General features: G+C 42.0%; 1 long non-coding RNA gene across 1 annotated transcript; it reads left to right on the top strand.

Annotated features, from left to right (window-relative positions):
• Positions 1-21460: 21460 nt before the first annotated feature.
• LOC311236541 lies at positions 21461-48566 on the top strand. Its single transcript, XR_014620218.1, has 3 exons — positions 21461-21595; positions 47365-47527; positions 47759-48566. It is a non-coding gene; the product is annotated as an uncharacterized lncRNA (long non-coding RNA).
• The last annotated feature ends 23523 nt before the right edge of the window (positions 48567-72089 follow it).

Below are 72089 nucleotides of genomic sequence, written 5' to 3'. Positions count from 1 at the left end.
GCTTCAAGAGGTGAATGATTGTGTATGTGATAGAGCTGGGCATAGATACATTTTTTTAATCTAGATTAATCTATATGCAATCCTGGAATTAATCTAGATTAATCTAGATTAAAATGGCTCAAAAAAAGAAATCTGCCTAAGGCATTCAAAATATGTGTGTTCTACCCAAATAATGACCAGAAGTAAGTCCTTACTTTTTCTTTCCTCCTTACGTTTCTCAGGCCAGGTGGCCCATTACACCATGAGCCCATCTCCCGTTTCCAAAATGCATTACAGACTGTTTGAAAAAGCTGTTTTGCTATGATAATTGGTAATGAAATATCAAAATAATGTTCAATAAGATGTACTTGTGTTTAATAAATCGTTTTATTCACACAAATAAATAATATTATCAGTACAGAACAGTACAGTATCGCATTTCAAACTCAAAGAGAGAGAGAGAGAGAGAGAGAGAGAGAGAGAGAGAGAGAGAGAGAGAGAGAGAGAGAGAGAGAGAGAGAGAGAGAGAGAGAGAGAGAGAGAGAGAGAGAGAGAGAGAGAGAATAGCCTCTGAGTTTGTGCAGTTCTCCCTTCATCTCTCAGACAGCAGCAACAGAGGTGGTGAGGTGGAGCAACAGAGACACCAAGTGGTGACAGAAGGGAACAGCAGCAGACTGAATTACAGTACAACTGAGGTTAACAGAATGAAAAAAAAAATATGCCGCTGAAGTGCTCTTGAGCAAGGCACTTAACCCCCAACTGCTCCAGTGGAGTTGCTCAGTGGCCAATGGTGTCAGACTGTGGTTGTACTGGGCAGCTCCCAGGTATGAATGGAACTGTGTGACTGTGAAGCAGGGCGTAGCTGAAAAAGAGCATCTGTGCTCAGCGAACCTACCCTGGTAAATAAAGGTTAAACAAAAACAAAACAAAACAAATGGCTTGACTCAATCAGTCTCTATTTCTCCTTCTTCCACCAGTCACTAAGGCAGACCAGCTTGTTCACATTGTCTGGTGACAAACTAGCTCTCCTCTTCTGCACAATATGGCCCGATAAAGAGAACAGTCTCTCGCATGGGACAGTTGAGGCAGGGCTCCCCAAGTACTTCAGGGCAATGTGGGCCAGCGTACCGTAGGCGGCAGTGTGGTCTGACCACCACTTCAGTGGACACTGATCCAAGCTGGCAAGCTGGCACTACCTTTGATGAACAAAAATAAATAATAATTAATTGATTGATGAAAAAAATTTAAATTAAAGTAACTTTGCAAATCCAACCACCATATTTCTTCATGACTCATTCATCTATCCATTGATCAATCTACTGGCTTAACAGTCTATAATGGTCAGACAATACAGTTATTTTCTGGTCAAGTTCAAGTTTCAAGTTTCAAGTTTCTTTAATAGTTGTCATACAGAAGTACAGAATACTTTCATACAAAATGCTTCTTACTGTTACGCTCCAGAGACTGTGCTAGACAAGATAGTATCAAATAACATAGTATAGCATGTAATTTAGAAGAAGAAAATGAGGTCACAGTGTTCGGTATAGACATATGTACAATGTTCTGAGTTACCATATAATATACAATACTATGCAGTGTACTAATGTACAGTACTATATAGTGCAAAGCAGAAATGGGATGAGGTACAATTTAGGTACAATTTACAGTAAGGTGTACGAGTTGTAGTGCAATCCTTCATCAATAAATATAAAGTGTGGGGAGTGGGTGCTACAGTGTGTTTGTTTAAAGTGGGTGTGTGCTATAAAGTGTGTGGAGTGGGTGCTACAGTGTGTTTGTTTAAAGTGAGTGTGTGCGTGTGGATGTGTATGCTATGTGCGTTTGGTGGTTGTTGTTGTGTAGTGTTCATTCATTGTTCGTTTAGCAGCCTGATGGCCTGGGGATAGAAGCTTCTTCTGAGTCTTTCTGTGCTCGCCTTGAGACTCCGGTATCGCTTGCCTGACCGCAGCAGTTCAAAGAGGCAGTTGTTCGGGTGACTGGAGTCTTTAATGATCAGTCTCACATACCTTCAGCCATTCCAGGTTACTTTTCTCCCTCCGCTGGTTGAGGTCCTGGGTGAAGGCATTCTTGAATCGCACAATGTAGGCAGGATCATCATCTGAGATCTTCATTGCGTGCTCAAGGTGGCGCAGGGCAGGTAGAACCACAGAGCAGGATACATACTTTTCCCCACCAAGGAGCTCAGTGATGTACCTACACACACAAAATATGGCCAATTAATTTAACTCAGATTACACTATTTTTTTAAGTTCTGAAACACACACACACACACACACACACTTTAACTAAGATTACACTTTTATAAGTTCTGATTCTGAATCATTTATAGTATTTAAGGGCATGCATTTCTTAATTAAATACAAAGTGACTTTTAAAAGAAGTTGTATGCCAATTTAAGAACACGCTATCTTTGTAGACCATACCTGCATGGCTCCAGCAGTTTCTCCAGCTTTGCCAGCTTCTCATATTCAGCAGCTGTTGGGAGGACCAGCTTGTGTTTATGCTGGGCCAGCGTTGCGTGCACTGGGACTCTGTTGGGAGGACCAGCTTGTGTTTATGCTGGGCCAGCGTTGCGTGCACTGGGACTCTGTTGGGAGGACCAGCTTGTGTTCATGCTGGGCCAGCGTTGCGTGCACTGGGACTCTGTTGGGAGGACCAGCTTGTGTTCATGCTGGGCCAGCGCTGTGTGCACTGGGACTCTGTTGGGAGGACCAGCTTGTGTTCATGCTGGGCCAGCGTTGCGTGCACTGGGACTCTGTTGCGCCTCAAACGATTGATCATCTCAAGGGTGGAATTCCAACGTGTTGGAACATCTTGCACAAGTGACTCTGGCTCTTGTTCACTGGATGCTTGCTGGACATTCAGCTCATCTGTGTTGGCCGGACTATGTTTGAAATGTCCGACCACTTTTCGACACTTGGCCAGGACACCATCAAAACCACTATCCCGAAGGGACATTACAATGGCCCTCTGTATAAGGTGCGCAATGCAGGGCATGTGCTTGAATGGCAGTATCCTCCATGCTGCTATCATGTTGGGAGCGCTGTCTGTCCCAATGGTGGTGATTTTGTCGGCTATCTCCCACTGATTAGCGACGTCCAGAAACTGCCTGGCACACGCCTCTGCAAAGTGGCGCTCCTCTGTTTTAATCACACCTACAGACAAAGTAGATCAGCATAAGTTTGCTAGTAAAAAACAGTTTAAACAAGGACAAATTAAATGATAATAATAATAATAAAGAATAAAAGAAAGAAAATAAAATATCTCACTATTCAGATCACATTTGACTTTCATACTGACAATTTTTTTAATGTATTATTACATCCCTTAAGCTCGCTATGGAGAATTCCAAAACGTTACACCTATAACTGAAGGACACATCTGTTTAAGTTTATTAATTTTATTTAATACTACATGCCGCGGTGGGTTGGTTTCAGGTTGGAATGAATATTCAGCCAGTTGGATGGTTATATGCTATGGTTGGATGGCTGGGTATCCAGCCTGAATGAATGAATGAATGAATGAATGAATGAATGAATGAATGAATGAATGAATGAATGAATGAATGAATGAATGAATGAATGAATGAATGAATGAATGAATGAATGAATGAATGAATGAATGAATGAATGAATGAAAACTTTATTTTACAGATTGCAGAATGGGTACAATACAGTACGGCTCAATACACACAATTGTTAAGGGGATGCAGACCAGAGAAAGACGTTTGTCTTGTTTACATCAGGGTCCCCCCTGAAACCAACTTAACCGTGGTAAATTAAATAAATTAAATTACATAAACGTACCCAAGGCGAACGAGTGAAGTTCCCAGCTGGCATCGATGAAGTGTACAGTAACGCCTAGGTAGTTATCGTTGCTGACTGATGTCCAATGGTCCCCAGTCAGTGCTACACACGCCGCCGCGGCCAACTTCTTTTCTTTCACAACTCTGTGGTGTGTTGGTCATGGATTCTCCTCATGATAGTTCGCCTCGCAGGTAGCTTGTAACACGGGTCGCCTGTTGCCGCCCGGAGAAGAAGCTCGAGTCCATCATCTTCAACCACGCTGATAGGCCGGCAATTGATGGCAATCCACTGGGCTAGGAGGTTCGTTAGCTTGGCTGATAAAGCTGTGCTGATGGGCTTGCCTCCGTTGCACTCAAACAGTGTAGTTTGACGAGCACTTTTCCCCGGTGCAGCTGTGCTTGGTCCGGCGGCACCTTCCTTGATAACATCAATTTGATGCTTTTTGCTCAGGTGGTATTTGAGACTCGAGGAACTCCTACAGTACGTCATTTGCGCTTTGCACAAAGTGCAAATCACCTTGGTCTTGCCGAGGTTTCCATCGGGAAGCTTTTTGAAAATGAAATACACCTGAAGCAAACTGTGCTTAACTTTACTGCTCACAGCGTCCGCCATTGTCATGCAGCTCAGCTGATGTTTATATGGTAATTCTTTTCACGCATGCCCCGCTCGCACGTGTTCACGCCCCTCCCCCTCCCCCCACACACACACACACACACAGAGTAGTTCGACCAGGTTGGTATACATCCGCTAATGTCCCAGACGAGACCCAACGTTGTTAACGCAGCACGTTAACGCCGTTAACGGCCCAGCTCTAGTATGAGACAATAAAACTCGATTTGATTTCAATATTTTAGAGGGTTTAGAGTTCACCCACCAGTTTCTGCTGTGGGAAACTTGGTATTTTAGTATACATATTTTGCTTGCTTAATCATAATGTAGCAGGGTGGATTATCCCTGCTTCGTGGGAACAGGTGGGCACAATCACTGGGTAGCGAGACACAGTAGAGCTCTGTCTGACTGCACCTCCGTCTTTGAGTCTGGAGCTTCAACTGGAGGCTGGCAGTGTGAGTGGAAGGGGCCCGGGATTTACCAACCTGGTCTGGTACTCTGGTTTTCCTCCCCTGCAGCAGGGCGGTCAGCAGTACTCCCCAACATGCTCTCACCTTCCCCACTTACTCCTTTAACCCTCCCACACCTAGTGACTGAATTGTAAATAAATAACTTGGTTCCCCCCGCAAGCAGTACCCTCCCTCAGTGACACTAGAAACCTTACAATAAAAAGGGAAAGGTGGAGTAGGAAGGGGTTAATTATAGTAGCGTTACCCACACCAAAATAGTTAACACTGTGCACAGTAATGGACACGCACACAGAATCCCATCTAATGTTTTTATGTTAATTGGTACGGTTGAATACAAAAGCTTAATAGGAGTGGTCCAACGGAATGAAATCCTACTACTGCTCAATTGTAACTCAATACCTTATGTACCCGTATATTCTACACACACCTCTGTGTTAGCACCAGGAATAATATACTTTAATGTATTTGACTCATCGCCCACGTCTGGGTCAGTACCAGGTATAATACCTCTATCAGGCTTTAATTATATGGTAGGAATAATACCTCAGGTCTGGAACCTCCCCACTGGGAAAGGGTTGATTAGATGGGAAATTATTATCAAAGAACCAACATGTTATCACACTCAAAGGAAATAAAAAATGTGGGCCCACTGTACCAAAACAAAAGTCCTATACTAATGCCGGCATATAATGTGTATGGGGTACCCCTATGAACTGGATTTAGCAACGTTTAGCTTCGCCCGTAGGCCGCACCACACTGTGTACTGTGCAATAAGATCCGGAGCACTGACGCTCTATTGTACTCAACCAAGATGGCGTCCTCGCCGCGCCACCACTGTTCAGGTTGCAAGATGGCGTTGAACGCTCTCGTCGCGGGCGCGAGCAAGCGGGGCTGGAGCAGGGGGGCAGTATCGGGCTGAGAGTGCGTGCTTGATGATGGCGACCTCTGCTGGAGGGGAAGAACTCCCGTGATGGCCTGAAGACAGCCGGTGCAGGGCAGACGTCGAACGCCGGCGAAGACTGATTGTTGACGGCCGGTGCTGGGTAGACGCGCGGCTCTACTCTTGCCCTACTTACACTGAAGCTACTCTTGGGGTCCCAAACAGCCCTCCTGCTAGACGCAATATATAATGACGCAGGGTGTCTCTAAACACCGGTCTTCTTCAAGCCACGCTGGCGGGGCGCCTCACTAGAGGGAATATCTTTAACTTAAGCCACACTTGCCTATACCGCATTTCTTCTAGGATAACTCGTTGTATCGCTAGGGTTATTCAGTGGGAAAACATGCAACACGCTACTACGTTTACCTTTCTAGGATAACCCGTAATATACTCAAGTTCAATACGTTCACCCATGTGGTCCTACACGGGGCTCTGTCTAGACATGACCGATCACATCCAAGTCCAATGTCGAAGAGGCTGGTTCCTCACACTTCCGTCTTAGTTGACTTGCTTCCTCCTCCGTCACTCTCGTACGCTCTCTGCCTGCCACCGGCGCCCCCTGCTGGCACCGCCTACTAGCCCCACAGGGAAACACTGGGTGGAAGAATATGATCCAGGGTTATTGTTTATAATCCATATTCCAGCCGGTATGAGAAGGAGAAACCCGTGTCATTGATCAAGGGGATATTTAATGGAAACTAGTTAATACGTCTTGGTGTACCAGGGAAGATAAAAGGCAAGTCAGCACTTCTGAATAATAGCCATATTTTCAGGGTGCTACAATAACATCTAACTTTTATAGATCGACATCTTACCATGGTTGGCTTGCAGCATTTGGACACAGACAGGAGAAGTAAAAGGTTGACTAGTTCATATAGTTTAACTAGTATACAGCTCAGACAACAACTTAAAGGTCAGGCCAGCTTGACTTAGATATGACAAGTAAATCACATCATGTTCTTTTTCTCGTTGTCTTCATATCAATCTTGTGACAGATACAACAAAACCCATAATCTCACCTTTGTTTACCTTTCTTGTCATTATCTGTTATTAATTTGTCATCTTAATTTGTCAAATTTTAAACTGTGCATAATCTTTCTATGGCCATAGAAACAGATAATAAACTATTCTATTTTTGATACAATTAGACTCATCTGAATTTCTACAGTTTCACTGTTTGGCTCATTTAAAATATTCCACAACAGGTTGTAATATGTACAATGAATTTGTGATTGACAATTATGGGGTAAAGTCTGGGCCCCATTCCCCGTACCTGGTTCAACTAAGTCGATCAAGATGTCATTATCCAGATTCAGTTAACGAGATGATTGAAGCCAGGCTATTCATGTTCCCCGAAGGCCGATTGACTCTCGTTAACTCAAGCCGGACTTGACGACTCTGGATAATTGCGCGCGGCCGCGTCACCTCAAAAGGCATCAGAGGTCGAGTGCAGAAATGCAGATGTCAGAGCGAAAATGGCGAAAGCGGCAAGAGCAAACTTCTTCCACCCCGCTGAGCAGGAATTGCTCATGCGAACATACGAAGACCACAAGAGCACCATCATGATCAAGTCCAACACTGCCACCGCTGCGAGGGCAAGGCAGAGTGCGTGGCAACACATCGCTGATACGTTAAATGCGTAAGTGTTGGGCAAATGTATATTATTCATTATCACAACCTTCAGAATAAGTAGATACAAAAGCCCAAAGCGTATTCATATAATTGATATGGATTAATAGATACGTATATGAGGATATGTATTAGGTCAGACATTCAATACATTGAAGCAGTGAAATGAAATTGCGTGTGATCCTCTCTATTCTTACATTATTCATGAGTCCACCTTAATCATTTCCTACAATAATGATATGCTATGGTGTACTACCAACACTGTCATATAATTATGAGTGCTTTCAACCCCCATGTATAGAAACAACCCAGAGTCCAAAAGGACATGGGAGCAGGTGAAAACCAAGCATAAGAATATCATTCAGAATGGTGAGTGAGTGAATTAATACAATCTGTGCCATGGTATTGCATTGAACAGCTTGTCAATGTCGTATGATCCTTCATATTCCAGCAAACAAAAAGAGGTCCGACATGGCCAAGACGGGGGGAGGACCCAAGACCCCTGACTTCACTCCTGCGGAGGAGCTGGCCCTCCAGCACAACAGGGGAAGACCCATCATGGAGGGTGTAGCTGGGGGCAGCTCCTCCGCCTCCGGGAGTAATCCTAGGAGCCCTCATCCCAGAGGTATAGGTGCACTTCATTCTATGAGTCTCTTTCATGATTATTCATTTAGTTAACCATCGTCACATTTTGCAGTGTTTGGACCTGCTGATGCAGAGGAGACCACTGATGTAAGTTGATATTGCTGCATCATTGTGTAATGGTCCTATTTTAGCAATAAAGAAATCAATAATCAGAAGATCATTGAAAAATATCCCAAACCATTGCAATATCATCCACTGAATTATGTCGGTGTTTTTGGTAAATAATGTAATGTAAAAAGGGTATATAGCAATTATAAGCCTCTGCTTCAGCCTACACGTTGTCGGTCATTTTCTCTCTTTCATAAAAGGTTCTACTACTTTGCTTTGTAGAATACCGAAATAAAACCATCAATACATGTTCATTGTGTGTGTCCTTTAAAGAACCAAAGACAATTCTCCAAAGTTCCTAATAATTCCTAATTCACTAACAGACGGACAGTCCAGCAGACGATGGCGAGGACACCCTAACTGCCTGTTCCGGCGATGTGGTAAAAACAAGTTGTGGAAACTAATACTCCTATCCAACTCACTCCTTGTGAGTGGTATTTGGACTAAATCAATGCATTCCTTTAGCCAGGTACTGAATCACGGCCGGAGCCTGCAGGCCCCTCTCACTCTGCTGGAACTGGGGATGGGGAGGTGAGTTATCATTTAATACCCTCACATTGTGAGGGGAGGTCTGAGTTTAGTTGCCATCTGACCGCCACACATTCATTTTCTTTCTTTAGAACGACCGTGAAAGTGTGAAATCACTATACAAGCGGAAGTTGCGGGCTGAGGTTGCATTCTTACAGTCGGAGATGGCGGGTCGGAACGAGTACCGCCGGCTAAAAATGCGGAAACTACACAAAGAAATAGAATTGATTGATCGGCAGCTGGATGTGAGTTGTGAAGCTTTGCCTAAAGTATTTGTGAGCTTTGGCATGAAATGCAACTTAACTGAAATTCTTTCTTGTGTGCACTTTCATTTACAGGCGGACAGCAGTCAAAATAAATAAAGACTTTATTGTACAACATATGGATCTCTTCTTCTTCTTGTACATGTTCCTCTATGAATGGGTATAACTTGAAAGCAAAGAGGGTGGCAAAGCCTATAACCATATAAATTAAACATGCAAACATGAAAAGAGGAATACGTAAGATGAGTCCAACATTGACCTAAATTAACTCAACACCTAACCAAAATGATGGTGGGCAATTCTGTTCCTTGCAGCCTGTCCGGTCTGCTCGTCCAAGTGGACTGGCTGTAGGTCATCCTCAGGATGGTCCAGGATGACTGGGACCCTCTCCTTCCTCAGTGTTGCCACATTGTGGAGCACTGCACAGGCCACAGTGATGTCACATGCCCTGTCTGGTGCCACCCGCAGCCCGCGCAGACACGTGAATCTGGCCTTCAGTTGGCCGAAGGTCATTTCTATCCGGGCTCTCGTCCGAGCATGAGCCCCGTTGAAACGGGCTTCAGGCCCTGGTGCTGGCTCTGGATAGGGGGTCATGAAGTAGGGCTTGCATGCATAACCCCTGTCTCCAATTAGGAGTCCATCGTAATGACCTATAGTAGATAATATACAATGTTAGATCACCTCTACATGAAATAAGCATTTATAGATGACATGATATTTGCTATACCTTGCTCGAAGCTGTTGCACAGTGCAGACTCTCTGAATACTCTGGAGTCGTGGACGGAGCCCGGCCACTTGGCCTCAATATTGGTGATGAGGCAGGTGGAGTCACAGATCATCTAAGATGAATTGCGGTCAAGTCATGGTTATTGTACAGTACATGGGTAGCCATACACAGGGCCGCCTCAGGAGGTGTGCGAGCAGTGCGGTCGCACAGGGCCTCGCGGGAAGGGGGGCCTCGCAAAAAAAAAAAAAAAAAAATTATTAATTTTTTTTATTGTTTTCTTTTATTTTTTATTTTTTTTTTGCGAGGCCCCCCTTCCCGCGAGGCCCTTTTTCATCACAGACCTAAAATCTAGTTTTGCTTATATGCTTATATATTTCACATTAGACACGTTTGTAGAATGTGTCTGACTTGTTCCTGGGTCTGCAGTCCTGCAGCTGCAGACATACTCACTATTGGAGCTCAGCCTCTGGGGTTCTGCAGCAGCATTGGTTTTAACGAAGGGAGTGGTTTTACTTACATCATGTGTAGACAGTGTAGTACGCCGGCAGCGTGAGTCGGCTGCGTTTGACATTTTCGCGCGTGCAGCTTTTGACTATGCTTAGTTATGCCCAATAGCCAAGACGAAGAAAGAGGTCGGTCATTATCAGTCGGTCGGTCACCAAGGAACGTTGACGAAAGGCCTCTCGCTAGCGGGACAAATGGCCGGAGCCTTTCATGGTATAGCCATGTCGGCTAGTAGCTAGCTTAGCTAAATGCTAACTAGCGTTAGCTAACCTATTCAGAGGAGCGAGGCGAGGCGAGTGGATGTCTTTTCAAAAGAAGGAGAAGAGAACTTGTGAGCAGATAAATCTGTTAGGCAGCAATACGCCGAAATTACACCGTGGGGCCAAGAAAGTCTCCTTCCACGTTGATACTGCGTTATGGTGAGTCAACTTATGATTATATACCCGCCGTGGACCTGAGTCACCTGACCCTATCTCTCTTTCTCTCTCTGGAGCCAAACTGGTCGACTAGCTAATACTACTAGTAGCTAACTGTGTGAGCTAACTGTTAGCCAGTTAGCTGTTAGCGTCAGCTGGGAACGTTCGTTTGATGCTATCAGTTAGCCTTGAGAATAGCAGGCCCTTTGACAGAAGATGTAGTCGGGCCTGCACCATGACAAGGCTCTGGCCATAGCTTCTTTTTGTCCCGCCAGCGAGAGGCCTTTCGTCAACGTGGAGACCTGTGTTGCGGCCTTTCGCCCTGCGTTCATCGTGCAGGTAACTTGGATTAATGAAAATGTCATGACATTACCCCACTCTTCCTTCCTTCCCCTCCCGAATGTTTTGTTAATAACGATGTTTTTTTCCAGGCAAAACATATGCTACTTCACAACATTTGGAGATACGACATGTGCTGTGTGTGAATGGTCGTTTGTGTAGCTTGGGTAGCGTTGGGCCATTGGCCAAAGCTGTGTGTGGCCTGGTGTCACAGTACCTGGCTAGCCTATTTAGCTGATGTCGGCCATTGGCTCCTTGCTGCTTTGGTTTCTCTGGTATACCCTCTTCTTGTTGGATTTAAGTGTTGATCTTTGTCCTTTTGAATCTGTCATACATGCTCTAGTCTCTCTCTAACACACACACACATGACAAACACACATGTTCTCTCTCTCTCTCTCTCTCTCTTTCTAACACACACAGTCTGCCTATGGCGGCCTTTCTCGATGGCTAGGCTGTGCTCAAGGATCTTCAGTCACAGTGCTCAGGTATTCTGCCACTGTGTACTCTCTGTTTAGGGCCAAATAGCATTTCAATTTCTTTCCAATGTGTCTCTCTCTCTCTCTCTCTCTCTCTCTCTCTCTCTCTCTCTCTCTCTCTCTTGGATTTAAGTGTTGATCTTTGTCCTTTTGAATCTGTCATACATGCTCTAGTCCAGGGGTGGCCAACCCGCGGCTCGCGAGCCGCATGCGGCTCTTTGCCCGTCAATGTGCGGCTCTTCCATCCATAAAAAAAATAAACATTTTTTTTTTTTTTTTTTTTTTTACCTTTTTTTTTTTACTTTTTTTTTTTATGTCACTCATTCCATAAGGACGTAGAATAAACATTTACAATTTTTTTTTAAATGGTCCATTTGCATGTTCTTGGTATCTGAATCTAGGGACATATATGGATCAGTGTCAGAAATAGTGTGTCTGTTACTAGGCTTGAGTAAATTGTAATGAACCAAAGGAGAATATCAATTCTATTTAAAAAATGTTTTATCTTTGACTGTAAATAACACCATGCTAAAATTGACCAGACCTGAAAAATCTAAGCAAATGAATAAAGGGAAGATGATTAAACAGAAGGTTTTGTAGATACAGTACTGAATTCTGCCATCTTTTTTATAATGTAAATTTCTCCACCATTTTTCATCATATTGCAACACCGTTTTTTGCAAGACGTTCACAGAAAGGTAGAGAAACTAACTGCGTTCTGTTTTATGGCAATAACGTTCAGGTTTGTGGGAGATAATCCCAAAAAATAAGAGAAATTAAAAAGTAAATCCAGAAGTCAGATGATTGACAGGGGCTGGTGTGAGCTGGGTAGGGTAGTTTTTCGAAATTTGAAAGCCCTGAGTCTCTTCCTTCAAAAAACTACACTCACTTTTGGCTGTGCCACTTGCTCCTGTCAATATGCGCCGGTTTCCGACTCAATGCCCTGAGATTTCTATAATCTTATATTTCACTAATAACAGTTAAAATAATTGGTAAACAAACATAATGCTGAAAATATACACTTTTACTGTATATCTCGGGCTTAAGAGGTAACCCTGTGAGGCCCAAATTAAAAAGAAATTAGCAACTTCAGAGGCCAGAGGGTGGGACATATAAACACATTTACTATCAAATAGCATTGTGAGGCTGAACAACAGGACCAATTGACTATACATGTGCTTAAAGGGGAACTATCTTATAAATGGCTTTTTTCAGTGTTTACCATTGTTTCTTAGCTATGTGGACTTATATTAATAGGATATATGTCTCTAATTCTCATATTGGCGAATTCTTCCAATTCTCCTCTCACAATATTCACCCTCACTGAACTGAGTCATCTGAAAATGTGCATATCTGTGATGTCAGAGATTTCTCAGCTGCATAATAATGTGGCAAGTGATGTGGCAGTTGGCACCAGGCCACACAGTGGTTGGAGCCCAGCCTCAAAACGGCTTAAGATCTTGAGGTAGAAAAATGCGGTTTTTAGTACTTGATTAGAAATACAAAACAATGCATTTTTTTTGAAAAAAACCTAGGTGTTCCATAGACTCACAGGAATTGTGTAAAAGTGCCCAAATAGTGAAAGAAATAGTAAAAATAGTTCCCCTTTAACATTTTTTAAATAAACATTATTTTTTTAAATGGCTAAAAGTGATTTTGTAATTTTGCAACCGTGGGTCTCACAGGGTACTTTTAACCCTGTGAGGCCCAAATAAAAAAGACATTAGCAACTTCAGAGGCCAGAGGGTGAGACCTATAAACACATGAAGGGTGCCGTGACTGAAAAAAAAGGTTGAGAAACGCTGGTATATGGTGTGGCTCTTTGTGGTACCACAGTAATTTTTTTGTGGCTCTTAGTCTCTGACTGGTTGGCCACCCCTGCTCTAGTCTCTCTCTAACACACACACACATGACAAACACACATGTTCTCTCTCTCTCTCTCTCTCTTTCTAACACACACAGTCTGCCTATGGCGGCCTTTCTCGATGGCTAGGCTGTGCTCAAGGATCTTCAGTCACAGTGCTCAGGTATTCTGCCACTGTGTACTCTCTGTTTAGGGCCAAATAGCATTTCAATTTCTTTCCAATGTGTCTCTCTCTCTCTCTCTCTCTGTACACTGTATATTGACTGTAGAACGGGAGCTCTCTCTCGCTCTCTCTTTTGCTATATGTTGACTGTATCATGCCCCGCCTCGGGCTGCGCTATTAATTAAGAATATGTTGACTGTATAAAAAAAAAATATATATATATATATATATATATATATATATATATATAATTTTTTTTTTCTTTTTACCTTTGGGGGGGGGGGGGGGGGGGGGCCTCGCGTTAAATCTCGCACAGGGCCTCGCATTTCTCCCAGGCGGCCCTGGCCATACAGCAGGCAATTGCAAGGTCCATGATGACCCCTATGTTAAAACAAATATGATTGCTTTTATAGCAATGTAATTTGAGGGGAATTGTCATAAGTTGGCCTACCTGCACATTAATGCTGTGAAAGCCTTTTCGATTCACAAAATCACCCTCGTTTGGGCCAGAGGGTGCTTTGAGTTTGATGTGCGTGCAGTCCACTGCGCCAATGACATTTGGAAACTCTGCATAATAATAATGAGCTCCGTAAGTAATAGTGATATATAAATGCACTTTAATTAAATGGTGGAATATTGAATAACTCAATTACCCGCAATTCCATAGAAGCCCTCTTTGATTACATTCACTTGGACACGGCCAGGGAATGTAATGTAGTCATCCATGAACGTCTTCAAGGCCAAATATACTTTGCGAACAGCACGGCATGCAGCGGCTTTGCTGATGTTCTCCGCATCGCCTACGGTGTACAGAAAGGTACCACTGGCAAAGAAAAGCATTATTTGCGAGGGTGTGGCCACAATCCACGCATAACGTTTCAATCTATGCTTGAATGAAACAGAATCCAGGCGCTCCTCTCCTTCCTCGCTCCTCATACACAGCGGAGAATATGAAGGGAATCCGAGCCGAACGAGCGATAGGTTTCAATCATTAAGGATGTCCCCGCGGGATTCACATTTGCAATGCTGCGCGTTGTTAAAATAACCATTATAATGTGTACATCGCACAGAGCGAGCGCCACGGTATATATAACGTGCATTATTTAGGACAAAGTGAATTTAGTATCAGCATTTTGGGTCTATTTTACATTTCAAAAGACCCCTCTGGAAGAATGGAGCACAAAAACGTAATTCAGAATGGTATAACGCAGATCCTAGGCTGTGGGAATAATTTCAGGAAACGAGCTGTCACTTTCTTTGCGGGGGCGTGGCTCTGCTTGATCCGGCTAACTTGAACTTAAACTCTGCTTTCGACCAGGCTCAAACTTTTGGATCTGTTGTCATGGTGATTTGAACAATCCAGGTACGGGGAATCGGAAAGTCCGGCTTAAGTCAGACTTACCCGGAAGTTATCCGGCTAACTCAGTTATCCAGGTACGAGGAACGGGGCCCTGGGTATGAGACAGGTTGGTATGAATAACGTAAAGTTGTAATTTATATAATATTTCAATGACTAGCATACACACCCTCGCTGTAACACTGACAATACCATATCATCATTTCAGATTGTAACATATAAAGATGGAACCAAGAGTATTAGGGGAGGTGTTTGACAAGCTGAAGGTAGATGGCCTGACGGAGATGATAGTGTCTGATAGTAATGATAGTGTCCCCCACAGTTACAGCATGTTTGAAAAGCTTACGGTGGGAGGGAGAGGGATACGGGAGGAGGCTGTGGGAGTCCGGGTTCTTTGCAACAAGTGCTGGCCTGAAATTAATGGTGGAGCAGGAACAACGACCCCCATCTTACCAGACAACAGCATGGCTCCTGGAATGAATTAATGAAAACTTTATTTAACAGATTGCAGAATGGGTACAATACAGTACGGCTCAATACACACAATTGTTAAGGGGATGCAGACCAGAGAAAGATGTTTGTCTTGTTTACATCAGGGTCCCCCATTTTCAATTCATATTGACATTTATGACATACACAACATACATGACATTTATGGCATAGGGACATACAGGTATTTAGTACTGATACATTTGTGACATAAACGGTATTCAAATATACAGTACTATACCCATAGATCCTGACAGAGTATATACATATGATGATGATGAAGTATTTTGACATGTACATGGGTACCTTAGTCGTATAGTGCAGTGGTTCTCAAACTGTGGTACGCGTACCACTAGTGGTACTTGGTGGTACTGCTGGTGGTACTTGAAAACATTTCCAAAAAAGCTAAATTATTCATTTTTTTTTTTTTTTTGCAGTCAGGCCACTGAACTTAGAAGCAGGCCAGGCCAGTGTTTCTGGTTGCGGCAGCGCGATAGTTAGATAATCTAAGTGGGGAACAACCAGGAGATCACTGTGACAGAGAGTAATGCAGTCTAAACAGTCATAAATCTTTAATTCAACTTCAGCCCTGATCATAACCATTTATTTTTAGATTTCTTGTAATGTCAGATAAAAAATGAAATACTCCCACTTTTCTGAAAAGAGTTGGTGTTAAATCTGACTTTACAAAAAATGCATCAAAATATGTGTTGCTGCTAATCATTGACACATGCCTAGCCTGTAATAATCCCCCCCAGAAAAATGTACTTTGCATTTGATATATTGTAAATATTTTACTTTTTGTGTGTTTTTTTTAACAATAATTTGTGATGCCATCACACAAACTGGCATTTAAAGGGTAAACATTCAAAAATGTATTGAATATGTGTTTTCTTTTCTTTTTTACAATAATTTGTGATGCCCATCACAAACACTGGCATTTAAAGGGTAAAAATTCAAAAAGTCCTGCACCAGAATGCAGGAAATTAAGTTTTTGTAACCAAATAATTGTGTGTGTGTGTGTGTGTGTGTGTGTGTGTGTGTGTGTGTGTGTGTGTGTGTGTGTGTGTGTGTGTGTGTGTGTGTGTGTGTGTGTGTGTGTGTGTGTGTGTGTGTGTGTGTGTGTGTGTGTGTGTGTGTGTGTGTGTGTGAGAAAGAATGACGGACAATTGCTTGCTGTGTGAGAGAGAGAGAGAGAGAGAGAGAGAGAGAGAGAGAGAGAATTAAGTACATTTGCTGAAATACAGTTCTTAATTTTCTCACTTGCTATGTGAGAATGTTAGTTATTATGTTCTCAATGCCCCTTGCATTGTATGCGTTGTGTGGAAGCGTTTGCTAGTTCTAGTGCTATCCCTTTGTACATTGTGGCTGTGTCTGACAAAAGTTAACAATAAATAATGGTATTAGGAATACATTTGCCTCCTGCGTGAACTGTGCATAGCTGAATAGACTGTATTTTAACGCCGGTCATATGGTGGTACTTGGAGAGCCAGCTACGTTCTCAGGTGGTACTTGGTGTAAAAAGTTTGAGAACCACTGGTATAGTGTATCTTGTAGACCAGGCCCATTGCAAGTTGCTGTACTCTGTCATCTACTCTAAGCCATCCTAGGTTGTCAAAGTGGGCAGGGGTGAGGTGGGTTCTAGGGGTAAGGTCAAGTAGTAGTCTGACCAGTTTGTTTTGTGATGTTTGTAATCTTGTAATCTTGTGCATGTGAACCATTGGTTTGACCTCATGTCCTCTCACCACCCAGTAATGGCACTGGCCCTCTGAGTAGGCACAAGATGGAGGAATACCAAAAGGCCATCAAGTTCCTCCAGCCTTTTGGCAGACTTCCTGGATGCAAAGGAGACATTTCCCAGTCCTGTCCTGGTCTCAGAATGGAGGAGCTGATGGAGCGCAGCCCTGCACCTGACCCCACAAAAACATAAACATAACAGCAGCATAAATGTGGATGATCACAGATTAATTGTTCAGACTTTTATGGTTCTTCATCTGAAAGGTTAATGTTAGTTGAGCAACTAACTAACTAAGTGTTAAGTCACTTTAAAAGAAGGAGGTAGTATAGTTTAGATACATTAAGAGTTAACATTGTAAATTGTATAGAAGTGTATATAGGAACCAGTTTCTCAGGAACCTAGCATGTCTTTTTAATTTTTGTTTTTTTTCATGGATGGTATTTTTTTTTATGCCTATTTTATTATTGTATTTTGCACAATCAATGCGGGCATGGCCACCCGCATTTCACTGTATGCCCTGGTATGTAGTATGTGACAAATAAACCTCTTGATTCTTGATTGTAATCAGATGTTATAATACGAATACGATCGAAACTACGTTTCGCAACTGTACCTCCTCATCCATCACCCTCAACATAGGGGCCCCCCAGGGCTGTGTTCTGAGTCCCCTCCTCTACTCCCTGTACACACATGACTGTGTGGCTCAGCGGAGTAACAACACAATCATCAAATTCGCTGATGACACAGTAGTGGTGGGCCTGATCTCTGCAAATGACGAGAGGGCCTACCTGGAAGAGGTCAAGGTCCTGGCGGGATGGTGCCAGGAGAACAGCCTCTCCCTGAACGTCAGCAAAACAAAGGAGATGATTGTGGACTTTAGGAGGTCGGGGGTCAGGGAATACAGCCCCCTCAGCATCGACGGGGCACCGGTTGAGAGAGTGAACAGTTTTAAGTACCTCGGAGCCCACATATCCGAGGACTTGACATGGACCACACACATTGACAGTGTTGTGACGAAGGCACAACAACGCCTCTACTTCCTCAGGCGCCTAATGAAGTTCCAAGTCAGTCAGAAGATCCTAAAGAACTTCTACTCATGTACAATAGAAAGCATCCTGACTGGCAACATCACCTCCTGGTTTGGGAATAGCACTGCACAAGACCGAAGCAGACTACAGAGAGTGACACGTTCAGCCGAACGCACAATTGGAGGGGGGCTTTCCACCCTCCAGAACATTTACAACAAGCGGTGCAGGGGTAAGGCTAAGAGAATCATCAAGGACTCCAGCCACCCAAACAACTGCCTCTTTGAACTGCTGCGGTCAGGCAAGCGATACCGGAGTCTCATGGCGAGTACGGAAAGACTCAGAAGAAGCTTCTATCCCCAGGCCATCAGGCTACTCAACGAACAATAAACACTATGCAACAACCATCAAATGCACACAGCACCCACTCTCCACACCTAAACACACTTTATATTTATTGGTAAAGGATTTGCACTACAACTTGTACACCTTACTGTAAATTATACCTAAATTGTACCTCATCCCATTTCTGCTTTGCACTATATAGTATTGTATATTAGTACATTGCATAGTATATTGTATATTGTATGGTAACTCAGTTACTTCTATTCTGCATCAAACATTGTACATATGTCTATACTGAACACTGTGACTTCTATTTTTACTTCTATTTTACATGCTATACTATTTTATTTCATACTTATCTTGTCTAGCACAGTCTCTGGAGCGTAACAGTAAGAAGCATTTTGTATAAAAGTATTATGTACTTCTGTATGACAACTATTAAAGAAACTTGAACTTGAAACGTGTTGCTCACTTTAAAGGAAAACTCCAACATTTTGGGAAATTAGCTTATTTGCCATCTTCCCTGGAGTTAGACAAGAAGATACATACCTTTGTTGTCTCTGTGCGTGCGTTAGGCTTAGGGAACAGTAATAACTTCCGGTCGAGGGGTTCCAAAATAAAAGAGCGACGTCTATAGCAGCGGAAATACGTTTATTTTGTACATTATCTAACGTTAACACGAACCTAAACTAACGTTACAACTAACCTAAAGTTAGTTTAGGTTCGTGTTAACGTTAGATTATGTACAAAATAAACGGAAATACTGTTTTCTAAATTGGGGAGGCTTTTAATCGTCAAGGTAAGAGGATTTGAAGGCATGGTATCCATAAACTTCAATCGGTTCGGATCCTTTGAATGAAATTAGAATGTAAACAAACACGGCATCACGTTAGTAAGTATCACTGCGTTGCGTGAAATCACTGACTGCGCCCCGAGAGGAGTGGTTGGCAAAAGATTGTTCAGAGTATATTTGCTTAGAAAATGTAATTGTCGAATTCAATTATTTTTTATTTCTCCAAGTGGTAAATACACAGGTCACAACATGTTTACAGGAACGTTTTGGAGTTGTATTTGGAGTGTATTTCGTGACTGTAGGGCACTGTAGGGAACGTCAGGGTACAAGTCTGACCTACTTCCAGTGATGAAGCTAAGCTACGCTAACGGAGCGGCTGTTCCCTAAGCCTAATGCACGCACAGAGAAGAAAAGGGTATGTATCTTCTTGTCTAACTCCAGGGAAGATGGCAAATAAGCTAATTTCCCAAAATGTTGGCGTTTTCCTTTAAGCTTAGAGTTTGTCTTAGAGCAGGGCGATAGAACACCAGCCCTGATTCCAAACTCTAACCTTAACCAACTTCGAAAGAGTCGCCTAAGCTTAACCAGTGATAAACTAGGCGTTAGGTAGTTTGCATGCTGTTCGAGGCGGAAATGGGCAAAGACACAGCTCATTGGGCGCACATGTCACATGACCAGAAACGTCAGTGGCCAATCAGAGAGCGTCTCCGCAAACTGCGGCTACAAATAAAAATAACGGCCATTACCATTAACCCCATAGAAGAAGAAGAAGAAGAAGAAGAAGAAGAAGAAGAAGAAGAAGAAGAAGAAGAAGAAGAAGAAGAAGAAGAAGAAGAAGAAGAAGAAGAAGAAGAAGAAGAAGAAGAAGAAGAAGAAGAAGAAGAAGAAGAAGAAGAAGAAGAAGAAGAAGAAGAAGAAGAAGAAGAAGAAGAAGAAGAAGAAGAAGAAGAAGAAGAAGAGTTCCCTTTCGCCTCTATACTTTCCACAACAAATTTGTGCGATTTGCGAATCTGATTGGCCACTGACGTTTCTGGTCATGTGACATGTGCACCAATCGTGTGACCAGGGGCGGATTTAGGATTGTAGAAGATCCGGGGCTCAGTATAGGTTACAATACACTAAAATACATACATTAAAATACAACCCCTCAGTTAAAATGGTCGCACACTTGACCATCTCTCAACCATGATTTTAAGTTAGTTTTAAATTAGATGTAACTTTGATACTCCCTGAGCCGTGTTGGCAGACTGTTCCAGGTGTGGGCTGCTCTCACGGAAAAGGCTGTCTGACTAAAAGCAGACCTCCTGTTTGGGACTACACAGTCCCCTCTGACTACAGACCTGGTATATCTATCAGCAGATGCTTTCTGTTTTATGAAAGTACAGAGGGGGGGAGGAGCCAAGCCATGTAGGATTTTATAGGTAAGGCAGGCATCTTTGAATTTGACAAGATTGTCCCAGCTCAGTAGGTTCTGGTTTGCTATGCTATAACAATGGTGGTGGCTGTTTGTTTTCCTGTCCAGAACTTTCACAGCCTGATGGTAAACTACCTGTACAGATCGTAATGTTGTACAGGAGGCTTGTGTCCAGCTAGTCAGACAGTATAGACGTCACGCTTCCCCTTCGCATCAGTGACGTTAGTTAAGCTTCTCCGAGTCTGCAGCTGGACCCTATACATCATAGATATATATAGAACACTAGATAGCTTGCCCGCGCTGCCCATAGATATCTATAGAACACTAGATAGCTTAAGGCGGAGTCACCAGCGTCACTGAACCGCCGCCATCTTGCTCCAGTTAGCCTTGAGTGAGAGTGAGTGAGCTGCACAGACAAAAATACTCATAACTCGCTGAAATATTGACGGATTTACAAACGGGTTGGTTTGCTATAAACATCAAAGATGTAGTTGATACTGCATACTTATAAAAAAAAAATTAAAGATGTTTTTTTTTTTTTTTTTACAAACCGCTTGAATCATAGCCACGTTAATAATGCTTGTAATAAACCGAACCGTTTGTAAATCCGTCAATATTTCAGCGAGTTATGAGTATTTTTGTCTGTGCAGCTCACTCACTCTCACTCAAGGCTGCCCCTGGCAAGATGGCGGCGGTTCAGTGACGTCGCTCTCCATTGGCCGGCAGCGCGGGCAAGCTATCTAGTGTTCTATAGATATCTATGGACTGGATGTCTCGAGCAGGAAGCAGCGTCACTCACTCCGCCAGTCCGCCAGAGTTTCCCTTCGATCAGTGACCTCAGTCCAGTTGAAGACGAGCTGCGAAATACAAGAATTAAACAAGTGTGTTCTGTTGGACGTTTCTGCGCGGATTATTAAACGTTGTTTGCGGATTCAACCAAGGAATTCAAGGTGAGACTGTAGCCATATTGGTTCTAGATAACGTTCTCTTAGCTAACGAGCTAACGTTGTGCGGCTAACGGCTGCTAGCTTGTTGTCCTGAGGTGTTGTCCGTCTCTGAGGTTTGGAACAAAGACGAGGAGCAGCTAGTTATTGAAGAGTGTGATCACATGTTCACGTTTCACTGGAAGTATTGTTACCAACGTTAGCTAGCTAGTAGATGTGTAAGATAGTCACAAGCTGACTGGTTGTATACAAATAAAAGTGCTACACCTCTTTGAGACACAACATTCATATCTTAAGGATCCTGGCCAAGTGTATGAACTAGACCTCTGTACCCAACGCTTCATGATGTGATATGAAAACCATAGAGGTGCATCATTGAACAACGTTTCTCCTGAACAGCTGAATAATCAATGATGGGTGAAATGCTCATCTCATCCCGACCGCGTGTAGCTTTATGCCAAGCAAGCAGTGCAAAAATTTACCGTAGTGGCATGCAGTAATGCGCCTTTCATTTTCGCGGAAATAGGCTGTCTATTGCCATTCTCTTTGACAAACTCTAACCTTAACCAGCTCCTTAACAGCGCCTAAACTTAACCGTTCTAACCTTAACCAACTCCGAAACAATGCCTAACCTTAATCGGCGAAAGAATACACGTTAAAAAAAAATCACGTTAAAAAATATTTTCGATGGGATTCGAACTCGCCAGCAAACAAGCCATAGGATCCACAGCCATGTGTCCTAGCCAATTGAGCTATTTGTCGGATACTGAATAAGGGGCGGTGACTTATATATATTGAGCTCCGCTCGTGTCGCATGTGCGGGCACCTCGCGCGAGCACGCCGGCGCACGCACGCACCTGAGCGAGCACGCCGCCGCCGGTGCACGCACGGTAGCATTTGTCTGAAAAGAAGGGCGCTTTACCGCACTAGCGTGCGGTGACGAATGCGGAAGCATTTTTGCACTGCTTGCTTGGCATTAACGTACAGGCATCCCGACCAGCCTGAATCACAGCCAGCTCCTTCTGTCTGCAGCCATTAATTTGTGCAGCTGAATTAATGAATGAATGAAAACTTTATTAACAGATTGCAGAATGGGTACAATACAGTACAGCTCAATACACACAATTGTTAAGGGGATGCAGACCAGAGAAAGACTTTCGTCTTGTTTACATCAGGGTCCCCCATTTTCAATTCATCAGGACATATATGACATACATGACATACAGATAGTCAGTACTGCTACATCTATACATTTATGACATACCAGATTTGCAAATACAGTACTGTTTGTGATACAGAAGGAGTCAGGAAAAGGGAGTATATACATTTGTACATTGGAGGAGGTTGGGTGGGGGGGGGTTGGGTACACTGGGATATTGACAACCATACTGGGTATTGCAGGGCTGTACGCTAAGCTTTTTCACTAGGGGCACACTTGCCCCTAAATGAGAAATTTAGGGGCAAAAAATATTTTTTAGGGGCAAATTTTTAAATAACAATTTTACCATTATTTATATCGATTGTTTTTATATAATTTTTTTTTAATAAAATATATATATTATATAATCATACTTGTAGTTGTATTATCTGCGAGACATCGCCAACACGCAACAAGTCTAAATGCTCGCTATATGCAACCAGCTCCACTGTCTGTGTGTACTGAGTAGCCTCCAGCTACGGCCAGGATTCTCCGGAGCTGCAGCTGGGCCCTATACTGTAGCCTCCAGCTACGGCCAGGATTCTCCGGCGCTGCAGCTGCTCCCTATTGACTATATTCAGCGTGCCCTCAGCTCGAATACGCATCGACTCAGTGTTATAAGACATTGATATCAGGACGGAGCTATCTGAACTATTTAGTTTAAAACCTGTTCCACCCCAGGTGAAATCTGCATAAAATGTATACCTATGGTAAATGGAATATTGCTCCACTTCTACAAGGGCTATTTGCATATTCTTGGTATCTAGGAACATCTATGGACCTCAATGAATGTATTCTCAGTGTCAGAAATATTGTGTCTATTACTAGGCTTGCTTAAATTCTGATGAAACAAAGGAAAATATGAATTATGATTTTTCTTTTCATCTTTGACAGTGAATAAAACCATGATAATAATGACCAAACTTAAAAAACTGCCACTGAGCTAATTCAGTACCCTCTTGAGATCATGTGTACAAAAGATCTAAGGAAATTAATAAAGGGAAGATGATAAAATTGAAGGTTTTGTATATACAGTACTGAATTCTCCCATCCGGACCAATGCAATTTGAAATATTATTATAGAATATAGAATATATGCTTATACATTACCTTATTATAGCCAATTCGCACATTTATATATATATACATATAGTATCTTTCAAATGGCCGAGTTCAATTTGGATATAGTATCACCAGGCATGTATAATAACATATACAGATATTTAATGTAATCGACTGTACTTTTTTATTTCTCCCACAGTGTAATCATTTTGTAACTAATTTCAGATCTAATTATTCCTACATGATTACAATAGTGTGGAGAAACTGACTGCGTTTCAATATTTGTCAAAAACGTTACCTTTTGTAGCTTATTATCGCGAATCATAACAATTATTGATATGATTCATTCAGAATGCCTAACTTTGAACGACCATAGCGGACCATGGGAAGTGTAGTTTTGAGAAATTCCGACGCTGGCAGATAGCTGGCGATGCGCTCTTCAAAATGGCCGCAAAAAAACTACAATTCCCATGGTTCAACATTTCCATTTACGCTTCAGCGTCAAAAACGCGAGTGAAAAATAAAAACTTAAAATGATATAAACTCACTTTTAACCTATTGCTAAACTATTGCCAACCTAACGTTTTACATTCTACATGTATTTGTGACATAGTAGTGATAATAATACTTGAAAACGTTTGATTTTAAAAACGTTAAATTATTGCAGCACTCATAAAAATACTAATATATGATAATAATGTCAAAAAGGGGTCGGTACCGTGGCCGTGGGGTGGAACAGGTTAATGGGACGTTTCGTTTTGAACAGTAAGCTAACGCAAGCTATCATGCACTACTAGACTTACTGGAGCATTTGTTGATAGCTATCAGTAGCTAGCCGGCTGGCAGGCTCACCGAGGTCCCAGTGTTTACAACAGCCACGGGTGCGAGAGGGCTGGAGGAGAAGCAGATGCCACATCTCTCTCCGTGTGTCTGAGTTCAGTTCAGTTCGGCTCACTATAGGAGGTCGAACAACGCGTCGAAAATATGAAGCAATACTAACTTTACTTTTCTTCATAGCTAAATCAGACAGTCAGCCAGTCTATCAGAGTGAGTGCTCAGTCGATTGTTCCCGCTGATCATACCTGCTGAGTGCTCACTGCTCAGCTCGCGTGAGTGACGTCATCGCGTCATCACACGCCTTGGATAATTTAGGAGTGAAATGCGAATCCAAGGCTTGAAAGCACTACTCGCAAGCCCGCCCCCAGATAATATTTACCAATCGCAACGGCCAATTAAAGGGGCAATTCGCGACGATATCATCGCAGCGTACAGCCCTGTATTGGGTAATCTACATTGGAGGTGGTTGGGGGGGGGGGAGACACTGTACAAACAAACAAAATTGTACATTGGACTATTGACACAACCATACTAGGTAAATGACTGTACATTGGCAAAACCGTACATTGAGGGGGGGGGGGGGAGACACTGTACAAACAAAATTGTACATTGGACTATTGACAACCATACTAGGTAAATGACTGTACATTGGAGGGGGTTGGGTTAGGATATTTACAGGGGCCAGTGTTGAATTGCAGTCTCCCGTAGGTGTCCCTTGAGAGAGGTTTTGAAAGTGGGTAGTGATCCACATTCCTTTACAGCTTTGGGTAGGGCGTTCCACATTGATGTGGCATAATTGCGAAACGTGTTTAGTCCCTTATTTGAGCCGAATCTGGGTTTAACATGATTTGTGGAGCTCCCTCTGGTGTTGTGATCGTGGTATTCACTGACCTTTGGGAAGTATTTTGACATGTACATGGGTACCTTGGTCGTGTAGTGTATCTTGTAGACCAGGCCCATTGCAAGTTGCTGTACTCTGTCGTCTACTCTAAGCCATCCTAGGTTGTCAAAGTGGGCAGGGGTGAGGTGGGTTCTAGGAGTAAGGTCCAGCAGTAGTCTGACCAGTTTGTTTTGAGATGTTTGTAATTTTGTTTTTAGCGCCTTTGAGGTGCTTTGGTACCATGAGGTGCAAGCATAGTCGTAGTACCCCTGAATGAGTGCTCCTGCCAGAGTCTTCAGGGTATTCTTGTTTACCAGAGAGGAGATCCGGTACAAGAATCGAGTTCGTTGGTTGACTTTTTTTATTACATTGGATGCCATTTTGTCACAGGAGAGATTAGCCTCTAGGATGGAACCCAGGTAGGTAATTTCATCTTTCCTTGTGACAATATTGTCACCCACTGTAACTGAGAAGCCGTCGAAGTTTGTTATTTGAACCGAAGAGAATGGACTCTGTTTTGCCCATGTGTAATGATAGTTTGTTATCAGCGAGCCATATGCAGATTTTGCCTAGTTCCGAGCTGAGGGTTTTTTCAACCTGTAACTTGTTCTTGTCAGAGACCAGCAGGGCTGAGTCGTCCGCAAACAGGAACAAGTTGCAGTCACAAGCTGACGACATGTCATTTGCATAAATTAGGAACAGTAGCGGTCCTAGTATGCTTCCTTGTGGAACACCACAGCTCACTGTGAGGGGGGGGGATAGGGTACCGTTTACCTCCACCATCTGTTCCCTCCCCTCAAGGTAGGATTGCATCCAGCTCACTGATAGACTATCAAAACCAATTGCTTTTAGCTTGTCAATCAGAATGGAGTGATTGACCGTGTCAAAGGCCTTTTGTAGGTCCAGCATGACCATGCCGCAGTATTTGCCTGCGTCCACCTCTTGTTTGATGTGGTCATTCAAATAGAGAAGGCATGTGTCAGTGGAGTGGGATGTTCTGAAGCCAGATTGGAATTCGTAGATTAGATTTTTTTCCGCTAGGTACTTTTCGACCTGTTCGTAGACTATTTTTTCCATGACTTTCGAGATGGAGGTGAGAATAGAAACAGGGCGGTAGTTGCCTGGGTCTAATTTGCTGCCCTTTTTGTGCAGAGGGGTCACCCTCGCAATTTCAAGTCCTTGGGGACGTGTCCCTGTTTTATGGAGAGGTTTATTATGTGTGTGATGATTGGGGTGATGGCGGCTGCTGAGTCTCTGAGGAATTTGGAGGGGATGTTGTCATGGCCAGTGGCCTTGTTAGGTTGGAGGGCGCTCAGTTTATTGAGTACCTCATCTGTTGTTACCATTTCCAGCTTGAAGTCGTCCTTGCGGACCCCTAGGTTTTTGTAGTAAGCTACTATGTGTTCTACCCCATAAAGCCCTGAGTGGGAGGGTAGTTTGTTTACCAGTGTTGTGGCTATGTTTGTGAAGAAAATGTTTAAGTAATTGGCTACATCCAGCTTGTCTGTGATGAGCGTGTTGTCCGTTTTTATGTTTATGTTTGAGAATCTGGTTTTAAGTTTTTTACTGCATCCTAGTTGATTATTGAGTAATTTCCAAAGTTCACGTGGTTTGTTTTTGTTTTCCTCAGTTTTGTCATTGATGAAATTCTTTTTTGCAGTTTTGATCATGGAGTTTACGTCGTTTCTTAGTCTGTTTCTTTCTAGTTTGAGTTCAGTCACGTGGGCTTGGAGTTCACTGCTCGTGCTTTTAGTAAGCTTTGACTGACTTTTACGAAACTCAGAGCATTTTTTGTCTCTGGTTTTCATAGCGGCCAGTATTTCGGAGTGCATCCACGGCTCAGCGCGATTTTTTACCCTGGTGGTTCTTAGGGGGGCCATGTCGTTTAGTATTGTTTAGAATTTGGTTTTGAAACCAAGCCATGTTTCTTCAACCAGTGTACCATTGAGTTCATCTGACCAGTCCAGACTCTCCAGTTCAAGGTTGAAGGCCTCGCTAGAGTAGGTTTTGAGGTCTCTAGATGTGACTGTTTTGTGGCAGCCAGCCTTTTGTTTTAGTTTTTTGCGGGTACAGAATATCATATAATGATCACTTAACCCGCATGCTATAACCCCTTTATTGGAGATCTTGTTGTCATTGTTGGTAAGAGGGGGATGGTTGGTAAGAGGATGGTGAGGGGGATGGTTTATGGTCTGATGGTGACGGAGGTGTTTAGAATGATAAGCCAAGCAGCACCTCTAGGGGGTGAGGCGGGGGGGTGGTTGGTTATGGGGCTGAAAGGCCATAGAGACTGAGCGCAAATAGGTCCCGCCCACTCAGGGGGAAACATTCCATTGCTCTCCATTGACCTTTATTGTGTGACGGTTCCTTCTTGTCATTTTGGTCAGCTAGCAAACAGAAGGATACCTGTGTCCTGTGTACAATAATGTGGAACGCCCTCCCTTCCCTCCTTCAAAACCGCTCTCAAAGAGCACCTACGGGTGGCTGCAATTAGAAACTGGCCCCTGTAAATGGCCAAATCCCCGGCCCCCCACCAATGTACAGTTTCTTCCCCTTCGGATGTTTTTAATGATCTTTTTACTACACAGTTCTGTATTATATTGTACTACTACATTGTATCTGTATGTCATAATGTCCTGATTAATTGAAAATGGGGGACCCCGATGTAAACAAGACAAAAGGATTTTTCTGGTCTGCAGTTGCTTTGTATTGAGCCGTACTGTATTGTATGAATGAATGAAAACTTTATTTAACAGATTGCAGAATGGGTACAAACAATACAGTACAGTACGGCTCAATACACACAATTGTTAAGGGGATGCAGACCTGAGAAAGACGTTTGTCTTGTTTCCATCAGGGTCCCCCAGGGTACCCATTCTGCAATCTGTTAATAAAGTTTTCAATTAGGGCTGGGCGATATGGCCTAAATATGATATCACGATATTTTCTGACCTTTCGGCGATACACGATACGCATCACGATGTTTTTCTTTTTTTCCCCAAACAATTCATTATGAGGCTTACCAAGACAGTATTTGAGTTTGCAAGCTAACATTAAAGACAAAATAAAATACCCATGCATTTAGCATTTTTATATTATATATTAGATTTAGATTATTGGATTATTAGATTATATATTGCATATATTTAGCAATGAGATATTATATAATTTAGATATGAAATATGATGAATTGAAAATGGGGGACCCTGATGTAAACAAGACGAAAGTCTTTCTCAGGTCTGCATCCCCTTAACAATTGTATGTATTGAGCTGTACTGTACCCATTCTGCAATATGTTAATAACGTTTTAAATCAATCAATCAATCAATCAATCAATAGGATTTTAGCATTTTTATGAAACTACTGTATATTTGTATGTCTCTAAATGTTTTGATGAATTGAAAATGGAGGACCCTTATGTAAAAAAGCCGAAAGTCTTTTTCTGGTCTTCATCCTCCAGTCAGTCCACTGTTGTTGTATTGAGCTGTACTCACTGGCGTAACTCTCTCTCGATGTGTGCGGGGGACAGATTTGGGGGCGTGGCGAGTGACGGCGATGGGGGGGGGGGGGGGTTAGGGGGGGCGCCGTCTACCTAGTTTTTTTTTCTTTTAAATACCAGGGGTGCAATACCGCATTTTTCCAAGCGGTGGCGCCATTTCTCCATGTAAACGACACACTGAGTGAATGAATGAATGAAAACTTTATTTAACAGATTGCAGAATGGGTACAATACAGTACGGCTCAATACATACAATTGTTAAGGGGATGCAGACCTGAGAAAGACGTTTGTCTTGTTTCCATCAGGATCCCCCATTTTCAATTCATATAGACATTTATGAAATACACAACATACATGACATTTATGGCATAGGGACATATAGGTATTTAGTACTGATACACTGGGGCGACAGTGGCTCGGGAGGTAGAGCACTCGTCTGGCAATCCGGAGGTTCCCGGTTCGATTCCCGCTCCTCCCGGGCAGCGTGTTGATGTGTCCTTGAGCAAGACACTTAACCCCTAATTGCTCCCGATGAGCAGGTTGGCACCTTGCATGGTTGCCTCCGCCGTTGGTGTGTGAATGTGTGAGTGAATGGGTAAAAATGTGAGTAACAAATTGTAAAGCGCTTTGGATAAAAGCGCTATATAAAAAAGCAGCCATTTACCATTACATTTGTGACATAAACGTTTTAAGCGCCTTTGAGGTGCTTTGGTACCATGAGGTAAGCATAGTCATAGTACCCTTGAATGAGTGCTCCTGCCAGAGTCTTCAGGGTATTCTTGTTTACCAGAGAGGAGATCCGGTACAAGAATCTAGTTCGTTGGTTGACTTTTTTTGAGCTCATACAGAAACAAGTATTGTTGTGACAAATAATAAACAAATTTGAAAGGTTTATGGTGAAAGAAAATGTATTATATGGTGCTTCAATTAGCAATTATGAACACAGTAATACAAGATATGCATGATAAAAAAAAAAAACATGCTAGGTTCCTGAGAAACACTACTATACAATATACAATTTTAGCTCTTAATGTATCTATCATCTTTATCTATCACCAATCACTTTTAATCAAATTTAATTACAGGTACAAAACATTAACATAAATCACTCTTATGCACTGGTACATAAGTTATATAACAAACCTGTTTCTATGTAGACTACTATACAATTTTAACTTTGTCATTATTATACTTAATGTATCTAAACTATATTATACAAGAGCCACATCTGTTCTTTCCTTAAAGTGACTTTATATACCTCATTCCTTTAAAGTGACTTCTCCATTATTTAAATTGACATTTTCACATTTAAACTCATCCAATGCTTCCAAAGACATGTTGTCTCCGATCATGGGCAGAGATGAATTCCTCACAGAGTTCTCTAATGTCAAAGGCATCAACTCTTTCTTGATGTATATGACAAACTGCCACACTGTTCAACCTTTTCTGCTTCATGGAGTTGCGAAGCCAGGTCTTCAACCTCCGGAGTCCGCTGAAACTCCTCTCAGCTTCAGCAGAGGATGAGGGAACAACCAGCAACAGCCTCACAAGGACCTCCACCTGATCAAAAAGACCTCTGACTTCAGGCAACATGCCTCTCAGGATGTCTGCAGCTTCTGTGCTTGATGCATAGGTGTTAGTTGCTTTGAACATGGCTAGCTGAACATCCAGCATCCTCCTGTTCATCTCTGGATACTTGTCCACAATGTCATCACTTTCTCCCCTAATAAGCACACCCTCCAACTTCTGAAGCACTTCAAAGCTTCTTTGATTAAACCGCTCTCGGAATTGCAGATCTGCTGTGTCCAGTATTTTGAAGAACTCCCCTCTGAAGAAGTCCACAGAAGTTGCTGGGACATGTGCTGCAGCGTCACCAGTTAGACGTTTTGGAGGGTTGCGGATACGAGGCATTTCCATCGGATCGATGTTTAGTGAGGTGACCAGCTTTGCGGTGTTGTCAAATATCTGTGAATGAATGAACATTTTATTTAACAGATTGCAGAATGGGTACAATACAGTACAGCTCAATACACACAATTGTTAAGGGGATGCAGACCAGAGAAAGAATTTAGTCTTGTTTACATCAGGGTCCCCCATTTTCAATTCATCATTATTTTGTCAGGATGATTGCAATGAGTTTGTATCTTGTTTGCAAATGACTATGTCTTGCTGATGGACTCTGTAAACAGGCTATTGGGAATGGAATGCAACCCATCACATTCACAGGTTTGGTGTGAGTGCTCGGCCTGAGTACCGGTAATCAGACCATGACATCGTTCACACACCAAACCTGAGGGGAGGGGGCAGGGAGCTCTGTGTCTTCCATCTATCCAACCATCCACTACGCAGTCAAATATGTATTTTGTTAAGACATTATTGTTACTTACATAATTTCTGTCATTCAGTGGTGGGGATAGTGCACGCTGCAGCTGTGCATCTACGTTTACAGGCACTGTCTGTGTGCTTTCAGAAGCCGTATTTGCATCCTCCTGCAGAATAAACAAACCCAAAAAGAGAGAAACCATTAGAACACGGGTAGGGCTGGGCGATATGACGATATTATATAAATATCGGGTACAGTTCATTAACGATACACTTTTTAAACGTATCGTGGATATCGTGATGTTTTGCCCAAGAGGCTTGTGTTGCGTCAATCTGGTCCACACGTTGACACTTTTGAACAGCGCCGCCCCCACACACACTACTGCATCAAAAGTTACTACTTATGATAACAAAGGCATTCGTTTTGTGGCATTGACGTTATATAGTTACACTTTCAATAACATCAGCGTATTTACATAGCAACGACAGAGGTCGACCTAGATATAGCAAGCATTAGCCGTTCATATCTCAGCCCGTGCTGACTCCGTTGTGCCCATTCTGCGGTCTGTTAATAACGTTTTCAATCAGACAGATGTATGGAAATGCTTTTATTATAACATCCGTTGCAGTAAAATCATTATGCCTCCAGTCGTTTAGTCATTCTGCAGAGCTAAAAGGTAAAAGTCGGCCGCGGCGAGCTACCGCTGCCATTGTTGTTTTCATTGAGCTCTCCAATAGCGGAAGTAAAAAATTAATACGCGCTTGCCGATTGGTGCTAAGAACAGCAGGGCGGGTGCAAGCGATGTGACGTAATTGGCAGACGCGACTGTCAATCAAAATGATTCTGTTTGCCGACTGAATGAATATAAACGTTATTAACAGATTGCAGCATAGGTACAATACAGTACAGCTCAATACAACAACAGTCAACAGTGGACTGGAGGATGCAGACCAGAGAAAGACTTTCGTCTTGTTTACATGAGGGTCCCCCATTTTCAATTCATCATATTTCGTATCTAAATCATATAATATCTCATTGCTAAATATATGCAATATATAATCTAATAATCCAATAATCTAAATCTAATATATAATATAAAAATGCTAAATGCATGGGTATTTTATTTTGTCTTTAATGTTAGCTTGCAAACTCAAATACTGTCTTGGTAAGCCTCATAATGAATTGTTTGGGGGAAAAAAAGAAAAACATCGTGATGCGTATCGTGTATCGCCGAAAGGTCAGAAAATATCGTGATATCATATTTAGGCCATATCGCCCAGCCCTAAACACGGGTATAGGTTTACTAACTTTATTTATTTGAACCATGGGGACAGCGTACATTAATAAAACATTAATGCACCAGTGTTCCATTCCCATTATTGATTGATTGATTGGAAATTGTATTAACAGATTGCAGAATGGGTACAATACAGTACGGCTCAATACACACAATTGTTAAGGGGATGCAGACCAGAGAAAGAATTTAGTCTTGTTTACATCAGGGTCCCCCATTTTCAATTCATCATTATTTTGTCAGGATGATTGCAATGAGTTTGTATCTTGTTTGCAAATGACTGTCTTGCTGATGGACTCTGTAAACAGGCTATTGGGAATGGAATGCAACCCATCACATTCACAGGTTTGGTGTGAGTGCTCGGCCTGAGTACCGGTAATCAGACCATGACATCGTTCACACACCAAACCTGAGGGGAGGGGGCAGGGAGCTCTGTGTCTTCCATCTATCCAACCATCCACTACACAGTCAAATATGTATTTTGTTAAGACATTATTGTTACTTACATAATTTCTGTCATTCAGTGGTGGGGATAGTGCACGCTGCAGCTGTGCATCTACGTTTACAGGCACTGTCTGTGTGCTTTCAGAAGCCGTATTTGCATCCTCCTGCAGAATAAACAAACCCAAAAAGAGAGAAACCATTAGAACACGGGTATAGGTTTACTAACTTTATTTATTTGAACCATGGGGACAGCGTACATTAATAAAACATTAATGCACCAGTGTTCCATTCCCATTATTGATTGATTGATTGGAAATTGTATTAACAGATTGCAGAATGGGTACAATACAGTACGGCTCAATACACACAATTGTTAAGGGGATGCAGACCAGAGAAAGAATTTAGTCTTGTTTACATCAGGGTCCCCCATTTTCAATTCATCATTATTAGTCAGGATGATTACAATGGGGTTGTATCCTACCCAACCCCCCCCCCCCACCTCCAATTAGGGATGTCCCGATCCGATCACGTGATCGGGATCGGCGCCGATCACGTGCTTTTCAGAGGATCGGGGATCGGAGGGGAAAAATAAAAAAAATCGGCCGTCAAAAAAAAAAGGGGGTATTATAATTTTTTTTTTTTTTTATTATTATTATTCAACAAACATGACCATGTTCACGTCTTAAACTCATACTGAGGCCTTAGTTTAGGTTTTAAATTACATAATATATCATCATTCATTTATTTATTGTCACACACAGCAGAAGAAATGTCCACAAACACCTTCCCTTTAATTTACACCGTTGCAAGAGTGACGTATGCCGAATCCCTCAAGATACCTACACGCTCACAACAACAACACGTCGCTCCCGAAACACGTTATCCACGGAGTAGAAAAATGTCAGAGGTTTGGAAGCACTTTAAAGTACAAAGTCAAGCCAATCCATTTGCAACTTGCAATGTTTGCAAGGAGGAGATTCCGCGTGGAGGAAAAAACAGAGCCGCGTTCAACACCACGAATCTAATTCGTCACCTGAAAAAAAGCCACAAACAACAACATGGCGAGTACATCGCTGCAACTACACTCCGACACGTTGTACAACCGACACTTTCAGAGACTTTTAAACGGAAAGATAAACTGCCAGAGCAGGGTGACAGGGCGAAGAAAATAACAGCCAAGATAGCTGAATTCATCGCGTTGGATGACCAGCCGTTATCTGTGATGGAGAACGTGGGGTTTCGCCGTCTCATAGAGCACTTGGAGCCACGTTATCAGCTGCCTTCTCGGCACTACTTCACAGACAAAGCTCTGCCTGCGCTTCACACCAAGCTCCGTGACCACCTGCAAGCCATGTTAAGAGGTGTGCCTGCTTTATCATTTACCACAGACATATGGAGTTCTTCAGTGAGTCCAATGTCACTCATTAGTTTCACCGTTCAGTGGATTGACTCCGAGTTTGAGTTGCATCATGCTACATTGCATACGCAGAACTTCCGAGGATCTCACACGGCAGATCGTGTTAGAGAGGCGCTCCTGGGCATGCTTAACAGTTGGGGAATTGAGAAGTCACGGGTCCATGTTATTTTGCGGGACAACGCGCGAAACATGAAGAAGGCCATGGATGACATGGAAGTAACAAGTGTGGGCTGTCTCGCGCACACGCTCCAACTTGCCGTGCATGAGGGTCTACTGTCTCAGCGCAGCGTCACAGACACACTGGCCACCGCAAGGAAAATCATTGGCCATTTCAAACATTCGCCGTTGGCCTATTCGCGTCTGGAAGATATCCAGAACGACCTGAAGATGGACATCAAGCGTCTACAGCAGGACGTTGCTGTGAGGTGGAACAGCAGCCTCTACATGTTGCAGAGCATCTTGGAGCAGAAGCGGGCTCTCTGTGTGTATGCAGCCGACTACACCCTCCCAACCACCCTGACAGCCAGCCAGTGGACCCTGATGGAGAAGACAGCTGAGGTGTTGGTTCCATTTGAGGAACTCACAAGGGATGTGAGCAACCCCACTGCATCTGCAGCTGATGTAATCCCTGCAATAGCAGGTTATTATTATATAATTAAATTAATTAATAATTTGCTATATTTTAATAATTTAATTTTACTATAAAATAAATGTATTTTATATTCTAAATAATAAACCATTCATCCATTTCATTCATCCAAACAGCCCTCAGACGTGTACTCTCTCGAGAGATGACCACTGACCAGGGGGTCAAAACCATGAAGAGCACGCTCCTAGCTGCAGTGGAGACCCGCTTTGCTGAGATAGAGGTGGAGCCACTATACACCATCGCCACTATATTGGATCCAAGATACAAAGACAGGCAAGAATAATCTAAAAAAAAAATTAATGCTAAATAATCTTATCTAAATAAAATGCTGTGTGTTGTCTTGCCATATGTTTGACTGACTTAGTTGTGAACTTGTGGGTAATTGATACATTTATCTACTTTCAGATTCTTCACAAAGTCAGACAACCTGAGGCTTGCCAAGGAGAAGCTCATCCAGGAGGTGGTGAAGATGGAGGACGAGAGGGCTGCCAGAGAGCCAGAGGCCGCAGACGCCAGCGCAGAGCCTAGAAGCAAGACACCACGTCTAGAAGAAGAAGCAAGCACAAGCAGCTGCCTGGGCAGAGTCATGGATGAGATTTTGGGAGAGAATCCGCTCGAGGCCCGGTCTGTGAGCAGTACATCAGCTGAAGTCCAGGTACAGACCTATCTCTCAGAGCAAACCCACTCTAGGAAAAGCAATCCTCTGCACTACTGGAAACTTAATGTCTCACGTTTCCCCTCACTGGCTGCTGTTGCAACCAAGTTTCTCGGTGCCCCCTGCACCTCTGTGGACAGTGAGAGACTCTTTAGTGCAGTGTCCAACGTCCTGGATGAGAAAAGGAATCGGCTCTCAGCTGAGAGGGTAGAGATGCTGGTTTTCTTAAAAAAAAATCTCCACTTAATTGTGATGCCAGACAGTGAGTAAGAATAGAGTGCAGAAAAAAAGAAAAAAAAAGCGTGTTGGTTGCAATTTTATATCCCATGTTTAAATTAATATTTTATATCCCATGTTTACATTTTATATTTGAATTGTGAAATACGTAGTTTTTCACATTGCATTGAGCTGCTGCTTAAACTAGACTAGGTCATAGTCTAGAGTACATTCACATTTCAAGGGGTTAGGCTTCCCTTAAAAAAATTTAAAAGTGTGTTGCAATTTTATATCCCATTGTTTACAATTTATATTTGAATATATACATGTTGTTTTTCACATTGCATTGAGCTGCTGCTTAAACTAGACTAGGTCATAGTCTAGAGTACATTCAAATTTCAAGGGGTTAGGCTTCCCTTAAAAAAAATCTCATGTTTACATTTTATATTTGAATTGTGAAATACGTTGTTTTTCACATTGCATTGAGCTGCTGCTTAAACTAGACTAGGTCATAGTCTAGAGTACATTCACATTTCAAGGGGTTAGGCTTCCCTTAAAAAAATTTAAAAGTGTGTTGCAATTTTATATCCCATTGTTTACAATTTATATTTGAATATATACATGTTGTTTTTCACATTGCATTGAGCTGCTGCTTAAACTAGACTAGGTCATAGTCTAGAGTACATTCAAATTTCAAGGGGTTAGGCTTCCCTTAAAAAAAATCTCATGTTTACATTTTATATTTGAATTGTGAAATACGTTGTTTTTCACATTGCATTGAGCTGCTGCTTAAACTAGACTAGGTCATAGTCTAGAGTACATTCAAATTTCAAGGGTTAATTTAAAAGTGTGTTGCAATTTTATATCCCATTGTTTACAATTTATATTTGAATATATACATGTTGTTTGTCACGTTTCATTGAGCTGCTGCTGTTAATTTAATTTTAAAACTAGACTAGTTCATAGTCTAGACTAGAATTATTCTGCACTAAGACAATTTTTATATTTTATTTTATTATTTATGAGTCATTGAGTATGACTGAATGTAAAGTCAAGCTACCTCTGTTACTTGCACTACCAGACCAGTACATTTGTTATTGCTGCACTATTCTTAATTCTGCACTATTTGTTTTACATGGTTATTTTATTTTGTGGTGCACCACTGATATATAACTATACGCTTTATATTTATTTTGTTTGTGCTGCAATAAGTGAATCCTGTTGGATACTGTTAAATAAAAAAATAACAAAAACATTGATTGCCTTTTCTTTAGCTGACGTGCAGTCACCTGGTTTTTACAGACGATGGCGCCATTGCTCTATGTATGTTATTGCCATCTCATGAAGCAACAGGCTGGAGCACATTGTGCTGGGAGGTAGGTAAACTCATACTGAGGCCTTAGTTTTGGTTTTAAATTGCATATCACCATTCATTTATTTATTGTCACAGACTCACAGTCACAGAGCAGAAGAATTTTGCCAAAACAAACTAATAGTATCCAGCTGTAGAACGGCAGACCAGCCACACTCAGACCCAAACGCATTTCCTTTGATTTAATTATACATCAAATGATTTATGTCAAGGATTGCAAATGCAAATGCCTCGCTTGAATGAAGTTAACTTTTCACCTGGATAACGTCAACATTCAGGGTGAATGTAATGTGAGAAATTAAGATAAAAAAAAAAAAAAAAAAAATTATTTTTTTTTTATTTTTTTTTTATTTTTTATTGATCGGATCGGGAATGATCGGGATCGGTAGATACTCAAAATCACATGATCGGGATCGGATCGGGAGCAAAAAAAGGTGATCGGGACATCCCTACCTCCAATGTACAGCCCCACCCCACCTACCCAACCTCCTCCAATGCACAGTTTCTATGTCAAATGTATACTCTTTTTCTGGATTTTTTTAGTATCACAAACAGTACTGTATTTGAAAATCTGGTATGTCATAAATGTATAGATGTAGCAGTACTGTCTATCTGTATGTCGTGTGTGTCATATGATGAATTGAAAATGGGGGACCCTGATGGAAACAAGACGAAAGTCTTTCTCAGGTCTGCATCCTCTTAACAATTTATGTATTGAGCTGTACTGTACTGTACCCATTCTGCAATCTGTTAATAAACTTTTCAATCAATCAATCAATCATGGACTTATGAACCACGATTATTTTCAAGAGAAACAAACAGGCAAATAGCTATAGCTATATAGTCAATCTGGACAAATACATTAGGCCTATATTAAAAAAAGAAAATCTGCTAAAATGCTGTTACTTGCCTTCCTGTTTCGTGGTGGTGTCGTCACTGCTGCTGGTTTAGCTCCGGGCGACAGCGTAGCAAAACTTAGTTTGCTTTGAAGAAGTAGCTTTCTCCTCTTGGGCGACGGTGCCATCTCGTTGTTGCATGCACGCAGGTAGGAGTTGGACATAGCACTGAATGTCTTATCTTATCTCTCTTTATACCGTATGTGATGACGTATTTTAACACACACCTCGGCTGAGGGGACGACCCAAGCTATTATTATGCAAAGACGAGTACTTTAGCGAGTGGGTACTTGGCCCGTGCAAATGCGACCCCCATCTACTACTCTTTGCATACAGGTAGTCAGACGGGGGTGGGACATTAACTGCATTCTGAAAAAATGGGGGGGACCCATTCCAAAGTCCCCCGTGCCAAATACGCCCCTGGCTGTACTGTATTGTACCCATTCTGCAATCGTTAATAATGTTCATTCATTCAATCATTCAGCCGGCAACAGAATCATTTTGATTGACAGTCGAGTCTGCCAATTACGTCACACCGCTTGTACCCGCCCTGCTGTTCTTAGCACCAATCGGCAAGCAGCGCTATTCTTTTTTTACTTCCTGAATGCCCTCCTTGATTTTAACGAGAGCTCAGCTCAACAACAACAACAACAGCTCACCGCAGCCGACGAGTGATTACTAGCGCACCGCAGCATGACAACGAGGCATAATGATTTTACTGCAACAAATGTTATAATAAAAGCCTTTCCATACATCTGTCTGATTGAAAACTTTATTAACAGACCGCAGAATGGGCACGCACAACTCGGCACGGACTGAGATATGAACAGTAACGCTTGCTATCTATGTCATCGGACATTGCTATGTTTGGGTAAATACGCTGATGTGTAACTATATAACGTGTAACTATATAATGTTGATGCCACAAAACGAATGCCTTTGTTAATCATAAGTACTAACTTTCATGCAGTAGTGTGTGTGTGGGAGCGGCGTTGTTCAAAAGTTTGAACGGGGTGGACCAGATTGACGCGACACAATCCTCTTGGGCAAAACATCACGATATCCACGATACGTTAAAAAAGTGTATCGTTAATGAACTGTACCCGATATTTATATAATATCGTCATATCGCCCAGCCCTATTTTCAATCAATCAAGGCTAAGCCTTAAATGATTATCTCTGAGCCAAGCCGTGACCCCATTGTGTCATATCTTCAGTATACAATCCAGTTTACAGTATTTGAAGGTTAAATGAAATACGCCTCCCCATAATGCAGAGAGACTATGTTATTTATTGTGACCCCAGTCTTGTGTGTACAGTGAAAAGATGTAACATTGTTACGTTAGACCAGTTCAAAGTACTTCCCAGATCTCCTGTCCTCTCCTTCCTCTAATTCTGTTCCTTTCTCAGCCATGTCAATAGGGCATAACAAAAAATATTGTTTGTTTCCTGTTGGTTGTCAGTTAAGGCCATGGGTAGGTAGGGAATTTATTTGATTTAATTTTTTATTTTATTCTTTCCCACGGCCACTATGGATAGGGAATTTCTTTATTTAATTAAAATGTTCACAACAATATGGATGCATGTACTCTGCCAGCATGTTTAATATCCATAAGGAATTTTTATTTTTACTTTTTACTTTTTTTTAACTCATAAAATATATTGGGTCGCACCTAAATCGGCAGGGTCGGTCTGCAACCAGAAACAACTAGGGCTGACCTTCGAAGCTTTTTTTGGCAATCGAAGCTTCGGGGCCGTGCTTCGATTTTAATTCGAAGCTTCGATAAAAAAAAAAAAAAAAACTTTTTATTTTGTTTATTTATTTTTTTATCTTATGTTGTGGGACTTGTACAGCACTTTGGTAAACTTTGTTGTTTTTAAATGTGCTCTATAAATAAAGTGGATTGTTCACACACACACACAAATCGAAGTAAAAAATACAAATAAAAAATGAAAATCGAAAAGCGAGAGACTAAACCTGTTGTTGTTAGCTTACATGCTAACGTGAATGGGATCGACCATAGCATTGCGGCTAGGTTAGCTACCATAGCAGTATAGCTCTAGTTGAATGGATAAACGTTATTTAACATTGCAGAATGGGTACAATACAATACGGCTCAATACAAACAGTTGTTAAGGGGGGGGTGCAGAGTCATCAACACAATATACCACCAAGAGCAGAGAGTTTATGTCTCTCAAAAAGCGAGAGACTAAACCTACAGTAAAGCTCTTGAATGGGATTGACCATAGCATTGCGGCTAGGCTAGCTACCATAGCAGTACAGCAGCTAGTTGAATGGATACACGTTATTTCGATGGCACAAGCTTCGAACAGAAAAAATAAATTGAAGTTAAAAAAAAAAAATTATTTATTTTTTATTTTTTTTAAACTTCGATTTTTTTTTAAATGTTCGAAGCTTGTGCCATCGAACGAAGCTTCGAAGTATTTAAGACAGCCCTAGAAACAACCCATTATTTTTTTTAGGTCTAGACCGGAATAAGTTGGCGGGGGACCACATTCTTCATGTATCTAACCGATTCGTTCAGGCTTACTGACGTTTTCCCCTCCCTGGTTCACTAAGGCCCTAGTTACACCATTGAATACAGCAACATTTTTGTTGCTGAATGATTACGTTTGCTGTCCTAGTTAAAAAGAAACGCAGTTTTGGCAGGATATGAAATTGTGTTTCCGTTTTGGATACTTGCCAAAACTCGCCGACAACGTGTATCATGTAATCTGCGCGAGCCGGATACGGAGCCGTTGTTGCTCAACGCCCATGCGCAGTAGATACCCGCACGGGCGGTTATTTCCAGTGTTTACAGCAGAGCTGCAGCTACCATGTGTTGTCAAGTTATTGTTATAAGGAGCCCAGTCCAAGCTACAACAGTCTGCATTCCCTTAACAATTGTTTGTATTGAGCCGTATTGTATTGGACCCATTCTGCAATCTGTTAAATAAAGTTTACATCCATTCATTCTGCTAGCATTAACGTTACCAAGCTGCTAGCCACAATGCTATACTGTTTTACTGGCATATTCCATTCACGTTAGCATGTAGCTAACAACATCGGAGATCTTTTTGTGAGACTAAACTATCCGCTCTTGGTGGTCAATTGTGTTGATGTTAGTTTTGTTTCATCAACAAATGAGGCAGAACACACAGTGAATGTATCCGTTTTGTTTATTGCACTTTTATTGCACTTTCTTTGCTGAAAAATAAATGCTACATTGGCTAAATGGCTCACGCAAGGCATTTAAAGATGGTGTTTTTTTTTTTTTTTTTTGCAGGAAGTGTATTGGCACATTCAACTTCTGATTGGTTGAAAATTGCCTTCATGTTCGCCACCTACTGCCACCTACTGCTTTGGCATTGTACTACATCACTGTGCTCAGGAGGCAAAACCAATGTCTAACTTGCCTGCTGTGGTATAATATAATGTTCTCATGTAAATATATTCCCCTCCCCTGTGTCCCCCTTACCTGTGCCCCCCCCCCCCTCTCTGTGGAATACATTCCCCTCCCCTTTCTCCCCAATCCTGTGCACCCCCCCCCCCCTTTTCTCCCCAAACCTGTATCCCCCCCCCCCCATTTGACCTATCAAATGGGACCACATCCCCCCCCTTGCAAACTATATAGGTCTCCTCCCGAGACCAACCCGGGTCTTCTTACCTGGGTCATTTCAGCTGATCACCTGGGGGAAGCCCTCAGCCATTCTCTCTATGTATTCTATCTGTTTGGTTAATAAACCTTGTTATTATCCAAACCTCGGTTGACTGAGAACATTCTTCATCAGGATATCCACAAATATCCCACACTGCCATTACGTTGCGTTCTGGAAAGCTAAACTGACCCTGAAAACTAAACGAAAATAGCCCTGTGTGTAACCGCAGCCTAAGTGTTGGTGGACCAGAGGTACAAAGAGTGTGAAGCATCCACTGTATCACTCAGTGTTCACGCTATTCTAAAGTGATCACAGTGAATCTCTGGTGTATTTCACAGTGAATCTCTGGTGTATTTCAAAGTGAATCTCTGGTGTATTTCAAAGTGAAACTCTATGGTTTGATTGATTGAAAACTTTATTAACAGATTGCAGAATGGGTACAGTACAGTTCAATACACACAATTGTTAAGGGGATGCAGACCAGAGAAATACTTTCGTCTTGTTTACATCAGGGTCCCCCATTTTCAATTAATCATAACATATATGACATACATGACATACAGATAGACAGTACTGCTACATCTATACATTTATGACATACCAGATTTACAAATACAGTAGTGTTTGTGATACAAAAAGAGTCTAAAAAAGAGAGTATATGCATTTGATGTAGAAACTGTACATTGGAGGAGGTGGGGCGGGGGACGTGGGGTGGGGGAAACTGTACAACTGTACAAGCGAAACTGTACATTGGAATATCGACAACCTTACTTGGTCCCAAGTAAGTAATTCTTTCAGAGTATTTCACAGTGAATCTCTGGTGTATTTCACAGTGAACCTCTGGTGTATTTCAGAATGAATCTAGTGGGATAGTGTGTACTGCAGTAGGTTAGGGCTCTCTGCATGTGTAGCAGTGTGTACTGGGATAGTGTGTAGTAAGTGTGATAGTGTGTACTGCAGTAGGTTAGGGCTCTCTGCATGTGTAGAAGTGGGATAGTGTGTAGTAGTGTGATAGTGTGTACTGCACTAGGTTAGGGCTCTCTGCATGTGTAGCAGTGTGTAGTGGGATAGTGTGTAGCAGTGTGTAGTCAGTGTGTACTGCAGTAGGTTAGGGCTCTCTGCATGTGTAGCAGTGTGTAGTGGGATAGTGTGTACTGCAGTAGGTTAGGGCTCTGCATGTGTAGCAGTGTGTAGTGGGATCACTGGCGGACTCAGGGGGGGGGGGGGGGGGGGGGCGATCGCTTCAGTAGCACTGGTGCGATAGGCATTCGGTTCATATCGATACTCTTATTTTGAAAAATCCTTTGGCGGGTCTCATTTCCGCCCACGCGCAGCTCCAGCTATAATAACTATGGCTCCGGCAGCTAGCAACGCTCAGTTCATATCGATACTCTTATTTTGAAAATCCGTGGTGTCGTGACTCATATCCGCTCCACAGCACACAACGGTACTCGTCTCAGTAGCAGCAGTAGCGTCTGGAACACGCACATTGCAACATAGCAAGGCTAGTGTGCCTAATTCGCGACCCAAAACAAATCCCTGCTGTTTTATTCCGTAACGGGTCAAATGCATATAACATGCTTTGCAATCCTCGCCATTCCTTTATGACCACGTCATGTTTAAGACCGGAATTAACATTACGTTAGCATAAGCTAACAACAAGCTAAAACCCTGTTCAGAGCGATAGAGAACAGCAGAGTGGGGACTGCATTGTATCGTATCGTGGCAGATATCAGCAAATATTGTATCGTTGTCCAAAGAATCTGTATCGTATCGTGATGAAACTGGTGATTCCCACCCCTAGTAGAGTCCATACACCCAACACCAAATCCCATAATTCCTTACACCTAACGTGTCTGGCTGTGTGACGTCAACTTGTCAGCATGAAAATGACAGCCAAACATGGCACTGCAACTAAATAACACAAATACAATAGGCACATTTGTGACAAATATAACACGTTTTATACTTGTAGGAGTCGCTGTCCACAACGTTCGATCCCCACCCACCGGCTTTCCCACCCCCTAATACTGCCAATTGTATTAGTATGAACGACCAGCCAAGCCGGAAGCAACGCAGAGAGCTGGGCTCGAACCCAGCATCTCCTGCGTTAGTGGCGAGCGCCTTGCCCACTGCGCCACTTAGCCGCCTTACATTTTATTGTATTACATTTTTTTTTATCCCCCCTCCCACCTGCAAAATCTTGCGCCTCCAATGCAACAAACGTCATACGCCTCATTAACTCTGCCTCTCTTTGTTAACTACAACAAGCAATGCCGTTTGTTATTTAAGATGAGGTCGGACTCGGCACTGACAGATTTGTGTTCATTGTGCTGCTTTTATAAAGCCTCAAATGACTGCTTACAATATTTCATAAAAGCAAAGGGTTTAGTTTGTCTAAGATTTAAAAAGGTTTAAACTTTACAGCACTGACAATTCTCTATAGTATTTTTTATAGTGTCCCGACCCATGTAAAAACATACAATTATTATAAAAACTCATTATTAATTTAATTAATTAATCTAATCCAATCCACTTTATTTAGAGCACATTTAAAAACAACAACGTTGACCAAAGTGCTGTACAAGTCCCACAACATAAGATCAAATCTTTTTTTATTTTTTATCTCGAAGCTTCGAATTAAAATCAAATCTCGGCCCGAAGCTTCGACAGCCAAAAAAAGCTTCGAAGGTCAGCCCTAGTATTTTCTCCAACATAGATATAATAATTTCTCCAACATAGATATAGTATATTCCTCAACATAGATATAGTATTTTCTCCAACATAGATATAGTATTTTCCTCAACATAGATATAGTACTATTTTCCTCAACATAGATATAGTATTTTCTCCAACATAGTATTTTCCCCAACATAGATATAGTATTTTCCTCACATAGATATAGTATTTTCTCCAACATAGATATAGTATTTTCCCCAACATAGATATAGTATTTTCCTCAACATAGATATCATATTTTCCCCAACATAGATATAGTATTTTCCTCAACATAGATATAGTATTTTCTCCTAAATATATATAGTATTTTCCTCAACATAGATATAGTATTTTCTCCAACATAGATATAGTATTTTCCCCAACATAGATATAGTATTTTCCCCAACATAGATATATTATTTCCCCCACTATTTTCCCCAACATAGATATAGTATTTTCCTCAACATAGATATAGTATTTTCCGCAACACAGATATAGTATTTTCCCCACTATTTTCCCCAACATAGATATAGTATTTTCCGCAACACAGATATAGTATTTTCCCCACTATTTTCCCCAACATAGATGATATAGTAGTTTCCTTAACATAGATATAGTATTTTCCCCAACATAGATATAGTATTTTCCTCAACATAGATATAGTATTTTCCCCACTATTTTCTCCAACATAGATATAGTATTTTCCTCAACATAGATATAGTATTTTCCCCACTATTTTCTCCAACATAGATATAGTATTTTCCCCAACATAGATATAGTATTTTCCTCAACATAGATATAGTATTTTCCCCACTATTTTCTCCAACATAGATATAGTATTTTCCCCAACATAGATATAGTATTTTCCCCAACATAGATAATAGTATTTTCCCCAACACAGATATAGTATTTACCTCAACATAGATATAGTATTTACCTCAACATAGATATAGTATTTTCTCAAACATAGATATTAGGGCTGGGCGATATGACGATATTATATAAATATCGGGTACAGTTCATTAACGATACACTTTTTTAACGTATTGTGGATATCGTGATGTTTTGCCCAAGAGGATTGTGTCGCGTCAATCTGGTCCACACCCGTTCAAACTTTTGAACAACGCCGCCCCCACACACACTACTGCATCAAAGTTACTAATTATTATTAACAAAGGCATTCGTTTTGTGGCATTAACGTTATATAGTTACACGTTCAATAACATTAGCGTATTTACCCAAACATAGCAACGTCCGATGACGACAGATAGCAAGCGTTACTGTTCATATCTCAGCCCGTGCGGAGTTGTGCATGCCCATTCTGCGGTCTGTTAATAAAGTTTTCAATCAGACAGATGTATGGAAAGGCTTTTATTATAACATTCGTTGCAATAAAATCATTATGGCTTGTTTAGTCATGCTGCGGTGCGCTGGTAATCACTCGGGGATTGGGAGCTGTTGTTGTCGTTGAGCTGAGCTCAGCTCTCGTCAAAATCAATTGCGGAAGTAAAAAACGCATAGAGCTTGCCGATTGGTGCTAAGAACAGCAGGGCGGGTTCAATCGGTGTGACGTAATTGGCAGACTCGACTGTCAATCAAAATTATTATGTTGCCGGCTGAATGATCGAATGAATGAAAACGTTATTAACGATTGCAGAATGGGTACAATACAGTACAGCTCAATACAACAACAGTGGACTGGGGGATGAAGACCAGAAAAAGACTTTCGGCTTTTTTACATAAGGGTCCTCCATTTTCAATTCATCAAAACATTTAGAGACATACATACAAATATACAGTAGTTTCATAAAAATGCTAAAATGCTATTTATTGATTGATTGATTGATTGATTTAAAACTTTATTAACATATTGCAGAATGGGTACAGTACAGCTCAATACATACAATTGTTAAGGGGATGCAGACCAGAGAAAGTCTTTCGTCTTGTTTACATCAGGGTCCCCCATTTTCAATTAATCATATTTCATATCTAAATCATATAATATCTCATTGCTAAATATATGCAATATATAATCTAATAATCCAATAATCTAAATCTAATATATAATATAAAAATGCTAAATGCATGGGTATTTTATTTAGTCTTTAATGTTAGCTTGCAAACTCAAATACTGTCTTGGTAAGCCTCATAATGAATTGTTTGGGGAAAAAAAGAAAAACATTGTGATGTGTATCGTGTATCGCCGAAAGGTCAGAAAATATCGTGATATCATATTTAGGCCATATCGCCCAGCCCTAATAGATATAGTATTTTCCCCAACATAGATATAGTATTTTCCCCAACATAGATATAGTATTTTCCCCAACACAGATATAGTATTTACCTCAACATAGATATAGTATTTACCTCAACATAGATATAGTATTTTCTCCAACATAGATATAGTATTTTCCCCAACATAGATATAGTATTTTCCCCAACATAGATATAGTATTTTCCCCAACATAGATATATTATTTACCTCAACATAGATATAGTATTTTCTCCAACATAGATATAGTATTTTCCCCAACATAGATATAGTATTTTCCCCAACATAGATATATTATTTCCCCCAACACAGATATAGTATTTTGCTGGCTTGTTGCAGTGTTCTTCCTTGATACATTGGTTGTATATCTTTTTACTGTTCAGAGTCGTTGGAGGAGGATGAGGAAGCAGACGATGAGAGCGATGAAGACTGGAGCTCACATAGTGGACTTGCAGCAGAGGAAGAGAAGGGAGGGCGGGGGTGAAAACTCAGAAGATGAAAGGGATGAAGAAGAGGAAGATGAGGCAGAAAGTGAAAAAGAGGAAGGTGAGAATGACGTGGGACGGGAAAACATTATTAAGTCTAAATCACTTGTATTTTTGGGGGATAATTTAAGTGTTTGGGTGCTAAAGAACACAGAACACAATATATATATATTTTACTTTACTCTATTCATATTTTACTAAATGTGCACTGTAGTGCACAACCGGACTTCATTGATCGTAAAACAATAAGAATCTTACATAGGAATTATGAAAATGTTATCCACATTCACAGTGTTTCCACTGGCGGCCAGAAGGGTGTGTGACGAAGAAGACAAGAGAACGTCAAAGTAGCAGGCAGGCCCCTTTTCTGAAGAGCATCCAGAAGACTGATGGTCTTTATCAACTTCATCTGGCTCTTCATGTTTCATCTCTCACACTCTGACATAGAGCTGTCTACTAAATAAATATGAAACAAACATACACTAAGTCCTGATGTGCACTACCGTGTACATTAATCAATTCATGTTTTTCCTCTGAAAATAAATGTTTAACTCTGACAACTCTCAAAATGCTCCTTAGATTTTTACTTACTAAAAACAATCATAATATAAAATTCAAAAACATTTTAAATATGAATATCATGCTTATCTCTATTTTATCCGTGCAATGTGCCTTTTGGGTTGACAGCCATTTTGAAAAAACAAAAAAGGCAAGTTTGCATGGTCACTCACAACCCAACACATGATATATCATTGGAAAGCTATGGTTGTCCTCTGTAAGGAACGTCGGGTCTCAATAGAGTGACATGTATAGTATTAGAGGAATCAAGCTAAATGTGCACTACAGTGTACAAAAATTAATTGCTGGGTCCAGGGCTGTACGATAACTTTTTTTTCCACATAGCACTGGTGCTACAGAGGTTGATAGTTTTGTAGCACAGGCCAAAATCTTGTAGCACGAGTATAAAACGTATCTAAAATCTCTCAAAACAAACAACCACAAGTAGTGCAGTTCATCACTTTGTCTAGTATAGGCATGGACCAATGTGTGATTTTGGTGGTGCTATTGCACAGATGTCTGTCCCTTAGTATGCACACCCATGCACACACACGCACAGTATAATATGCATGTAATCAATAGTTTGTTAATAAACTGTTACTTGAGATTCTTTCACTGCGCTCCTAAATGTATTTGTGTGCTCCTAAATTTCTTTGTGTGCTCCTAAATATCTTTGTGTGCTCCTTGGGTAAAAGGTTGGCGTAGAGCCCCGTTAGTTTTTAACGTGTAAACGTTCACTTACAGCGATAGGCCAGTTGGCTTAAATAATGTTGTCTGAAATGATTTTAATTGGTTTATTTTAGGGCTGTCTTAAATACTTCGAAGCTTCGAAGCTTCGTTCGATGGCACAAGCTTCGAACATTAAAAAAAAATCGAAGTTTAAAAAAAAATTAAAAAAATAAAGATACTGGGATGAATAAACAAAATAGGAAATAAAATGTAGAAATGCATGCAATACATAAATAAATATGAATCTCCATATATGAAATAGAACATTTAGATAAGGTGCTACTGAGATGTTTTGGTGAGTTCTTGTTTTTTTGTGGAAGTAGCCCTTCTTAAAAATGCATGAACATTCACTGATAATTGGTCTGTAGTGGAGTCTACAAGGTCTACATTGCCGGACCATGTAGAATCCGGACCTTGTAGACTGACATAATTCTGTGCATAGTTTAGTCTACACAGGCCATATTTCAAATAATCAAAATCTTACTTCATTCATCTTAAACATTCTTGATTTGGGGGATTGGTAGTTCCCATGAAATCTGAAGTTGTTCAAACGACAACAGCGATCCACCTTGAATTAAATCACACAGCCGTGTTGGCTGCGTCACAGTCACGAAATGGGCTACTTAATTCATTAATCCAATCCACTTTATTTATAGAGCACATTTAAAAACAACTAAGTTTACCAAAGTGCTGTACAAGTCCCACAACATAAGATAAAAAAAATTATATATAAAAAAAAATTAATAAATTTTTTTAAAACTCGAAGCTTCGAATTAAAATCGAAGCTCGGCCCCGAAGCTTCGATTGCCAAAAAAAAAGCATGTGCGCGTGCTTCTGCTCACAGAGCCGGTAACCCCGTCCCATGAGCAACGCACCCCTGGGGGTCATGAATAAATAACTTAAATGTTTCATGTATAAACATGAATAAAATAATAAAATGTCTGTAAATTATTATGAAACAATCTTATAAACATAATTTATAAACATAAACAACCAATGTAATTGGCATAATGTTGTTTGTGCCACAGCAAAAAGCACTGACAACATTGCATTCATATTAGAGTTTAACATTCTTAACATAAACTAACCAGTAACCAGCCCATATTTCTTGGGTTTCAAAGTTTTGATAATCCAGCCAGATCACGCAAACAAGTAGGCCATTTGCTGAGCTACAATTAACAATTTAACAAACAAATGTATTAAGTCACAGGGCCGTTTCTTGCCATACGCGGACTATGCGGTTGCATAGGGCCCCCGAAGCCACCAGGGGGCCCCCTAAACTGAAATGTTTTATATATAAAAAAAATTTATTATTAAAATGACCAGTCTCTCTTGGTAGGTAGCCAAGCACTCTTGCGCGTTGAGTGAAGGCACCTATATGCAAGAAAAAAGAATGATACTATATACTCAATATACTGTATATATATATACTGTAGGGATGTAACAAATTATCAGCTTTAAAAATTTAACCGATAGGCTACTGCTTTATTTTCTTTATAAAAAACGTAAATGTAATTAAACCGTGGCATTAAAAGGTCTTAATCTGAATTGACTAATACCTGTAGACACCCTGCTCCAACTGATGATTAAGAAAGAAGAGGCTCAGGACACGCTAGACCCACCCAAGGATACTTCCTTTGAGATGAAGGAGGAGCCCACAGACCACCAGGATATCAGTATGTTACCTTTCTTTCTCTTATCTTGATTCTGTCTTCTCCTTCCTCTGCTCTATCATATTTGTATGTCTTTGTCTCCATATAGCTTTGTCTCTCATTCTTTAATTTCATCAAACTCTGTTGACATGTAGCCTAACTATTTGGTGCACTTTATTTTGCTGTCTCCCTCTGCCCCAGATCTACCCTCTTAAATTCCTATCTGCTACCAAGAAACATGTCTAACGTGCCAGAAATCAAAGCAAAGTGACTTGATTTGCTGCTTTTCTCGCACGTTAAAATGTATTATATTGCTTATCTTTTTGTCTAATGACTCCAAAGTGATGGTCCCCGTCTATACTGTGGAGACAGCAATAGAATCGAACCAGGAACATTCTGATTACCAGACGACCGTTCTGCCTCCCTAGCCCCTGAGCGCTTGCTGTTTCCCTTCGCGTTGTGCATGCGCCGCCATCTTGGGTCAATAGGAAGGAGGATGTAATTACAGAGGACATCAGAAAGTGGCCAAATACTTTTCCATGCTACTGTAAGTACTTAGTTGCTGTCTCCCTCTGCTCCAGATCCACCCAGCGACCTACTGATGATTAAGAGAGAAGAGGCTCAGGACACACTAGACTCAACCATGGATATGTCCACTGGGCTGAAGGAGGAGCCCACAGACCCTCAGGAGACCAGTATGTTACTTTTCTTTTTATTGTCTTTATTTTCTCTTGTTGTCTTTCCTCTGTTGCAGCACAGTTGTCTGTCTATGTCTGTGTCCATAGCTTTCCCTCCTCTCATTCTTTCCATTAAGCCCCAATCTGTGATTTTCCTTTACCATAATAAAGTGAGGTATTTTAACATACATTCTTGAAGAGTCTGATAGATGGAAAATAAAATAATAAATGTTTCATTACTCTTTATAAAGGGAATAGCTTTGACTGTCTTGCACTAGCCGGTAGACCCTCCTGAATATGGCTGGTCCCTGGTCAAAGTTGGGAATAAATCCATAGGGAAATCTTTTGGTCCAGAGATTGAAGACTCTGCAACATAGATACAATATTCTTAGGTTTCTAGATGTGTGAGGTTATGAATTTACCCTTGTGGAAGTTGTGGATTCAGTGTTTCCCCTGAAAAGAAATTCAACAGCGGTGCTGTGCTGCGCGAACGCTGCCGGAATCCAAATTTGTGCGTGCGCACGTGCTACCAGAATCCATATTATCGCACGCTGCCAGAGAAATAACTTAAAACTATCTTAGAATTGTTATTCATGTTCATGGAGTCATGTGCGTGTGAATTTGCTAGGATGTTTTTGGTGTGTCCGCTGACATTAGAAGTGCTCTGGAGGCCCAGGTAGCTGCATATTTGTACACTGCAAAAAATGAAATTGTATCAAGTGAAAAGATCTTGTATTTGGTACAATAAGTCCAATATTGAGTAGAATTATCTTATTCCACTGGCAGAGCATTTTGCTTATTTTTTTCTTTTTAGATTTTGGTCAATTTAATCTTGTTTTAAGAACATTTTAATCTTGTTACATTGACCAAATTCAGAAAAAAAACCTAAATTATCTGCCAGTGGGATAAGATAATTCAAGATAATTCTACTCAATATTGGACTTAGGCTACGTTTAGACGAGCGTTTTGTGAACAGAAACTGCAAAAGTAGTCTTGCGGTTTCACTTTTAATTTTACGTTTAGACGAGCGTTTTGGGGTGGAATTCTCCGTGCAGACGACGCTGTAACGACGGAGCCCGCTGTCACACGATTGGCGCATATGTCACATGACGTGCTGTGAAGACCCGCCCTACTCTGCCTCTGATTCGCAGACTGTGGATGGGGAATGTGATTGGACCAAAGCAGAGTCACTCACAGACAGTGGGTCCACTCTCTCTCTCTCTCTCACTCACGCCGCGGGACAGATTCTTGTGTATTTAACCCTTTCACTGCCACACGACAGCCGGTTGTGTGATAGTAAAGGGTTAACCTTCTGTCGTGTGGCAGTGAAAGGGTTAAAAGTACTGCCAATGTAGCCTTCAGGTGATCTCCGTTGATATAGTCAGACATACTTGCTTTGTTTACGTCTCGGCTACTGGCGCATACCTGCTACCTGTGACGTAAGCAGTATGCGCGACCAGAGCCGTGACAACCCTTTCGTCATCGTTTTAACAGATTTATACGGTTTGACAGTTTAGACGAGAGCGCAAAGCTTTTGCGTTTCTAGGAATTCCACCCTGGAAGGTAGTCTCACTTTTTTGCGGTTTCACCCCGTAAAAACGCCGTTTCCGTATAAACGAAAGGCACATCCGAAAAAATATTTTTGCGGATTCACCTGCTAGCGTTTCCGTCTAAACGGGGCCTCATTGTACCAAATACAAGATATTTTCAATTGATAAGATTACATTTTTTGCAGTGTAGTTGTAATCAGGGTAAATGTCAAGATTAATGACATGCCTCACACGTAAGAAAAAGTACGCTATTTGTATTGAACATAGATATAGATGATTTAATAGATAATAGAAATAGAAAACATAGACATAGATACATAGAACATACTAACTGTCTAACATACACAAATCATAACACTACAACAGCACGTTACACCTAAGAAGCCTCAGTGGCATAGGCTACATTCTGCCTTAGAGCATTTCATTTTCCTGGGCTTTTGAAAGAAAAGCTCCAGGGCTCTTTGGTAGGAGACTTCACTGGTAGGGGCCCATTGATGCTGAGACGCATACAAGCGGCCAGATGGTCTCCCTGCAGCCTGTTCCTCCGTCAGTTTTCACCTGTAAATATGGAATTATTCACTAGACAATAAGTGGGGTGAGATTTGTGGAAAGTCAAATAACAAATCTGATTACAAATTACTAGGGCTGATCACGACTAGTCGAATAGTCGACTAATCAATCGAAAGGAGCCGTAGTCAACTGCCAACCTCTTAGTCAAATGCACAATATATATATATATATTTTTGTCACTCTTTCCAAAAGCAAAGAGGCCTATAAGCGTGGCTAACGCTAATGGCATGCATACCAGCGAGGCTAACTGCCTAAGAAAACGGGCACAGAGGCACTGAAAGAGGATTTCACCTGTCTAATGAACACACTAGAGTAGACAAATATCAAGATGTATCCATTTGGTGGACCAATTACATGCTTTCGCAGAGGACAAGAAGCCTTCAGTCGACTCCTTCAGACATTAAGCACCCCCCACAGCCCAAATGGAATGATAAAAAAAAAAATTTAAAGAATAATCTCTTTTCCCGGGGGGTAGTCTAGTTCATAGCAGCGGCGGTCCTAATTCAGCAGCGGCGGCATATAAGCAGCTGAATGCATAAAGGGAAACACTGATGTGTATGTGTATACATGTAGCGTATACATGTATCCCATGTGTATGTATATTTGTATGTGTATATATTAGGGCTGCAACTAATGACTAATTTGGTAGTGGACTAATCTGCCGATTATTTTTTCGATTAGTCGACTAATCGAAAACCAATGTAAACAAAAAAAAAAAAAAAAAAAAAAAAATTAATTACCTATCTTTGTGAAAGTGGCTTCTCAGCTCTGGTCCAGCTGAAGACAGAGCAGAGGAACAGATTGAACATTGAGCATGACCTCAGAGTTGCTTGTCTACCATCACCCCAGACTTTGAGACTCTTGTCAGGACCAAACAACAACATCATAACATGATGATCCCATAGCAAATTAAAATAATGACTCATGAAACATTTGAATTTGGATCTTTAAGCCACTTTAAATGAAAATGTATTTGAAGAACAATACAGCAATCACTCATAACAAGATAAATAAATTAAATAATACAAATTAAAGTGGAAGTGTACTTTAAATAACTTTGCTGTGTGTGAGAGGAGTCCGTGTGTGTGTGTATGTGTGTGTGTCTTACTCTGATCGCTGTGTGAGTGAGAGGAGTGTGTGTACTGTGTAATTTGTGTGTGTCTTACTCTGATCGCTGTGTGAGTGAGAGGTGTGTACTGTGTAATTTGTGTATGTGTGTGTCTTACTCTGATCGCTGTGTGTGAGTGAGAGGAGTGTGAATGTGTGTGTCTTACTCTGATCGCTGTGTGTGAGAGAGAGGAGTGTGAATGTGTGTGTGTCTTACTCTGATCGCTGTGTGTGAGTGAGAGGAGTGTGTATGTGTGTGTGTCTTACTCTGATCGCTGTGTGTGAGTGAGAGGAGTGTGTATGTGTGTGTCTTACTCTGATCGCTGTGTGTGAGTGAGAGGAGTGTGTGTGTAATGTATTGTGTGTCTAGTCTGATCATCATGTCCTGCAGGGGAACAATGTTTTCAATGTCCAAAATTTGCTATGGGATCATCATGTTATGATGTTGTCTGGAACCCTGAGAAGCCACTCTCACAAAGATAGGTAGTGCACAAAAAAAAAAAAAAAAAAAAAATTAAATAATTTCTTTTTATTTTTATTTTTATTTTTATTTTTTTAATGACTAATCGACGCAACAATTTCTCGTCGACGATTTTTTATAATCGACGTCGTCGATTATGTCGACTAATCGTTGCAGCCCTAGTATATATTGATATGTGGGACTTTGGACCCCAGGAAGACTAGCTGGTGCCATTGGCATCAGCTAATGGCGATCTTTTTTAATAAACAAATAAAATATGATGGTTCTCTCAGTTTCAGAAAAGGACACAGACTGGTTTGTAATCCAAGGTTATGAGGAGCTTGGAGAGAAGAGTGGAGCTAAACTACAGACAAGACTCTTGGAAATCCCGCTCAAGAGATTCTCAGTGGTAAGATGGGGAAGAAAATATTACATTGGGAGCGGTTTTGCACAATCCATTTGCAGATTTTATATATAAACTTTTACATGATAAAAATATAGATATACTGTATTAAAAATCGGGTGCCATGCTGTTTTTGGGCCCCATCTATACACTGCCACACTTTAAAAGATAGGAGTCCGTCACCTTGTTTGTAGAGCTATAACTATATTCTATATTATAGCTATGGATACAATACTATGGTCATTTGACAGTGACTTTCTTCCGGTCAAGATGCAAAAAAGTAGGGATGCACCGATATGAAAATTTGCCACCGATACCGATACTAACACAATCGGCCGATACTGATACCGATATTTGTGGCAAAAACAAATATAATTATAATTTTTTTTTATATATAATATATATATATTTTTATGAAACTACTGTATATTTGTATGTCTCTAAATGTTTTGATGAATTGAAAATAGAGGACCCTTATGTAAAAAAGCCGAAAGTCTTTTTCTGGTCTTCATCCTCCAGTCCACTGAGCTGTACTGTATTGTATCCATTCTGCAATCTGTTAATAAAGTTTTCAATCAATCAATCAGACAAATGTATAGAAAAGCTTTTATTATAACCATATAACAAAAATGGATATTATTGTTTATGAAAATGTTTTAGCCCTATGCCTGACTATTATTTTAGGCATGGCAACAAATAAAATAATAATAATAAAATGAATAAATAAAATATTAAATAAATAAATAGGCTACACGTCTCTCTTTGTGTTACAAATTGTGCTCACCGATACATAGGCCTCTTTACTTACTTAAAAAAAGGAAACATCAAGAAATATGTTTATGGTATTAATTCCACCATGCCATGTGTGTTTTTATTTTATAATGCTCATGAGTCATGATTATTGCTGAAGTCTGAGTCATACAATACTCACTGGCTTTCATAACCTAACAGACTAACTTGTCTTGCTCAAGACTTGTTTATCAGTTTTAATAAGAGCACTATCTCTCTCAACCAAAGCAATGCAGGTAGATGGCAACAGAACAATTTTGATTGACAGTCGATTCTGCCAATTACGTCACACCGCTTGCACCCGCCTCTGCTGTTCTTACCACCAATCGGCAAGCGCTTATTTGTTTTTTACTTCCGGGAAGTCCGCCATTGATTTACACAAGATCAACAACAAACCTACCGTAGCTAATAATGTTAGCTCGCCGCCGGCCACGAGTAGACTACCAGGATGCAGGATGCAGGATGACCAAACGAGGCATAATGATTTTACTGCAACGAATGTTATAATAAAAGCTTTTCTATACATTTGTCTGATTGAAAACGTTATTAACAGATTGCAGAATGGGTACAATTCAGTACGGGCTCTCTGAGCAAAGGAAGGAACTGAAATATGAATGACCAACAATGCTATATGGTCGGGTAAATATGCTGTTATTGAACGTGTAACTATATGTAACGTTAATTAATGCCACAAAACGAATGCCTTTGTTAATCATAAGTAACTTTGATGCAGTAGCGTGTGTGTGGGGGCGGGTTTGTGCAGGTCGCTTGACTGAAACTTTTTTCAAAGTTTGAACGTGTGGACCAGATTGACGCGACACAAATTGACGGATATTTATCGGCCACTGCCATGGGCAAATTTGAGCTTATAGGCCGATGGCAGTCAACAAGGCACTTATCGGCCGATACCGATACCCGACCGATATATCGGTGCACCCCTACAAAAAAGAGATAATCTTTCCATGCATACGCGTGTTATACCGTGGTGAATATAAGTATGTTTTTAGATCGGTCTGGGGTTATTCCCGAAATGCTGAGGAATAGCCTTATGTGTGTATTTAAGCATTACATCACACGCAGGAGTGGTTTGTGAACAATAAACCATGCCTAGGGGTGGTCGTTAGACCCCCCTAGGCATGATTTATTGTTCACAAATCACGACTGCAAGTGGTGTAATGCTTTTATACAACTGCCACATTCATCCAACCTTATTGCTATACAATAAACACATTAATCGAAGATTTATTGAAAAAACCATCCGCCAGAAAAAGTTGTTCCCACAACAACAAAAAAGACAATTTGCCTCCATGTGGAAGCAGCTCGGAAGTGCATCCAACCAACTAACACATCCAACTGTGTGTTATTGGAATGATTGAGAGAAGTTGCCTCATGTGGAAGCAGCTCGGAAGTGCATCCAACCAACTAACACATCCAACTGTGTGTTATTGGAATGATTGAGAGAAGTTGCCTCATGTGGAAGCAGCTCGGAAGTGCATCCAACCAACTAACACATCCAACTGTGTGTTATTGGAATGATTGAGAGAAGTTGCCTCATGTGGAAGCAGCTCGGAAGTGCATCCAACGGATCCAACAAACTAACACATCCAACTGTGTGTTATTGGAATGATTGATTGAACATTTTATTACCAGATGCAGAATGGGTACAATACAGTACGGCTCAATACACACAATTGTTAAGGGTATGCAGACCTACTTTCTATAGAACTTCATTCTTAGATGCTTCTATAGAAAGTAGGTAAAACAAATTAAAACGTTTTCTTTGCCCTATAGGGAAAAAAAGTTTTCTTCGCCCTATTTTTTTATTTATTTTTTTAAACCTACTTTAGAGGGCCTAAACTTAACCAGTTGGAAACCAGGCGTACAGTAATACAATTAGCAATCAACCAATCAATCAATTCAATAGACCATGCTCACTTAAAACAGCGCAGCACTCAGTTGCTTCTCTCCCAGTCTGACTCTCCCCCGCCGTTGCAGGTGTGTGTGTGTGTGTGTGTGTGTGTGTGTGTGTGTTGCCAGCGTCGGACAGTGTGAGAGTGAGCGCTGCAGTCAGGGGGAAGGAAGAAGAAATTTAAAATAAAATTGCAAATAATCAATCAATCAATCCGCGATTTTTCTTTTGTTCTACAATGACTCATCAATTACATCATCCAACATTGTTTAAAGGACTAAGACATTCGCCGTGACAGAATCGCTTTATATTTAGTCGTTATGACGCTATCAACATATCCATTTGTTAAAGATTATTGTCCGCCATCTTGTTTTTCCCGACGGAGTGATCCGGCGGAGTGATGTGATTCGGTTGTGGGCGGGTCCTGGGACCAGGAGCGTGGATTGAGCCCTATACATACGTGTAAATGGACTGTTTCAGCCAATCAGAATCGAGAAATTTGCATGCCGTTGTATAATATACTATAACCGTTGCCGTTTCTTGCCTTGACCCGCTATTATTCTCAAATCAAATCTATATCATAGGTGTCGAGTATTCTTGAAAGAACATGAGACTACAACTGTGAACTGATCTGGTCATTTATTTAGCATAGCCATAACGTACGTTAACTTCCTGTTACCTTGAACTCCCCCCTACACTATTGGCCGGCTCTAACCTTACTTCCTGTTCGTCATAACAATAGACCCGGCCCACATAGATGGTCTAAACTAGGATAACACCACATCTCCCCTTTCTCGAGAACAAAGGGTAGACTGCCTTTGTCTCATCAAACCTTAGAGGATTATTCTGCCTCTTGTGTAGAAAGGTCTGTCCCTGTTTAACCCTGTAACACAAACAGTATTATTTATAGTGCCTTGGCTTATACTAGACCCATAGCATTTACATTTTACATACCATATTTACATAACATTAAATTTTTCTTATACACATGATTTTTTTTTTTTTTTACAATGTCAGATCCCCTTTTCCCCCAGTTCACAGGTCAAGCCTATTAGGTTTCACTACAGTTCTCCCAGACTGGGGTTTGAGAGAGAGAGTCCCTTTAGGTGCGGCTTGGGGTACCACACCCGGTGACATGGGAGCCTGCTCAGGAGTTGGCTCAGCCTGCTCAGGAGTTGGCTCTGGCGTTTGGTGCTGTAGTGGGGAACCTCTGTCCTGTTCAGATGTTTGAAGAGGTATCGGGTGCAGGCGGTTACATCTCACCACCCCCTGAGGTAGATCCACCAAGTATGATCTTGGAGTGGAGTGCTTCTGGAGCACTGTCCCAGACTCTTCAGCGTCAGTGACTCATACTTGACACAGTGACGTCTGTTGTAATTTTCAGCGTCCGCCACGCCTCTCTTCTCCTCCTTCCGAGCGAACGCACTGCAGTCCGGCAGCGCAGGAACCAGCTGGGAGGGAATGGTCGGCACTGTGGTGCGGAGACGTCGGCCCATGAGAAGTTGAGCCGGGCTGTAACCACTCTGGAGAGGTGTGGCTCTGTAAGCGAGTAGAGCCAGATAAGGATCTCCAGCCTTTTTCAGCAGATTTTTCACTGTCTGGACTGCGCGTTCCGCTTCGCCATTACTTTGAGGAAACCTCGGGCTGCTGGTGACATGCCTGAATCCATATGTAGCTGCAAAGGACGTGAAGGCCTGTCCAGAAAACTGTGGCCCGTTATCTGACATCAGGACCTCTGGGATGCCATGGCGGGCGAAGATTGAGCTGAGGTGAACGATGACATCGGTGGACCTGGTGTGAGATAATAGTGCAATCTCAACATACCTGGAGAAGTAGTCGACAACGAGCAGGTATGTCTTGCTTCCCAAGACTAACAGATCTGCCCCCAACTTCTGCCATGGTCTTTCAGGGTGTTCAGACACCATGAGTGGCTCTTTGTGGTTATGGCGCTCTTGTATGCATGTCCTGCAGTTGAGTACCATGTTATTTATCTGCTGCCCGAGTCCCGACCACCACACGGACTGATGAGAGCGCGCTTTACATTTCACCACGCCTTGGTGTCCCTCATGAATTTTGGCCAGCACGTCATTTCGCATTGTTGCTGGTATTACAAGCCGTGCTCCTTTCAACAGTAATCCATTTGCCACTGTGAGTGTATTTCACTCTGGCCAGTAGTTTTTCAACAGCGGTTCTTCATTTACATGCGCTGGCCATCCTTCTGTGCACAGTGTTATAATACGTGAGCAAACACTGTCAGCTTTCAGCTGTTCTTTCAGGTTTTCCATGTATGAGGCACTGACAGGTAGACTCTCTATAACAAAGTCCACGTATATGTTGGTGCTCTCTATCAGCTCTTTATCTCCTGCAGACATGCGTGAATTGTAATGGAATTAATATGCACTTCTGTCTGCATGTTTCTCAAACACCTGCACACACGAAACTGCCCGTTTGAGGCCCACAATAAACCACAACGCTCTTGACAACTCTGCACAAATTCCATGTAACCCAGCACACATTGTTCAACCTTTGACACGTCTGACACCTCTTATCCGAAACTGCTTGACATAACACCTTTCACACATAGGAACATCCTGTCCTGCTACCCACACGGTAAACTGCAAACCACAAGCGCCTATGTTCCAACACAATAGGCTGCGTAAACCGTGAACGGTTTCCTGAGCACACACACACACACACAGCACACGCACACACACACACACGCACACACGCACACACATACACACGCAGACACACACACACACACACAGCACACACATACACACGCACACGCGCGCACACACACACACACTCTAGCAAAGGGGGGTGTGCTTACTTGGCTCCGCCAACTCTGTGATGGCCTCTGTCTTCCTCGGGTCAGCGCGGATGCCCTCCGATGTGATGATGTGACCCAGGAAAAGCATTTCACTCTTGGAGAACTCACATTTGTCCACATTCAGGGTGAGGCCAGCTTTTTCCACTATTTGTAGCACAGCATGGAGTCGAGCATCGTGCTCTTCCTGGTCCCGCCCCCACACTAATAGATCATCAATGTGGCAGACCACCCCTTCTAGCCCCTCTATGACCTCCGCCATCATGCACTGGAAGTGTTCGGGTGCTGAGGCGATTCCAAGCGGAAGACGGTTAAAGTGGAATCGGCCAAAGGGTGTAATGAACGTGGACCGGGGCGCAGCTGTGTGGTTCCCGGTCCTGTTCCAGCTCTCGGTAGCCCCGTCGTGGCCTGTTCCTTGGACATTGCAGGCTTTCTCTCAAGCGCACGGGTCTCTGTGCCAGTTCCCTGTGCTGGGCCAGCCGCTGATGGTTTGGCTGGTGAGAGGCTGGAGAGGATGGATCCTTCTGTGGTTGATACCATCCGGAACGCGCATGCTCCCTCCACTATCGCGGTTTACGCGGGTAGGTGGCGTATTTTTCCAAGAGTGGTGTAAGGTGGGGGGCCGGGACCCGGTGTCCGGCCCCCTGGACGCTGTCCTTACCTTCCTTCAGTGTATCCTTGATAGACTGTCGGCTTCGACGGTGAGGGTATATGCTGCGGCTATATCCTCTTCATGAGGGGTTTGAGGGCGTACGTTGTTCAGCCACCCTCTTGTGAAGCGTTTCCTGCTTGGCGCTCTGCGCCTTAAGCCGGTGAAACGTTCTCTGTCTCCGAGTTGGGATCTTCAATTTGGTCCTCGTCGGTTGTCCAAGGCCCCGTTTGAGCCTCTTGAGCAAGCGCCTATGGAACAGCTGTCGTTCAAGACTGCGTTCCTGCTCGCCATCACCTCCGCTAAGCGTGTGGGTGAGCTCTGTGCTCTCTCGGTGCGGCCTGAGTGCCTGTCTATTCGTGTCGATAGCGGTGCCACTCTGCGGCCTAATCCAGTCTTCGTGCCAGAAAATATCCGGAGCTCATTTCGCTCCAGGGATATTGTGGTTCAGGCGTTTCATCCGCCTCCTCACGCTAGTGAGTTAGAGGCGAGCCTTCACCTGTCATGTCCGGTCCGGGCTTTGGAGTTTTACCTCAGCCGGACTCAGGACCTCTGGGCTACCGATCAGCTTTTTGTCTGTTATGGTGGCTCTCGCACTGGTAGGGCACTGTCGAAACAGCGCCTGTCTCATTGGTTGTGCGAGGGCATTGCCCTTGCTACATGTTGGCTGGGCTGGCCCCCCCTGGGGGTGTCAGGGCGCACTCCACTCATGGGGTGGCGGCCTCTGCCGCCCTGTCAGGAGGGGCCTCGGTGGAGGACATCTGTGCTGCGGCCTCATGGTCCTCCCCGGGTCCCTTCGTAAGGTTTTACCTCATGGACATGACTGGGGATTCTGTCTCCCAGGCGGTTCTGAGGTCTGGAACCTCCCCTGCTTCCCGCCTTTCGGTGGGTTAGCAGGGATGTGTGGGTGTGGACCGCAAGGTGTTGTGTCATATTGGAATATTGGTAAACATATCGGTCAATCCCATTGTCCCGTGGGATTATGCCCCCCCTCCCCGCGCCGATATTAATATTTGATTAGAAACGCAAGGCTTGCCGCGGTGACTCATGTGGTCCTTGGGGGCTAACTGGTGCCCGCGGGAACCGTGTTGGTGTATTACACACGCAAGGCCACAGCGGGCCAATGAATTCATAATCACTGTAAAATATATATATGTATTTTAAATGCACTCACCACACAACAGCCAAAGCAGTGACCGATCTCATCCATTGAATATTGCAGCTTCTCCATCGTGACAAGTCCGACTCGAGTAGAGACACGTTCTTTTATCCCATGGAAAGTGTAAACGATTGACCACCACTTCCGGTATTTTGAGCTCATGGGAGGTTCGGGGGGGAAGGCAGCGCATTCATTTCATTCCCTCTCGCTCTCGTCCCCCCGCCCCCCTCCTCCTCACGAGCTCCATGTAACGCGGAAGTGCAGTGGTCTGTGCCATGTCGCGCAGCTGCTCTCTGAGTCTCAGACCGTCGAGGGCTGTCAATCATTCAACCCGCGTTCGTGAGTAGCAAAGTTGCACAGGCGGGGCTTGGATGACTCAAATAGCCTATTTTGATTGGATAATAGAATAAAAAGATCAACCCGTGCAGGGAAAGTTGCACTTGAGTGATTGACAGCTAGCCATTACTGACTGCAGGCCTGATCAGAGAGCTCAGAGCTGTCACTTTTGGCCATTTTTGAAGGGAAAAAAAATTCACTGGCATTTTTTTACAGAGGAAAACATTTCTAATAAAAAATAATAATAATAATAATAATTTAAAAATGTAAATTAATAATAATTATGAATTATGAGTGAATTTGTGTTTCACGTGGTGTCATGGAATAACCTCCACTGCGTTGTAGTCGTCTTGAGCTCTTTACAAAACAAAGTCTTCCCTTATCTCCTTTTCCTTCATAGCGAACGTATGAGAGTAGATGGGACATTTTAGACACGTCTGTCGACTCGTCTAATTGGATGGCGAAATAATTTCCACTAATAATAATAATAATAATAATAATAATAATAATAATAATAATAATAATAATAATAGATAAAATGTATATAGCGCCTTTCATAGAACCCAAGGTCGCTTCACAATCAGGAAAAAAAATAGGGCAAGGAAAATAGGGGGGGGGGGGGAAGGGGGGGATGAGGGAAGGTAAGGGATAATGGACCTAATCTAATCTAAACTAACTGATGGGGAAAAGCCTTGGTGAAGAGGTGTGTTTTTAGAGCGGATTTGAAGGTGTCCAGGGTTGGGGCGTTGTGGATTTCGGGGGGGAGAGAGTTCCAGAGGGTAGGGGACGCCACGCTGAAGGCTCTGTCCCCAAAAGTCCGTAACCTGGTGCGAGGGATGGAGAGGAGACCCAGATCAGAGGATCGTAGGTTCCGGGATGGAGTGTACTGGTGGAGGAGATCAAACCGGTATCGGGGGGCGAGGGCATGGAGGGATTTGTAGGTGAGGAGCAGGAGCTTGAAGGTGATGCGGAACTTGACTGGAAGCCAGTGGAGGTGGATGAAGGTGGGGGTGATGTGCTGCCAGGGCTTGGTGTGAGTGAGAACCCTGGCAGCTGAGTTCTGAACATACTGGAGCCTGTCCAGGGATTTGCTGGGTACCCCGAACAGGACTCCATTACAGTAGTCCAACCGGGAGGTGATGAATGAGTGGATCAGGGTCTCAGCCACAGAGTCTGAGAGTGAGGGTCGGAGACGGGAGATGTTTTTGAGGTGGTAGAAGGCAGACTTGGTGACGGATTTGATGTGGGAGTGAAATTAAAGTGTGGAGTCAAGGTTACGGACTTCGAGAGACGGGGAGATGGAACAGCCGTCAACGTGGAGGAGGAGATCTCCAACCTTCCCGAGCAGTGCCTTGGGGGCCACAACCATGAGCTCTGTCTTTTTGCTGTTGAGTTTCAGAAATTTGGTTGACATCCAGGTTTTTATGGCGTGGAGGCAGTTAACTACAGACTGTGTGGGGAGCTGGGAGGATGGTGAGGTGCTGATATAGAGCTGAGTATCATCAGCATAACAATGAAAGTTGAGTCCGTGACCGTAATAATGTTTTGGTTATAAGGCTCTGCAAATGTTACTGAATGATGTAGCAATGTATTTCCAGCTAAATTGAAATAATAAACAAATAAAGGGTCTTAATTAAATATGTGGTAATAAAAAGAACCTGTGGGAGGATTTCAACAAGATAAATGCGACAACAGTGCAAAATATTTCACTATAATATTTCAAAGCAAAAAAATATATATATATATATTTTTTTAATGCTGCCCCCTGTGCCTATGAAAATGCCCCTGCGTGCCTATGCAGGCACGCGTGCCTAGGGTTGCCTACCCCTGCACTAGAGCATGGATGCAAAAGTGCTACTGATGGCTTCCACTCAGGAGTGTGACCCATAAAAAGTTGAGTGCACGAGTATACTGAGGCGCTTCAGTGTGCCTAGGTTAACCTATAATTCAGTGGACATAAGCAAAGCCCGCTTCCAACCTATAACAGCTCAAAGAGAACGTATTTAGCCCCTGCTATCATGCCGACTAGGGACATAACAATTGCGAAACCCTGATAAAGTTGAAAAAGAGGCGCCACTTTCTTTTCTTGTCTGTAAAAAAATCAAATAATAGAATAATAATAATTAAGAGGTCTATGCAGTTACAAGGGTTACAAGAATCAGGGACATCAGTATGTACCTAAAATATGAATAGAGAAGTAATATGGTTAGCTACATTCGGCAGTGTTAGAGACCTGCCTCCTCAGACAGTAAAAAGAAGCGTGTACAACTTGAGTCGGTTCAGTCAGTACCCTGAGTACTCCCTGGAACATGCATACAAAACCCCCACTACCCAGTAAATACTATCCGGCTTGTTTGTATTGAGACCTTCAAACAGTAAGAGGAGCGTGTGCAACTTGAATAGGCTCACCTTGCATAGAGAGTCATATGTATAAAAATACATAAAAAAGAAAGGGCAAATTAAGTTAAAAAAGAATATAAAAAAAAAGCAATACAAAAAATTACGAAATAGGAAGCAAAAGAAAACGGCATGCTACTAGTCACAGGGTCATGGCTAGCAACCTGAGTGAAATGAGGTTTCCTTTAAAAGAATCACTCTGATTGACATTAATAATATTACCCTTCTGAGGTATAGGTGGCCACTCTATTGTGACTAAGCAATGTAATCCAACCAAAGTCTATAAGTTCAGCCGCACATTTAATATGTCGTAATCATGTCTATTGCTATTGGTGTTGGTTTCACTTGGCCACGAGGTGTTTGTTAGACCTAGGTAAATGGTCTAATAAATTTAAACCCAGTCTCTGCATATAGCAATCAGCGCATTGAGTACTACTGAAACATGTACATAGAACCTTCATTATCTAGTCAAACTGGCCCAGTCTATTTATCTTGCGGCCTCCAAACAAAGGGAACGTCTGCAATTTGAATGAGAGAGAGACGCATGTAAAAGAAGAGTTAATAAAAAATGTAATAAAAATAAGTGTAAATAGAATCAGCGTCGGCTATTTGGGAAGCATAGGTATGTTTCAAAAGCCAGTCAATAGCATCTCCCCATGAAGTGTAAGTGTCAGGTCTACTGTGACTGACCAGTTTAGCCCAACCAATGTATTTTTTTTTAGCAAATTTTTTTTTTTTTTTTTTTTTTTTTTTTCCAACATGAAACAAAACATATCACAATACAACAATAACAATACATAAAAAGACTTCCCAAGACAATAACTCAACACCACATGACAAGACAACAACTGATACAAACTGTACAGTGATCATCCTACATGGACACTCGCTCGTTCTCTTCCCCCCCCCCCTCCCCCCGCTCACCCCAGGACCTCAACATGAGTCACACTCACAATACATCACTCAGCAAAAAACAAGAATCAAAACAAAAATTTCCAAACTTATATGCGTTCCCTCAACTTTGCCACTGTAACCAACCAAATTGCGATATCAGATTCCCTAACCCCTATAACACGTGCTGTGGATATCTCCAAATAGATCACGTCAAGGTAGGTGAGAAACCATACCTTTGGACAGAGTCTGTCTGGGCGAAACCAACATGAGGCAATACATTTTTTTGCGGCTGTGAGGCCGGCCAAAATGAGTTTTTTCACCTGTATAGAGGTCGGTAATTGAGAGAGATCATTCAATAATAATACAGAAGGAGATACAGGTATGGTTAGAGAGAAAATGTCTGAGAGCTGATATGTAACATTTTCCCAAAAAATCACAACAGGAGGGCATTCCCAGTACATATGCATAAATTTACCTGTGGCGCCATTTGGACACAAGGTACATAGAGAGTCAGGTCTGAGACCCATTGAATTAAATCGTCTAGGACTCTAGGGGTTAAATAAGTCCTGTGAATAAAATTTAGATGAATCTGTTGGTGATCTGGGTTGTGTGAGGATAACCGAACATTTTCCCAGACTGCATCCCAATCAAAATCTACATCCAACTCTGGGACATCCTTTCTCCAAATCGTATCCAGGGGGAGCTCTTTATACGAGGTCATGAGTAAATGGCGATAGAAGTCAGAAACGAAGCCTCTCGATGTCTCTTTGTCATAAAATAATTTGTGAAAGCGGTGATGCACTAGTGGAGCGTCCCATGGCACGCCATGAGCCTTCAGAGCTGCTCTTATTTGTAAATAAAAGAAAAAGGAGGTTCCGGGGCCCAACCAATGTCTATAATTCCAGTCTCTCATTCTACATTCCTTGTCCATTGCTGCCGGCGCCAGGTTAGCTTACCCCTAGGTATTCGTTAGATAGCCGTCCACGCTAGGCTAGCTTAGCCTTGAGGTACCTTTCAGCATCGCCAACAGTCATCAAGCGTAATCTGTCCCCGTTCTCCGTAATCATCAGTTTGGCTGGATATTGAAGGCTAGGCCTCAGCCCTCGTTTGTAAAGTTGTGCCATCACCTCGCGGTACGGTGCTCGCTGTTCCAACACAGCCGGGGTATAATCCTCATAGAAAGCAATTTGTTGACCGTTGTACAGCATCTCTGCCTTTCTCTTTCTGGCATCCCGGATCACCCGTTCTTTGGTTTGGTAGTTGTGGAACCTGACGATAACGGGCCTAGGCTTTTCACCCTGCTTCGGCTTAGCTGCTAGCGACCTGTGTGTGCGGTCCAACTCCGGTGGGGTAGGGAGGGTTTCTGCTCCCAAAACCTGGGATAAAAGGGTAGCGAAAAAGGGTGTTGGTCTTGGGCCCTCAATTTCCTCTGGTAGTCCAATGATCCGGAGATTGTTCCGACGCCCCCGGCCTCTAGGTCCTCGGCTTTAGCCTTTAGCCTAGCATGGCTAGCGCTCAGTTCGGCGCATGTAGCTTCCAGCAACACCATTCTCTCGCTTACAAGTTCCGCATTATCCTCCATTGACTTGACCTTCTGTCTGTTGTCGGCCACGTCCGACTGAATCTTGTCAAGTTTATTTTCCAGAGTGGTAATGGATTTTCTGAACTCGGTGGTGATAGCCACTTTGTGGTCTTCAAGCAGGGTAGCTAGCCAGGCATTGCGAACAGCGTCGTCCGCTTCCTCTTCTCTGTGAACATCGCCCCTTTTTGGCTTTGGAGTCATGGATGTCATCTTTGTGAAGCCTTTTGGTTAGTTAGCTGTATATGGTATATAAAAACAACTGCGAAGGTTTGGAGTCTTAAAATACGGAAATAAAAAAAAACATGAGGGAGAGAGGAAAAGCACGTCTCACGCCATGCCCGCCATACCAGAAGTCAGATTAGGCAATTAATGTATACACATGAAGCACTAGATAGACTATTTGTTTAGTTAAATAGTTGTCATTCTATATTTTTAAAGAAACATTCCCAGGCATCTCCGCGCCACCCCTGGCAGCTCTCGTGCCGCGGCACCCCTGTTGAGAACCGCTGATTTAGAAGACACAGGACCTTTAAAGTCAGATTTGGCTTGAATAGGAAGCCAGTGTAAGGAGCAGGGCTGTACAGTGCGAGATATATGTCGCACGTGCTACAGCAACATCCATCTGTGCGATGAATGGATTTACTTCAGTAGCACTGGTGCGATAGGCATTCGGTTCATATCGATACTCTTATTTTGAAAATCCTGTGGCGGGTCTCATTTCTGCCCAAGCGCAGCTCCAGCCATAATATCTATGGCACCGGCAACTAGCAACGCTCAGTTTATTTCGATACTCTTATTTTGAAAATCCTGTGTGTCGTGACTCATATCTGCTCGGCTCCACAGCACACAACAGTACTCGTCTCAGTAGCAGCAGTAGTGTCTGGAACGCGGACATTTAAACAGAGCAAGGATAGTGTGGATGTTTCGCGACCCAAAACAAATCCCTGCTGTTTTATTCCGCAACGGGTCAAATGCATATAACATGCTTTGCAATCCTCACCATTCCTTTATGACCACGTCGTGTTTAAGAACGGAATTAACGTTACGTTAGCATAAGCTAACAACAAGCTAAAACCCTGTTCAGAGCGATAGAGAGAGACAGCAGAGGGGACTGGGAAGGAGGGGGGGGGGGGCATTCTCCCTTCTGTGTGTGTGCGCGTTTGAAAAGATCAGATGAAGTCAGACGAGTATATTATATTGATACTAAATGTACTGAGGGTGGACAGAATCAGATAATGGTGATATTTAAACATAAAAAATACAATACATAATAAATGTATTCATGATCATCATGCAACATAAAACAATTGCAGGAACGGTTTGGGAGAGGAATGGGGTTTAGGTTGCGTGTTCCAAAAAAGATTTACTTAAAGTTTAAAGCTCAATATATCAAAACGTGGCACTTTATAGTGAACAGGAGGTCTATTTGTATTAAAAACAATAAATAGTTTTGTCTGGAAGAGCTCAAATAACTTTTTTCAAATTATATTTTCGTTACTTTTTTTTAGTTGATGTTACTGATTGTGTTAAATGGGCTTATGATATCCAGTGATGTACCTGAACGCGTTCAATGAACGATCGTTCATGAACGCATTCGTATTTTGGGCGAACGTGAACTGAACGTACTGATTATCCGCTAAATGAACGTAATTGAGAACGTGTTCATTCTCAGCGCTGTGTAACGGAGTTCAAAAGTGCGTTCATTCTCAGCACTCTGTTATAACGGCGTTCAAAGATGTGCCAGATTTCATATGTATTTCAGCCGAAACCCCTGTTAAAACACACCGTAAACAGGCTTTAAAATTATGTGGAAAACCAACCGATCTGGCAACGCGCCTGTACACCCCCTGCTACGTCATCAGACTCATCACAAGTTCAACAACAGCTGAATCTGCGAGCAGAAGCCCAGAGCTGCGCAGCAGCAGGTCGAGAGCAGCACTCGCTCGGAGAACTCTACCTCTAGATGTCGGCGCTTGGGGATTTTAAATAGTTTAACGTTAAAGTCAGTACTGACTCAGACGGAAACAATCTAACGTTTGTCTGTAAACTTTGTCCACCCGGTTTGAAGAAGCAAGTCCCCACATCGACGCGACGACGTCGACAGCAACATTGAGAATATGCAAACGTCCTGTTTTAGTTTTCATAATAAAGACAATTCAAGCAAAGTTGTTCCTCATGTTTTTGAAAATATACTGTAGAGATGAAAGCTGCAGTGTGGACTGAATGCGCGGTGGCAAAGCGTTATGGAAATGCCAGTATTCTGATTGCTGTCTGTGTGGTTCAATATTTTTTTACAAATAATAGTTTGCAGCAACGTATTGAAAAAAGAACTAACAAAATGGGCCGTTCAATATCTCCTTTATGTTCGAAATGTCAAACAGACCTGGGTACCTACAGGCTACAGTCTATCACTACTTTTGGGAATCTAAGTGTTTATCCAGGTTCTGGGGCCAAGTGATTGATTGATTGAACACTTTATTAACATATTGCAGAATGGGTACAGTATAGTACAGCTCAGTCATGAATTGAAAATGGGGGACACTGATGTAAACAAGACGAAAGTCTTTCTCTGGTCTGCATCCCCTTAACAATTGTATGTATTGAGCTGTACTGTATCAGGGTCCCCCATTTTCAATTAATCAGGACATACATGACATACAGATAGACAGTACTGCTACATCTATACATTTATGACATACCAGATTTGCAAATACAGTACTGTTTGTGATACAAAAAGAGTCCAGAAAAGAGAGTAGGCCTATATACATTTGACATAGAAACTGTACATTGGAGGAGGTTGGGTAGGTGGGGGGGGACTGTACATTGGAGGTGGTTCGGGGGGGGGGGGGGGGGGGTTGGGTAGGAGGGGTGACACCATTTATAATTCAAACTATTTCAGCCCGGAAATGCATTCTGATAAACTGGATTAAGGATAAGCCTCCATTTTTACAAATGTGGTATAGAGATGGTTTGCTTTTCGTTTTTGCTTGCTTCTTTTTGTTTTGTTTTTGCTTGCTTATGGTGTGGATGATGGCATAGAGATGAACTGGAGGACCCCCCCTCCATTGTCCCAATGTGTGTTTTTGTAATGTAAGTAACTGTACGTGAAAAATATATATAAAAAAAATATATATATCAAAAAAGAACTAAAAAGAACTAAATTAGTTCATTTTTGAAACCATGAACTTTAGTTAAAAATTTTGAATTATGAACTATGAACTGAACTAGTTCATTTAAAAAATTGTGAACTGTGAACTGAACTAGTTCATGTAGAAAGTGAACTTTCCCAACACTGATGATATCGTCTCATATCGATTGCAGTCACCTGCATTGTATCGTATCGTGGCAGATATCGGCAAATATCGTATCGTTGTCCAAAGAATCTATATCGTATCGTGATGAAACTGGTGATTCCCACTAGGGATGCACGATAATTATCGGGCCGATATCAGCAATTATGACGTCATCCCGATAAACCCGATAACGTTATTGATAGCTCCGATAATATAATATATTTTTTGGTAAAAAAGAATGTGGTGTGGGTGAATTGGGATGAAGGCCGTTTGTTTTTACTGTAGGCTCCTCCCGTTTTGCCAGTACAGTGGTATGACTGATAGCGTGTGGTTTAGGAAGAGGGCGTTTTACACAAATCCAGCACTCTTTTTCTTGGCTGTGACGTAGCCACGTAAGTTTCAGAGCAGTGCGGATGTAAACAAAGATGGCGTCAGTAGTGTGGGAATAGTTTCAGAGGAAAACAGTTCGCTTGCTATTTGTAACAAATGCAATGCAGAAGTTCCACAAGGAGGGAAAAGGGCAACAACTTATAATACATCCAACCTAACAAGTCACCTGCAACATCACCACCGCTACGATGGTGTGTTAAAGCCTACGACGACGCGCAAGCAACCGTGACGTTAAAGCTTATTGCTCCGTAGTAGCCAGGTTAATTTGCACCACCAAGCACTGCTTAAAAGCTAGCGGCTTGAGCCCTTGGGTCATTCCTGTCAAACTTCTTTAATTTAGCAAACGCCTTGTCAATAGGTACAAACGCTGCGGGTTCCTTTGTAGCTGGCTTTGGATTCACAGCAGCTTTAGCTGCTCGCGGTCGTCGTAGGCTTTTAACACACCATCGTAGCGGTGGTGATGTTTCAGGTGACTTGTTAGGTTGGATGTATTATAAGTTGTTGACGGATTGTGAATTTTCTGATTCAAATTATATTTATTTGGAAAAATAAATATGGTCACTTTATCAGTCAAAACTGTTGTCTTGGCTTTGTTTTGTTCATAGTAGTAACGCTCATGTCATGATAAATCTGGTTATGTCAAAACTACAGGAATATACATTTTATGTTATTATTATTTCTGTCATTGT

The sequence above is a fragment of the Notolepis coatsorum genome (assembly GCF_963971535.1).
Source record: "Notolepis coatsorum genome assembly, chromosome: 11".
Taxonomy (NCBI): domain Eukaryota; kingdom Metazoa; phylum Chordata; class Actinopteri; order Aulopiformes; family Paralepididae; genus Notolepis; species Notolepis coatsorum.
The sequence above is the reverse complement of the archived record's forward strand: the minus strand, read 5'-3'. Positions and strand labels throughout refer to the sequence as shown.